Source organism: Crocodylus siamensis, chromosome 3 (genome assembly GCF_052110815.1).
Source record: "Crocodylus siamensis isolate JL-2025a chromosome 3, ASM5211081v1, whole genome shotgun sequence".
NCBI classification, from domain to species: Eukaryota; Metazoa; Chordata; order Crocodylia; family Crocodylidae; genus Crocodylus; species Crocodylus siamensis.
Window position 1 is genome coordinate 151,097,574 of NC_143397.1, and position 72,089 is coordinate 151,169,662.

A 72,089-nucleotide genomic window follows, 5' to 3' on the forward strand; every position below is an offset into this window, starting at 1 on the left:
AAGCACAACCCATGCCAGGATGTACATGTTTTAATTTGCTCCTGTTATTTGCATCCAGAGGAGACACTAATATGTATGAGTTGAAAAGAAGGAAAGGTACATCTTTTTAACCTTATCACTGACTTTTATGGGCAGGAAGGCATTGACCATATGGAGAAAAGTAATAAAGTAAATAAAACCAAAATAGGCACCCAGGGACTTTATTAATGTTTGTATAAACAGTGCTGCTCATTTAAAGGCTAGTGAGAAATTTTGTGCAAAGCTTCATTTGTTACCAATCCAATGTTTCCCATTATTTTCACCTCACTAGATGAGTTCCACACTTACTGTTCATTAAGAAACTCGGAGAGAGCACCCAGCCATTTCCTAGGCCTGTCTCTGATCTGCACAGAAAATGTGTTATCATACTATAATCTCCAAAAGAGGAGGACATTTTCATTCACTCCTTTAATCTGGCATTTAACTTCTTTCCTAACTCAGCTTCTTTCATGACCCATTTTAAAAGATTTGTCACTTTCTTACACTTCATAATCACACCAGTTCATGATAATATTTCACCTACCTGATCTATTCTGCCGCCTCTTCCAATATCCTCATTCCCTGTGGGTATCCAGAAGCCAAATCCTCCCCAATATCCACTCAGCTGAAAACTCTACACCTTAAACTCATCTCACTATTCTTCCTCACTTTCACTGCATGTGTACATTTCACCATTAACTCTAGCTTCCTTTCTGCTTCTCCACTCTAGATACGGTTCTTGTCAACACCTTACTCATCTACCATGTAGGTGAGTAGATGTGAAGGTCCCCTGCTTCAAGAAATTCACCACTGACCACACCAACTCCAGCTTCACCAAATATGATTCTGTATGCAGTTTAATCCTTCTCTAATCATAGTTTCACAGTTGGTAGGGTCAGAAGGGGCCTCAGCAGATCAGGTCTGACCCTCTGCCCATGGGCAGGAAAGAATGCTGGGGTCAAATGACCCTGGCAAGGTGTCTATCTAGCCTCCTTTTGAAGACAAGATAAGTTAACTGGCTAGTTTGCTCTCTAACCATGTTCCCCCATGCTCCTATAGAATCTTTTTCCATAATAGTTTTTAGCTTCTAAAGCTTCTACAAGACCTGACTCATTCAAGGTAGTCAAGGACCTCCTCTTTTTGCAGACTTTGACTGCCTCATTCTACTTTGATTTTAGTGAAGCGTTTAGGATTAGTCACTCCAGTCTGATGTCTCTGGCACCCCTTTCACTAGTTCAGTTATTCATTATACATTTTCTTAACTTTTATCTGTGTCTTCAAGCATTACACAATGCTTTGCTTTCAGTTTTTTTCCCCCTATAGATACTTCCTCTTATTTCACCATATCATTTCATGATTTCACCTCAGCAACCATTTTCATGCTGATGATACCCAACTCCTATCTTTTCCTTAAATCTTTACTTGTCCATTCTCTCAGTTCCTTTCATATCTGTCACAAACACATCAATATCTGCTCCTTCTGCAATTTCTTTGGTTAAACATCACCAAAGCAAACATTCTTCTATTTTACAAGAGATACTTAAATCTTAAATATACTTCTCTTAACTCTGAGAAAAGAACTTTTCTGAAATCATTTTTGTAGACACTTTGACCTTCATTTCTTCTTTGTACCTCAGATTTCTATGCTCTGCAAGTCTGCGTAATATCAGCCATCATACATACCTTTTATCTGTCATTAGCTCATCACTCGTTCTGTGGAATTAAGACATGTGCTTGGCACTTAACCCCTTGATAGATATCACTACACCTATGACGGTTATCCCAAGGTCCTCCAGTCATTTCTCACTCATGCATTCAAATTCAACCACTTCTGCAAAATCTTTCTGCTCACCTTTAGGGTCCTTAATAGCAGTGACATGGATCCAGTGATATATAGGTCGCTCCATCTCTTCCTATTTTTCCATAGCACATCCTTTCTGCTAATTTTAGGTTTAGCTCATACTTCCCATCTAACTTTGCTCTTTACTGACCATTGGTTCTTTGATGCTATTGCTGCAGTAGCAATTTGTAACTTTTCAGCCAACTACCGCGGAATCATTGACTCCATCTCTGGTTGACATGCAATGGTAACCCAATTTTTTCCATGCTGCTTATAATCAGCACATTCCTGCCCAATTCTCCATGCTTAATGCTTACTATTTCCTATCCTTTATATCTCTTCTAACCTTTTGTCCCTATCATTTTTCACTGCAACTTTTAAAAGCTTTGTCCATTTTTGTAACTCTTTTGTTGTGGGATATTTGTATGAATGATGTGTTATAAAATTAAGTTGCACTCTGCTGAGCAATTACAGCAGTGACATAGGTCATTTTCCTTTCTGCCATGAAATCTGGTGATGGCAATTTTGAACACTTCTGTGGCCATGAGTCATCTCATCATGATGGGTTTGAAGTTAACCTTTGTCATGTCTGTATTCCCTTGCTGACATTTCAACGCAACTGTGTAACCTTTGAAATGGAATGTGCATATACAATATTTAATATGGTGCTTTCAAGAATCAAAGACTAATCTAGTGAAATATTTTAAAATAACATGATTCACTTTCAAACCTGAACTGCATGACTGGGTATCTCTATTTCCTCCTTGACAGATCCTTTACAGTGACCTGTACTCTTAATATAGGCTCTCTTACAAGTTCTCCCTTTGGTAGTCTCCAGTGAAAAACATATTTCACGAGTCATCAAATATTTTCTGTTTAGTAGCAGCAACATTTGTTGTGACTTTTAAAAATGTTTTCACCATTCTCTTCATATAAAAAACCTGCTTGTAATTATTTTAAATAAAGACGTATTTTGTGGGGTTATTTTTTGCTTGTTTTAAATCCTGCTTAAAAATTTCCTCAGTATAAATCCACAAACTAAATCAAAGAACATTAATCCAGTCTTTCCCTCCTCCCTCTGCCAAACCATCTCATTACAGTTTTGTCTACTGTTTATTAAGATTATAGACCCATAATTTATGAAAAACTTTAGAGGTTCATATAGCCCTGATGCACTGGTGTATATTATGGACCCATACCTGAGAACAGAGGAAATGATCATTTTTTCTCTGTATTCTTACTATTGACCAAGGTTATTCTCTTTATCATGTGCAGATTTTATTGAGTGATGCCAAGTGAGATGAATAGAAGCAAATAATGACAGTGCTGCAGTGATGAAATGAGAGACAGAGGTCATCTAGGTTTTATACTGAACAAATTGAGTCACATCCACTTCTCATCCATTATTTAGGGGTGATTGGGCAGGCTTGGCTTCTATAGATTTGATAATCATTCAGATGTCCATATTAAATATGTAACATAAATTTCTCATTTGGCTGTCGATGAGTTGTCACTGCAGAACAACAATGCATAAAAACGGCTGTAATGTATGGATTCTCAGAAATATTTGACATAAATAAATATGTAAAAGGCAGATAATAAAATCTGTTTCTGTCTGCCTGCCAGCTAGCCTTCATGTCAGACTGGACAGCCCCATCTAATACTGTGATTTTATGCAGCTGTATCCTATGAATATTGGCCTGCACACTAGAGATTAAAGCACAGCAGATGTTTCTCTGCAGGCTAACAAATATATCACCCCTGATAACGAATGACAAATGTTGTTCCATATTGTGTCAGACAAAACCAGGGCTCTTGTAAAACAAGTGTTACAGCTGGAATAGGATATTTTAACACAGTTACCTAAGGAGTAGACAAACAGACAGCCGCCTGCTCAAAAGGTAGCTGAATCCCAACCTGCAGTCAAACAGGAACAGCAAGCTACAAAGTGATGGAGCTCAGTAAAAAGAAAAAAAAGCTCCGAATAATCTGTATTATTTGAATATTTCTCTGTCAGATTCTGGTGTGGTTTCATGGGCACTTGATCATTATGCACTACTGACAAAACAAGAAAGTGTAATGTTTTCAAGGGAACATGAGGGAGAAGCACAGAAAGTCAAACTCTTATGATTCAAAAAGTTGTTTTTATTTATTCTGCCATGTCAGCACTATCTTAATGCATTACAAGAGACTGAAGGATGAATATAAGTGAAATAGGACAGATGAAAATAGCCCATGGGTTATGAAACATTATACTGGGCTAATTAACATACAGTATTGTTATTTATTGCTTTTTTAATTTGGGTCATTTTTTCCCCTCACACATGTTAGTGATAAGTTAATGTCAGGTCGTCCGCAGCATGTCTTGGCAACATACAGATAATAGTAACTTCTCCCTCTTTACTCATTTGCCTGTATTTCAGTATCTTTCAGTACTCCCTTCCAACAATAAATTCTTTACCCTTTCCAGGACACAAGGGGCCTAAAAACTCAGTATTCATAATCAGTAACATCATATTTAGATACGTAAACTATCTGAATGTTTCAGTTCCTGAAAATAAAGATCTGTATTATATGATTATAGCCTGTTAGCATCTTCTCACAGCTTTTGAATTGTGAATTGTCCATGGAATGGAGAGCTAAAATAAAAATGTTTTTCTTGCTAACAAAGATACAGAGGAAAAAGGCAATACAGCAACGTAGCAACTTTCAATTACTTCCTGACTTGTTAATGAACTTTCTTTCCCTTTTCTAACTGAGACTTTGCTTTCCAGCTACGGTGTTTTCCCCAAGCAATTTTATACAATGAGACGGTAACAGTTGTTTGTCTGATAAAGCACGTACTATTTAGAACACAGATGTTTGATTATTATTTATTTCTCTCTGAAGCCTGCTAATTTAGTCCCAAATGATCTTTTTTTTCTTTTGCCTAAATTTAATTTGGAATGTATGTTGTTGGTAAGTGACAGATAGTTTAATTATTAATAGGATCCTGCAATGCAATGCACCATAGTTTTAAAGTCATCTGGGGCCAAACCAACACTACTTCCTTCCTTCCTTATGCTACTGGGATTCCTTGAAGAATACAAAGGTAATTACAAAACTCATGACAAATCTACATGTATGATGTCCTTTCCTCAACATTTGTGCTTGCCTGCGGTTTTACAAAGTACCAATCTTACTATGAAATGGTAATGTATCTGAAAAGATTACTGGAATGTCCGCCTTCTTGGGAAAATGCAATATCTGGGGAGTAAGAAGAGGAGGAAAGAGAAAGAAGGGAGGGGGTCTTGGGTTCTGCATACTAGAGCCATAGGGCATGATACTGAAACAAAGGTTGACACTATCTGAACTCTAGTGACAGAGTATTGCAATGTGAGTATTCTAGTGTGACACACAAACAGTGCATGGTAGAAACAGAACATAAGAAAGAGGCAGAGAGAAGAGACTATAAGGAAAAATATGTCAGAGAGAAACATAATTGAAACAATGGACCATTTAACTACACTCAACATTTAGTAGTCAGTGGGCACATCTACATGTTCATTAATGCGCCTTAGATATTACACATTTAATTGAGTGCTTCCGTAATGAAGTACTGACTGAAACTAGAGTTACTGTGCAGTAGTGCTGGCATATGGTTTTTTAGTGACGCTTACTGTGCATTAGCCTAATAACATTGCGCAGTAGGCTATTAGCACAGTTTTTGCCATGAGACGCTATTGGAGTATTAGGCTAATGGACAGTTAGTTTCTCATGTGGATGCACCCACTGAGTAGTGCTGACAGTGTCTACCATCCAAGCAAATTAAAAGTACTTCATGTGCAATGTCCTTTCACTCTGGGATACTATATATTTCTGGAAACATTTTAAGTGAATGAAAATAGGATTTTAGCCTGAATTCTGTTTCTTCTCAAATACACTGCTGTTGCTGTTCCTGCTGAAATATCATACTGCTGTTTGTACTGCAATACAAATTTATGTATGGGCCCAAAACACACAAAAACATTAAGGGAGAGGTGACCTGAGGGGATTCAACATTGAACCCATATTCTATGGGTGGTTCTAATTGTGATCTGGGCTTGAACATAAATCCAGAGACACCCAAATTTCTATTTATGAGATAAAAAGAATGTTTTAAGTAATTTTAAACATGGTTTATAAGTAATGAAGGCTGAGTATCCTTAAGGTATCCTGAGGGCCAATGCAGGTAGGTGCTACTTGGATGGACTAGCGTTTTGGTGTTCAAATTTATAACGGGGATGAGAACAACTTGCAGTCCTGGGATCTGAAGACTGCAAAAATAGCCTAAATACACCTGTGCCATCCCCAGATGCCAATCTCTCTGATCAGATAATCTGGCCCACATTTATTTTTTCCGTTCTGTTTACTTCAGTAAATTACCTACCTTTTCAGATGAAAAAATGCTTATTAAGAATTCTTTACATTAGTCACGTTTAATGTAGAGTGAAACCTAGGCACCCAAGAGAGCTTCCCAATCTTCCTGTAACACTTCCCACATAGTTCATGTTGCCTATTGCACTACTTTCCTTTATAGGTAATACTCCGGAGTGTGAGACAAGATGTGGAAGCTGCATCACCTGTATTTACTACAAGTTATGAAAATCACATATCTTGCAAAATGAGGCAACAGGATGACAGAAGAAGGTCATGCACTGGTATACCATCAGCTGTCAGCAGAATAAAATGAAACTCAGTTCAGTCATATCAGCAAATTTGGGACTCTGTAGAACAGATTCCATTAAAGTAAAACAAATGTCAGACCTCAGAAAAACACAAAAGGCCTGGTGAGTGCATCACTCTCGTAGAGGCAAATGTATTCTTCTCCTGAATCCCTGTACCTAGCCCACCTTCCCCATTTGTATACCACTGTAACTTCACTGAATTAAATGGAGACACGACAGTGAATCAAGTTCATCTTGCAATAACTTTTCATTATACTAGTACATATAAGCATTAGGTCTGTGTGAAGTGGCTAGTATTCGCTATGGATTTGGATATGGCGGATTTAGGGGACAGTGATTTGATTTGGTAATTCCAATCATTGTCCCGAATTGATTCAGCTGAGTTTCATTTGGAGATTTGGCTGCCGCTGCAGGAGTGGTGAGGAGTGGGGTTTTTCTTTTCTTTTTTTTCTTAAAGGGTTGGAGCTGGGCTGGGTGAGTCAGCCATGGGGGGGCTGCGGGGCTTGTGGCAGAGCCCCCTCCATGCAGCTTGGGGCAGTGGGGGGCAGCAGGGATCACTTTCCCCACCCAGCAGCATCTGCTGAGTGGGGCTTTTTTTTTTAAAGCACCAAGAGCTGGGGCTGCCAGGGCAGCCATGGGGGGGAATGGGGTAGCAGGTGGGGGTTGGGGGGGCTGGGGAGCAGGCAGGGGATGGGGCCTCACAGAGGTCCCCCTATAGTTCCCTCCTCCCTCTCCAGCCCCTTTTTCTCACCCACTACTTACCAGCTCCTAGTCTGGCTCCAGCTCCCTGTTGCAGTGGGTGGGAACTGTCTGAATCATCGAAGCTCTCCAAACCTTTTTGGAAGGATGGGAGTGGTGTAATGATATAGCTTCATCTGTGAAAGAATGTAGAGGTCTGGAATAGGACTAACATATCAGAGTATTTTAATAAATAAAATTTAACTTTTCTCTTCTTCTGGACAGCATTAATTGTATTAATCCTGACTGCTTCATTTAGCAAGTATTTGTTTAATAGAACTATGTTTTATGAACATGTTGATGTAGGGAATCTGTTTAACAGGCTTAAACCTTTAAAAGTTGTAAAATAACAACTTTATTTATTTTTAACTAAACCAAATTAAACAATAATCTGCCACAGTGAAACTGACCACTGCACAGAGGAGCTGCAATGAAGTGCTCGGGGTGGGAGGAGCTCACCAACAGCTGTCGGTGATTTAACTATCATGTTATCTAGACCTATCCTGAGACAGTCTAGACAACCCAACACTTCTCCATCACTGGGATCATCAAAAGAGCTACACTAGATTCATAGATGCTAGGGGCAGAAGGGACCTCAATGGATCTTCAAGTCCAACCCCCTGCCAGTGGCACGAAAAGGTGCTGGGGTCATGTGACCCCATCCAAGTGCTTGTCTAGTCTCCTCTTGAAGACCCTCAAGGTAGGGGAGAGCACCACCTCCCCTGGAAGCCCATTCCAGATTCTAGCAACCCTGACAGTGAAGAAGTTCTTTTTGATTTCCAATCTAAATCTACTCTCTATCAGCTTGTGGCTGTTGATTCTGGTTATTCCAAGGGGTGCTCTGGTAAACAGAGCATATCGTATTCCCTGATGCCCCTCCCCAGTGAATCTGTATACTGTCACAATATCCCTCCCTCAGCCTTCTCTTGTGGAAGCTGAAAAGATCCAGGTCCCTCAGCCTTTCCTCAAAAGGTCTTCCCTGCAGGCCTCTAATCATGTGAGTGGCCCTCTTCTGGACCTGCTCAAAGTTGTCCACATCCTTCTTGAATTGTGGCACCCAGAATTTGATGCATAATCTAACTGCGGCCTGACCAGTGCCGCATAGAGGGGGAGCATTGCCTCCTTGGACCTGTTCGTGATGTACCTACTAATGCATGACAAAGTGTGGTTAGCTCTGCTAATTACTTCATCACATTGATGACTCATATTCATCTTGGAGTTGACAACAGCTCCAAGATCTCTTTCTTCCACTGTGCTGCTGAGAAGGTCATCTCCCAGGCTATAGGTGTGCTGGTGATTCCCCTGCACTTGTTCTTGTTGAACTGCATCCTATTTTTCTCTGCCCACTTCTCTAACCTGTCCAGGTCTTCCTGGATTTGGTTTCTTTCCATCAGTGTGTTTACTTTGCCCCATAGTTTGATGTCATCTGTGAATTTGGACAGAGTGCTTTTCATACCCTCATCCAGGTCACTGATGAAGATATTGAACAGCACTGGCCCAAAAGCCAAGCCTTGGGGGGCCCCACTGCTCACATCTTTTGAGGTTGATACCGACCCATTCGCTACTGCTCTCGGGGTATGACCCTTAAGCCAATTTGCCACCCACATGACTGTGTAATTGTCTATGGCACAGCCATTCAATTTGTTTATAAGAATAGGATGGGATACTGTGTTGAAGACCTTCCTAAAGTCCAAGTAGATGACATCTACCTCAACGCTGGCATCTAAGCATTGAGTGACCTGATCACAGAGAGGAACAAGGTGGATCAGGCAGGACTGACCTGCTATGAACCTGTGCAGTTGCCTTTCAGCATTATAGTACCCACTGGGGTCTCCTACAGATGTGATCCTTGATAATTTTTTTCAAGGGTGTTCCCAAGAATAGAGGTGAGACTATAACTAGTCTATAGTTACCTGGATCCTCCTTCCTCCCCTTCTTGAAAACAGGGACCACATTGGCCCTTTTCCAGTCCTCTGGGACCTCACCTGAGTACCACGAAAGCTCAAACAGTCATTCCAGTGGCTCTGCTATGACACTGGCTAATTCTTTCTGCACCCTGAATGGAGGTCTTCCAGTCTCGCTGATTTAAATACATTGAGCCCCTCCACGTGTCTCTTTGCTAGGTCAGCACTGGTGGGCTGTTGTTTCTCCTGCTTCTGTCAGTAATGCGTTTGGGAGATTTGTCTGGATCTGAATTCAAGAATAGAGGCAAAAAACTCATTGAAGAGCTCTGCTTTGTCCCTCCTATCTGTCACCAACTGCCCGTGTCTATCTTGTAGGGGTCCTATGCTGCCCTGCACATTCTTTTTGCTCCATATATACCTGAAGAAGGACTTTTTGTTGTCCTTATTTTTTGTCACGAGCCTGAGTTCTAATGTTACTTTAGCCTTCCTAACTGATTCCCTGCAAGTGTGAGCCAAGTAGGTATACCTCTTCTTGGTAGCTACCCCCTGCTTCCACAGCCTGTATGCCCTTTTTTTGCCCTTCAGCTTTCCTGGATTTCCCTATTTAGTCAGGAGGGTTTCTTGGCCCCTTTGCCCCCTTTTCTATTCAGTGGGATTGCCTCCTTCTGTACCTGAAGAAACGCTTCTTGAGGAACAACCACTCTTCCTGTAGACTCAGGGTATGGTCACATATATATTTGGAGCTGTTTCATGAGGGGAATGTTTCAAAATGGCAGCAGCTGTAATGTCCTGTTACGTGAGAACAAATCAGGAACCATACAAACATGGCAAAACCCCTCCACCTCTAACACTACTTCATCCAATGTAAAGTTGAAACAGTTTTGCTATATTTGTATTCTTCCTGCCTTAAAACAAGTAAAATGTTTGCCCTTTTGCAAACACTTGCTGCCCTTTTTAAATGGTTCCAAATGTATGCATGTCTATACTGGTTGGGGGGGATCATGTGGCCTCACTGAGATGGGGCAGGGGCATGTGGCCCCACTGAGATTGGCCCCTGACTCAGCACCATTCAGGATGAGACAGTTTTTTTGCCACACAGTATGTTGTGTGTGGGGCGGGGCGGGGGGGGGGGGGGGGGAAGAGGGGACTAAGCCACGGCATAGAAGTATAGGAGGAGCTTTTGCCTGAACTTGGGCTCACCCACAAATTCTGCCCCCCCCAGACTCAGGAGGCACCAGTCACCCCTGTCCATACCCACAACTAAGGGTTATTCTCATAAGACAGCTGCTCTGACTAGAAGAAGCACTAGAAATTTCACCTGAAGTCTTGTTCTCATGAAATATTTAGCCAGTTTTTTAAACAAAAGTATTTAACAAAGTCAGAAGAACACCTGATCTTTTGGATACTCACTCAAGTTGAACCAAAACAAGTGTCTTCAAAATAGGATTTTGAAGAGCCAAAAATCACTTCTGAAAAGTGGTCTTAGAAGTAAATCCCTTAAGCATTTAAAACAAATTGTCAACAGTTACAATTAAATCAAAACAAGAATACTAAAAATTCCTCAAAGTAGTTATAATTTAGGTAACAGCAACACAATGTTAAAGTGAGATTTTTATTCCTCCTGCTTATGTGGAACAAGGAACAATTATGCCAAATAGGTAAAAACAACCAGATAATGTGAATTATTTTTTATTCCTTCCAATTCTATGATCTTTCTTTAGATTAAAGAAATGATATGGAGAAATCTTTTGTTTATAAGGATTATATAAAATATTTTCAAGAAATGCACAAGCAAAAATTACATAATTGTAGCTAAAATGGCACATATGACTGAAAAAAAGTATCCAAAAGGTCTTCAGACTTGAAAGCAAATGCTATGGGGTTTTTTAACCCTTTCACCCATTTTCTATAAAGGTAAGGGGTAAATAATTATAACAACAAAATAATCCCATTGCTAATGCAGTAATCAGAATTGAAAAGTAGTCTGAAAAAAATAATCGTTTTCCTTAAAATTCATATAGTCCTATACAGTCTTGTATTAGGTTGCAGTTGAGATTATGGCTGGATATTAATCAGTAAAATACACCTGCAGCAGTACATTTCACAGGATCGAATCATGCCTATGTCATTGAAGAGCTCTGAATTGCAAACAGGGGATCTTGAGAAGTGACTCAAGCTAAAAGGAAAACTCTGAAATACTATACACTGTTTCAGAAGTGAATATTAAGTTAGCACTATATACTTCAGTTTTGGTCCATATAATATCACACCCTCTGATTCTGCTTTGGAGGTTTGGCTCCATACAGAAGGAACCTAAAGAACTCAACATCAGCCAAGACCACTGAGCTGTATCTGGTTTCTGGGAAAAATCTTATAAAACCATTAAGTATCAAAATAGAACCAAAATTTGAGAATTATTCAGACTACTGAGACATCCAGGGGACTCTGGGCTTCCCATTATATTTTCTCTCTTAACTGTCAATGTTTTCGGTGGTTGGAGATGTCAGGGGTGGAAGGAAGGAAGTATACTATATTTTATTTCCACCTCCAAGGATCAGCTCTTGTTTCCATTGCACTTAATAACAAAACTTCTTCCAACCTGAAATCCTGTTAAAGAATTCTGATAGAGACTCTTTTTCAGGGGTGAGACAACTCAGGTGCCTGATCTTCCTCAATTCCCCAGCAGTGAGTATCCAAGGGCTTTCACTGATATTGATGCTACCTCTGCCAGGCTATTTTAATTCATGTTACACTACGGTCTTGCCCTGTGACAAAGTAGAAGGAAATTGTTTCCCATTCACTCTTTATGTATATGACAGGAGAAGCCAGTGACACTTTGGACATTTTACATTGTACCTCTAATGGTCATGCTTGCCAGTGCTGCCATGAAACACTTGCTCTGGATAAGCACACACTAAACGTCATTAGAGCAACTCTGGACATGAAGCAATAAGCATATTGAATAATGATAAACTGATAGTGGTGGTGGCATTCCATGCCAAGTTGTAGGTACCTAACTGTTGCAGGAGGAGTAGGCGGGCTATGCTTTACTGTGGCTTTCAATACTATAGCTGGAGGCTATGTAGACATATCCTCTCTATCAGTGATCTTTAGGAACATGATGTCCCCCAAATCCTTTAATGCCATTTTTTTGTGTGCAAATTTTGCAGTGACACAGTGTTTCTATTTTGCAGACAAACCTATTTGCTTTCAATAATTTTAAGGATGTGAATTTTGAATGTGTGGATAGAAATTCTCTGTGCAATGTGTACTACACCATTGATAAGCATGGAAACCATGTCACCATGGAAGGAATTAGAATAGCAATTCCAAAAATAAAGATACTAATTTAGGGGAAAATGTAGGACTGAAAACAGAGAAATTGGTTGAACCTCACATAAGAATGGCTGCCAGTGACCAAAGGCTATGGTTGAAATGGCAAGTGTGCCAGTGTCTGCATTTCCTGGGGAAGCATATAGCACCTCTGATATAAGGCATTGCTTTGTGCAGCTCAGGAAGCAGAATGGTTCCAATGAGATGCAATGAAATGTTATACACATTTTTGAAGATAGGTCTTTATCCTTCTGGCTAGAGGGATCTTAAATGCTTGGAAACCTGTTAAAGGCTTTTCAACTGCTACAACAACATTTATATAACATTTGCAAATAAATAAATAAATAAAAGCCTTTAGTTCAGAACTTTCCTTTCCTGATAAAGGATAGAAAACAACTTCTAGGAAGAAAAGAGGCCAGTTAGCAGTAACTCAGGTGGATTTTGCGACAGAGAAAGAAACAATAATTGAATTCATTTCCAACCAGAGTTATGAAGAGATAGTTTATCCTAAATAAAGGGAAAACCAGTGATAAACAATACCATATGTTATTTTTTGGTAATTGCTCATCTTTAAATAGTGCTTAGTGTTTTTTATTTTTTCAATTGCACAATGATGATGTTCCATCCGCATACCAGATTATGACAGGTATAATGGTAATATGGAAGAACAACTAAGGTGTCCTGCTATAGATCCAGAAGTACGAGTGTGAAGTCTCACTTTGCATTCACAACGAAGACTACCTGCAGGTGACCTGACAGTACATGGATACCCAATTGTTCCACCTGTGAAATCAAAGGCAGCTGAATGTGAAGCTAGCCATCTCACTTTTTGTGTGCAATGGAAATTGACAGTAGTATAACCAGAATGGGGGGTGCCTAGGGTTTAAGGCTTGGGCACTGAAAGGGAGTGCCAGCAATGGAAGTTGGGAGCAGCATTCAGAGATGGGCCAAGGATCAGGGCTATACTTAGAGAAGGGCCAGAACTTCTGTCAGCATAGCTGAGGTGCCACCAAATTCAATATTGTGATGTCCCAGTGCTGACAGGATTTAATGGCACCTCCAGCAAAGGTGACCCCCATGTTATGACTCTGAAAACTGGCGTACCTTAATAGAAGAATGCAGGGCTGGAAGGCATCTCATGGATCTTCTAGCTTAGTCACCTGCATTTGCAAGAAATCCATGCATTACCAATTAAAACCCTCACTCAGAACTACCAGGCTGTTAGGCAGACCGTTACTTTAACTTTTTCATTATGTCTTCATCATTAGGACAGTAACTTCCTTGTTAAAGAAGCCATCAATTCCAAGATTCCCTTGGTTTGGTGATTAAATTCACACAGGATAATATCCAAATGACATGTCTGCATCAGGTATCCCCACCCCTACATTGGAAAATGCAAAAACACATGTGTTGCAGTCCTGATAGTCCACAGGAAATGTAAGTCCGGACATAGGATTATTCACCATTCTGAAACACACTTGAGCCTGACAAGTTGCTATTACTTATATCTTAGCTCTTTCTCACCAGTTCCAAGGGGTCACAGGGCCATTATCTGTGGAGGCCAGCTATTTATGTTGATTTCTGCAGCTACAATTATTTGCTGTAGTCAAAATCTAGAACTTTTAATGTATATAGGAAGCCAAATTCAGATCAAGTGACAATGAACACCAGAAGAAGGCAGGGTAGATTTGCATTTTGTGGACTAAGTCAGAGATGTATGGCATAAGCCTGTGTAAACAGTAGTTTTACTTCATCAAATGCTGGTCTATAAAGTACAAATCTACCCTGCCTTCTGCCTGACTTCATACTAATATGGCCAACTACCTCTCAATGAACATCAGGGCTAGGGACAGACATTACACATAAATTGCTTTAAGTGATCAGAAACTGGTTTAAACCTGTAACAGAACACATGTTCAGTGCACAAAAACCAGTTTGAAAATGGCTGAAATGGATTTGAGATAAATCAGACTTAACTGATCTGGGTCAACCCAGTTTATGCAATGTCTGTCCCAGACCCCTTGCTGGTTTAAGATAAATCAGATTATCCTAGCATTCTCCCTGGGCTGGACAGGGCTCTCTGCTCCACAGCAGGGATGACCCCTCCCCTCTGCTCCCTGGCTGCAGCTCCCACAGAGACTTGCAGGCTGCTCCCCCCCTCCCTGCTAAGCAGGAATTTCCCCCTCCTCTCTGACTTGCTGAGAGCTGTCTATTAGCTAGCACAACACATGATGGCTAAAGTCCGTGCTGTGGCAAAGGCAGAATCAACAGGTAGCTGGTAATGTACTCTGTTGTTCCTTAATAAGGTGATAATTTCTAAGTCAAGGGCGATAGACACTGTTATCAATTCCCGGCTGGGCTAATCAATGCATCCAGGCCAGGGCCTGGCCACATTCCTCCTCAGCTCAGTTCTGTGGAAGGGAAGGGAGGGCTGTTCTAGCACCCCCAGGCTTGTAACCTGAGCCACTGCAGGCATGTGCCTGCATTTTTGGAATGTAAAGGGAATGTCTGTCCACCTTTAAATCAGTTCAAGCTTTGCAGGTTAAAACAACCTGCAGAGATTGAATCAATTCAGGCTCAGGCTTTTTTAATCTCTGTCCCTAGCCCAGGTTATTGACTTTAACAGTGACTGGTTTGTTTGTGTAGTCTGTAACCCTTCCACTTTCACCCACTCATCTTAGGTTAGAAATCAGCCTGTAATCTTTAGGTGAACTGCTTAAACAACATGCAATTTGGCTTGAAGAAGTTTTGTGCTATGTAATAAGATCAGAAAATATATAAGTTATATATATAACTAGGCTCGTCGGGGGGAAGGGGAAGAGGAAGCCTTGGACCACTAAACCAAGCAGCACTCACAAGTACAGCCCAGCCTAGACCGACGAGCGGAACATATACACAGGTAAGCAACAGGGGCCAGGGCAATGCTGTGATTAGGGGGCCAGTGCACACATCCACAGGAGGCCTCAAATGACTCTACACAAATGCTCGTAATATGGGACACAAGCAGGAGGAACTTACCTTCCTGCTAGCTGACACCAACCCAGACATAGTGGGGCTCATTGAAATGTGGTGGGACCCAATGCATGACTGGGCAGTGAATATCAAGGGCTATAGGCTGTACAGGAGAGACAGGACAGGGAGGAAAGGTGGGGGTGTGGTGCTGTATATTAAGGAGGAATACACATCCTCACCAGGTAGCACAGAGTCAGAGGAGGGGCACACTAAAGTGCTCTGGGTTAGAATACAAGGCAGTCAAGGGGAAAGAGACTTAATGGTGGGGCTCTACTACAGACCACCCAACCAAGGGGAAGAGCTAGACCAGGAATTCTTAAGTCAGCTCACGGAGGTAGTTAGGTCAAAGGACATGGTCATCATGGGTGACATGAACTTTCCCGACATCTGCTGGGAAGAGCAGTCAGCCAGGTCTGACTGCTCACATAGTTCCTAGTCCAAAATCAGGACCTCCATCTAACCCAGGAGGTGCACAGCCCCACCAGGGGAGATGCCTTGTTGGACCTGGTGCTGGCCATGGGTGACAACCTGGTGAGGGGGCTGCGGGTGCTTGACGACCTGGACGACAGTGATCATCACCTGCCGGAATTCACCATCCAGCGGAAGGTGGCAAAGGCCTGCAGCAAGGCAGCAGCCCTAGATTTCAGGAGGGAGGACTTCAATGAGCTAAGGAGAATAGTTGGGGAAGCACTGAGGTCCTGGAGGGGAGGGGAGCCAGGTGTCCAAGAAGAGTGGTTGTTCCTTAAGGAGACGATCCTCCAAGCCCAAAGGGAGGTAATCTCTACATGGATCAAAGGGAGCAGGAGGGCACAAAAACCCCCATAGCTCACCAAAAGCATCTGGGAATGTCTTCTAGCTAAAAGGGAGGCTTACACCCAATGGAAGGGAGGGGCCATCACTAGGGAGGATTATACTGTGGTTGCTCAGGGATACAGGGGGGCAGTCAGAAAAGCCAAGGTGGAGATGGAACTGGGACTAGCTTCCTGGATCAAGGACAACAAGAAGTCCTTTTTTAAATACATAGGGGGCAAAAGGAAAGTACCGGGTAACGTGGGGCCCCTGCAAGACACGCTAGGAGATTTGGTCATCACACCAGATGACAAAGATAACCTATTTAACGACTTCTTTGCCTCCATTTTCCTGAGCAGGGACCAAATTAGCCCCCCCACTGGGCCCCTCTCAGGCCCCAGGTGAGGCGCACCTAGGCCAAGGGTCAGGGAGGATCTAGTCAGGGAACTTCTGGAGGGACTGGATGTATTTAAATTAGCTGGTCTAGATGATCTCCACCCCAGAGTACTGAGGGAATGGGCTGAGGTCATTGCAGGACCCCTGCACGACTTTACGAGCACTCGTGGTGCTCTGGTGTGGTGCCAGAGGACTGGAAGAGGGCCAATGCATTTCCCATCTTCAAAAAAGGGAGGAAGGAGGACCCAGGAAACTATAGGCCAGTTAGTTTTACCTCAATCCTGGGTAAGCTTTTTGAGAATTATTCTGGCACATGTCCACGAGGGGCCAGCAGGGGAGATTATGTTAGGGGCAACCAACATGGGTTCATTAGAGGCAGGTCCTGTCAGACCAACATAGTGACCTTCTATGACCAGCTCACCAAATCTTTAGATACAGGGGTAGCAGTGGACATAGCCTTTCTGGACTTTTGGAAGGCCTTCAACACTGTCTCTTACCGTGTTCTCATTAAGAAACTGGGGGACTGTGGTGTCAACACCTATACAGTCAAATGAGTCGTGAACTGGCTGGAGGGCTGCACCCAGAAAATGGTAGTGGATGGGTTATTTTCAACCTGGAGGGATGTCGGCAGTGGGGTTCCACACAGCTCGGTCCTCAGGTCCGCACTGTTCAATATCTTCATCAGTGACTTAGACGAGGGGGTAAAAAGCACACTGTTCAAATTTCCTGATGACACTAAGATGTGGGGGGATGTGGGCATGTTACAAGGAAGGAATAGGCTACAATTTGACCTAGACATGTTACAGGGGTGGGTGGACAAGAATAGGATGGGATTCAAAACTGACAAGTGCCAGGTGATGCACCTGGGGAGGAAGAACCAGCACCATACTACAGGCTGGGGAACTCCTTTCTCATCAGTGCAGAGGCAGAAAAAGATCTTGAAGTCATCATTGATGCCAAGTTGAATATGGGCTGGCAGTGTGGGGATGCAGTCAGGAAGGCCAACCGCACCTTGTCATGCATCCACAGATGCATCTCAAGCAGGTCCAAGGAGGTGATACTCCCCCTCTATGTGGCACTGGTCAGGCTGCAGTTGGAGTACTGTGTCCAGTTCTGGGTGCCGCACTGCAAGAGGGATGTGGACAACATGGAGAGGGTCCAGAGGAGGGCCACTCGCATGATCCGGGGGCAGCAGGGAAGGACCTACAAGGACAGGCTACGGGACCTGAACCTGTTCAGCCTCCAGAAGAGAAGGCTGAGGGGGGATCTAGTGGCCTGTTACAAACTAGTCAGAAGGGACCAGCAGGCAATGGGGGAGCCCCCGTTTCCCCGAGCACTACCAGGAGTGACTAGGAATAACGGTCACAAGCTGGCACAGGGCAAATTCATATTGTACTTCAGGAGGCACTACTTCACTGTCAGGGCGGCTAGGATCTGGAACCAACTTCGAAGCGAGGTGGTGCTGGCTCCTACCCTGGGGGTCTTTAAGACAAGGCTAGACAATCACCTTGATGGGATCGTTTTACCCCAGTACTCTTTCCTGCCATGGCAGGGGGTTGGATTTGATGATCTGCTCAGGTCCCTTCCGACCCTACTAGCTATGAAACTATGAAACTATAATACTTCTTGATGTGAACAAGTTTATTCACAAGGGCTAAATGCAGAAATGCCAGGAGGGAAGGGTTAGACGGAGGTTAAATTGCAATAAAAATGGCCACCAATCTAAGGTAAGATGGGAATGGGATGGCTAGCAGGGGAAGTGGTCAAGCAGATGGGGGGGTTGGGGGGCCATGGGGGGATTGGGGGGCAAGTGGGATCCACAGGTAGATGGGGGGGCAGTGGGATCTGTGTGAGTGATTAGGGGAGATGGGGGGACAGACGGCATCTGCAGAGGAATGGGGGGGAAGGGGGGCAGGCGTGGTCCATGGGGGAATGGAGAGACAAGCACAATGAGCAGGTGGGATTGTGGGGGAAGGCATTATCTGTGGGAGGGGTGGGGGACAAACATGATTTGTGAGGGATTGTTGGGGTCTGGGAGGGTTTGGAAGAATCGGGAGACTTGTGGAGTCCATGGGGAAGCTTGGGAGGCAGGGGACAGGGCTATCTTTAGCTCCCTGGCCCCTCTGCAGCAAACTTACCTCCCATGCCTCTCCCCACCAGGACCTACTTCCTGGGATCCCAGCAGCAGGAAACTGATAAAACCAGCAGCACCTGGAACAGCTTGCAGGCTGAGGGGTTGGTGTGGGTGGGGAGCACGGGCTGGCTGTTCCGCTGAGGGAAGGGCAAATGGCAGGTATAAATAGCCTGGTGCTAGAGGGTAGGTAGGAAAAAAACACCCCTGGGCTAGGCTTTCCCAGTCCTGGGCCTGCACAGGTAACTGTAGTGAAGTGCCATGCACCCATCTAACATAGGTTGATTAATTTGAGTCTAAATCAATCCAGGTCTATCTTAGACCAGGTTCTGCCATTTTTATACCAGTCTGTGTGCACAGAACTTCTGTACACTTACGGGTTTAGGTTGATTTCCAGTCACTGAGATTGGATCTGAATGTAAGGTCTGCACCTGGGTGAAGTGAGTTAGATCAGGTGGCCATTTTTACTGTGATCTAACTTCCCCCTAACCATTGTGATTGTCTTCACTTAGCCAAAAAGTACAAATCAAACCAGAAACAAAAAGATAAGAATCAGAAACACAAAGGAATATTGTAATACTGACTCCAAGGCAGAGGCGTGGATTCTGAAGTTCTGCATATAGACTATGCAGATTGTATTGAGTTGATCTAATACATGAAATTTCTTGTTTTAAATGACCATTTGAGGACTTTGTACCAGGAGCTCAGCATCTGAGAGGAAGTTGTTCTCTCACAGGAAGGAGGGGACAGAATTTTTAATGCTCAGAATGAACAAACTTAAACCTCAACTAGTAAATGATAATCATAAAAAACCCAAATCAAAAACAAAACACAAAAAACCCTTTTCCTTGTATCACTTCCTCCAGCTGGAAAGAAATCAACACGAACACTGCTCTTATGCTGTGCTGTCTACACGTAACTGATGTACAGTAAACAAAACTGAATTCAGCCAAGGATGCGGAAAACAAATTCACACGCAAACTGTGGAAATTTGCACAGAGCTCATATTCAACCTTCTACATTACACTGCTTAGTACCTCCCTTCCCTTACCCCAAGCAATTAAGACGGACACTATATTTTCCCCCCTCCTTTTTCGGTCAAAGAATCTTGGCACAACCAGCACAAACAAACTTTGCTAACAGCTTTAAACTTGGAAGGCCCGCTTTTTAAATATTTGCCGCTACATAATTGAAACAGCTGTTTTAATGAGATACCTACTGTCATCATTTTACCCTGGCTGAGCTGGGTGACAACAAAGCAGTAATAACGAATTCAATAATAATTAACTCGGGTCATCTGCTCATCTGTCATGGCTCATCAGCTTTAGGGAGAAAAATCCCAGTGAACTTCTCTCTTTTGTGAGCTTTCCAAAACTCTGCAATAAAATGCTTAGAGAGGACTCTAGGTAGCCCTTCAAAAGTTCTAAGCAAACTGGTAAGTAGGTTAATTAAATTTTATGCATGTTTAAATGCTAATGATTACATTCCTAACATTACAGTGTAATCTGTTATGGAATGATGTCATGCAAGCAGTGGTTTTTAGTGCCTAACACATTTCCATCCTGATGTGGAGAAGCTCTGGATCATTTATTGGAGGGCAGGAAGTTGACAGTGGTGGTTCAGAGCCAGGTTTTACATTCAGATCTTCTCCCTGCCTGTGGAATGCTAAGCAGGGAAGTTACAGAAAACCAGATTTTAAGCTTACTTGTGCACCACAGTGTGTGAGCTGATCTATTCATGATCAGTGTGAGCTGACATATCCTGGATCAGATTGTTGAACTGCATAAAAACCCCCAATTCAGGGGAAAATACCAAGAATCATGATTTTCCCAAATTCTTTTGTCTCCCAAAGTGAAATATTTGGTGATTGGGTTGATTTTTTTTCATCCCCTTCCCCATCTCCCCCCACCCCTGGAAAAAAGAACAAAAGATTATTTTAACAGGTTGAAGAGAATATTTTTTCCCCATGAACACAGAAAAAAAAATATGACCAAATGTCTTGGAGGGGAAATATGAAAATATCTGTGATGTGTTCAGATTAAATGTTATTCTTTTTGCACTGAAAAAAGAAATATGCTACCAGGATAGGTGACATTTTGATTTCACCTACACAAATTCCCACTGACAGCTCTCTGGATGTTTACTGTGAGGTCCCAAACACCCCTACACCTCTGATTTTATGAAAATTGAAGGGGTTTATCATTTTGCTGCACCTAACCTTTTTCCTTCTTTATTAAAAGTCACAAGCAGAAATTGATGACCTACACCCCTGCTGCTAGTTATGAATGGACCCAGTTCATAAAACATTCACTTTAGTACTAAGCAATATGATGGCCAACATATTTTCTAAGGAAATGTTGTTTTACTGTACATGAGTTTCAAGTAGAAATGCTAACAATTACTGGAATACCACAACACATTCCTTCCGATACACATGCCAAAACATTAAAGGTACTTTTACTAAAAAACATCTATTCTAATTGAAATGGATATACAGTTTAACATAGGAGATCACCATGTAGTATAAGCATATGTACCAGTAAGATTTTATCTTTCTAAATCCTGCAGAGTTGGATACATGGGATGAAATCCAGGACCAACTGAAACTAGTTTCAAACTCTGACATACAGATATTTAAAATTTAGTGACAAAACCAATTTCCAGTAGAAAAAATTAGGGCGAAAAAATTAGGGCTGGCATGCCAGTCAATTGACCAGTCAAATATTGTCAATTGACCGGTCAATTGACTGCATATTTTTTGACTTGTCAAAGATGACAGCAATTTTACAAAAGAAAAAAACATTGGTAGTTTTCTTGACAGAAATACAATTTTTATTGTTTCGTGACAAGTTTTTACTGGAAATTTGTGCTATTTCTGCATATGATTTGGACATGTTGGCAATTATATTTACAATTTTTTGACCAATATTTGGCCAGTCAGTTGGCCAAACTTTATTCGATCAGTGTACCCAGCAGTAGAGAAAAACATATTTATTTAAAGGAAAACACATTATGTAAGTGCATTAGTTTCAGTGAAATTTTCTCAGGTCCAGGAATTTCTGATAGGGATAAAATATGGCAGAGAAAAATAGATCAATGGTGAGAGCTATCACTTACAATGTAAGAAACTCAGGGTTATGTCCTTATCTTGAATAACTTCTTTTATTGGTGGTGTTCATTTTGCAGGAATAAACAAATACATAATTATGAATAATTAAATATTAATTGAACACAGCAAAAAGTGATCTCTTGCTACTGATTTTGGCAGTCCTATGGGAGACTCAGATTCTACTCCTTGTCTCCCTGAAGTAGACAAAACAGGAATTTATATGGACCTCTTCCTTTATGTGCTGCCAGCCACAATTGTTTGGACCAGTTCTGGCTCACTCTGATGTAGAACAAGAGTAGTTTTGAAATCTGAAAATTTTTTACTGGATGAACTAATCAACTCCATCCAACTTTACTCCCCTTGATTTCAAGGAGGGAAGGGTTTCACAACTGGTAACTTAGCCACCTGGCTTTATTTTGAAGACAGAGAGGCACAAGAAATAGGTCTCATAATCCTCATTTAAAAAATATCTTAAACATTTTAGACATTTTTATCGGTTTCTGACAATGCAGAGAGATAGAAAGGGGTTTTTTCCCCCCAGAAACTCTGCCTAAAGCACATGTTCATTTGCCACTCACAAGTTATGTGGTTTATTCACTACTCATTGATAAAACCACATTATGACAAACATTCCTGTCCTTATCATTATATATGTAGAAGAGCACATAGGTGCATACACACATACAGACATATGCATGTATGTTTCCATATGTGGTCTGAGGGATAATCACATATGCAGGCCACAGTACCTAACCTAGAAGTACTTTGGGGACCTTTCCAGCCAAAAAAATATTTTCATCTATAGATCCCTTTTCATTTCAGATGGTAAAAGAACTTTACAAATATTCCATGTTTACATGAAATAGGCACTATTTTTTATGGGCAGGTAAACTGAAGCATATTTAGAGGTAAACAAATATGGATGGCAAAAATCACAGAATGAGTCAGCAACAGATTTAGGAGTAGAGAGCATCAGAACTGGCTTCTAAACCAGCATTTTTACTAGCAGAATTTGTTTTCTACATAGGGGCCATGTGTGCATGAGACGCTGACTGCACAGTAGCTCGTTCCTACTGAAACATGACATGACACTACTGTGCAGCAGTGATGAGCTGCTGCACAGTCAGCATCACCAAAAAGTCATTCAGGGATGCTACTGTGCAGTAATGCTGGTTACTGCACAGTCATTTAGTACTTGTGTTTGCAAGTACTAAATGACTGCGCAGTAACAACTGCACAGTCAGCATTTTGTGTAGATGTGGTCAGGAAGTATACAAACATGACACAGTGCTAGCAGCAAAAGTTACTTATTCACCATTGTGAAATCAACAATTTTTCATAAATAATGGATAAATACATTTTACTTTTATTTTTTAGTTTATCTATACACCATGGTGTAGATGGACCATCATGGTCTCTCTAGGGTATAGAGAGACCATCATGGTCTTCCTAGGGTTTTGGGGTTTTTTTAGGAGAGAATCAACAATTCTATTCTCTACACAGTTAGGAACATATCATGTTATTCCCTGTGTTTGCCATATATTTCAAGGGATGTATTTGGGTATATTAAGGGGACAGGGACCAATCCGAAAACCATTCCAGCGGGAAAAAGAATATGTTATGAGGAGTCTGACTTATGTTTGAGGCTCACAGGAAGCTGAGACTCCAGATAAACATGAGATAACTACAGAGCTGTCATTGTCAATTTTGCTTAAGGTTTGGAAAATGAAAATGAAAATCAGTGTCTGTCACATAGTTCTTCTGAGGGTTCTCTGCTGCTGTTGATACTTGCATGTTTCATTAAATTTTTACTAGCTTGTGTTCTTACCTGTGTGTTGTCAGAGATAAGATTATATTTATTAGCACCTAGACATATCACTGAACAGTGCCATTATTTTTAGACCTCTGTTGTGTATGGCCACCCAATGGACAGGGAGACTTAGACCTCAGGCCTGAAAGTGAAAACCAGAACCAAAACCCCTTGTCCTTTCAGACTCTTTCTCCCAATAAACAAAGTTAATGGCCCAGATTCATTCCTAGTTCAGTGGGGTACAATGCCAGAGATTTTAGTCTGATCCAAAAATGATGGTGTTAAAAGTTTTCTAAGTCTTTTGAGGGGTATGTGGTGGTGGTGGTGGGTATTTATTGGTTTTGTTTAGTTTTATTAGCTCTATTGAACTCAACCTGCTGTCTCGGGTACTTCCACAGAAAAGACCAAAGGGAAACTCTTATATGGACTAACCAAAGCCCAAAAGCTCTATATATGTCAAACTTTCAGAATCGTTTTCAAACAAACCACTTGCTCCCCGCTGCTCAGTCCTTCCACCTATGAAATTTAATCTTGGGATAAAACTTTACCTACCATGAGTTAGGAAAATATGTCATTTTCTTTGCTTCAGCAGAAAAGTTACCACATTTATCCTGGAAAAAGTACAAATGAAACGTCACAAGATTCAGTGTTACTTTTGAATCTGAAGCTAGCTGAATTTCACATGTGGTAGGATATCAGAACAAATGCTTCCAGTGTTGCGGGCTGTTTGGTACAGTAGACAGGTGACACAAGTAAATTATGTCAAGCATGCCTAGATAGAACTTCACAATTTCAAATATATCTCACCTGCATCACCACCTCCTGCCTCATTTACCTTTGTTTGCCTCTCCCAGTACTGCCCCTTATTTCACTTCCTATCTTCCTGTCTTTTGTATCCAAATCACTCTGTTCATTTTATGTGCTGCCCTGTGCATGTCCTTTCACAGCACCTGATGACATGAAATTGGGCTCACAAAGCTATATATACCTCTAATTTAGGTAACATATAAGATGTAAATCTGCCAGGCTTTTTACCTTTTCTGTAGTATGAGACAGGTGTCATTTCAGTGTTATTCTTCAAATACACTTCTACACTGTAACTTTGTTCAATTAAATCATCATACTAACTTCAATGGGACTACTAGTATTGGCAGAATCATTTGTATGCTCAAGTAATTCCAGCAAGGTGGCATTCTGCTTACCAAACTGCAAAAGCAGGACTAATATAGCCAGGCTGGTTTTGTTTATTTTTTAAATTATATTTTAACCTCTAAAAAAGTCATATTCAGCAGGTAAATATCACATACAGAGACAAATCTATATAATAATACTTATATTAACAACATTATTATTACAGAACCATTGATCGCAGTAGTTATATGGGTATATTATAGTTGCTCTAGCTTGGTTGCATTGAGAAAGAGGGTGATATCTTTGGATTGTCTTTCAACAAGCAGCAGCAACAAGGACAAAAATGATCACTGCTGCATATGAAGAAAACATATTCGGACAAGTTGAGTTTTGGAAAACTACACTCCTGGCATTGTGGCAAATACCAGAGGAGTCTGCACTGCTCTGTCAAATGGCTGTGGGTTTAAGAAGTCTTACTGAGCTCTGGGGAACCAGAAAAGAAAGAAGAAAGAAAAAGGCATCTTATGTGACTGTGTGTCAGTTGTATTCTCTCACCTTGGAACTGTGCTGAGTTATTCAGACCACAAGGTATCCCCCTACACTTTCCTGCCATGCCTTGATGAAATTTATGTCTGGGAGGACAGGTTTTCTGCCTTGCACATCTGCCTGATCTCATCACGGATCTTCTGCAGGGCTCCAACCTTCCCTATACCCTGCTCCTTTCCTCTCAAGTTCACTGTTATCCATGAATAGTGAGTGCAGAGAGGCCAGGCCCGTCTCTCCAACCCTCAGCTCATGGTAGCTTGTCCTGGTTCCTCCTCAGCTCCTTCATCCTCTGAAGATTCTCCTCAAGTCAAAGAAGCGTTACCTCTGTCAGGTCCCTTAGAGTTCTTCCCTTGTAGGTCCTGAGGCCTCTGCCTCAGTCCTCTTCAGTTATCCTCTTTGGGGCTTTTAGGTTCCTTTCTCATTTTCTTTAACTCAAATCAAATTGATGGGCTAAAGATTCTTCCCCTCTACTCTTCTTGATATTACTCCTCCCTAGTGTGAAGGGATTTGAATCAAAATTAGGGTCCCTAGCCAGGTCCTTTCTTATTATATTGTTTCCAGCTCAAAATTAACCGGTACCTCTCTTAGGTCTCATCTCCCCTCTTCTGGGTCTATTCTGCCATTGGCAGCGTGTCCGTGCTTGGCTCTTCACTCACTGGCAAGACGTGTAGGCTGTATTCTTTATGCTGGCACCCTCACAACAGCCTCTCTCTGGGCTTGCTGCAGCAACCAGTCCACTTTCATTCACTCTCTTTTCCTCCTCCCTTGGTGGGTTGGCTCAACTGCTCCCCACAGGGATTCTTCCCCTGGATGACCAGCCTAGGCTTCTGTGAGGACTGGGCTTCTGTTCTTCCCTATTTCTCTGGTTACTTATCTCTCCCAGGCAAAAGGCTTGATTTCTCTCCTTAGGGCTTATCTCACCCTCCTGGGCTGCTCCTCCAGGTTCCTCCTCCTTCTGCCTCCACTCAGGTTTCTTCCTGGGAATACTAAACTACCTTTAGTGTCCTCTCTTTAAACTGCCCACCACTTGCCACAGGCCAGTCAGGGCTGGATCCCCAGAGCATGAGCTCCCATGATCCCGGGATTCCCAGCTGCCTGAGACTCACTGTGTGCCCAGACCCAAACAGGAGAGTTTCCCTGCCTGCTGGGCTGTTTCTGCAGGAACACTGCAGAGGCCAGGACCCTGTCTCTGCCACAGTGACACAGATTTCAAACTCCATAGCAATAAGTATTAATGTTTCCAAATCCCACATATCTGTCACACTTACTTTTTGTTTTGAAGCAGATTGTTTGTGTATATGTTCCATTTTGAACTTGATACTGGAGGACCAGATTGTGGTTGTGGGGGAAGCCAAGTCAAGGCTGTGGGGGAGGTTGTCCTGAAGGCCAAGGAAGGATGCCTGGTAGGACATAGCATTGGTCTGCCTAGCTTGGGTCAGGGCTGGCCCACAGTGCAAGAGTACAGGAATGGGTGTAACTACAGGGGTGAAAGGAGGCTACAAATAGAGCCCCTAAGGCAACTGGTGCCCTGAGGCACCAATAGAATCAAAGGGCTATAACTTAGTGCCTGAGGGGCAAGATTGGGGCCAGCCAGATACAAGGGGAACTAGCCAGCCAAAGTGTAAGGGCTCCCTCTGGGACCCCAGGGCAGCTTCACTTAATATCAAGGTATGACAGGTAAGGACAAAGAAGGGTGCCCTGAGGAGCTAGAGTGGCGAGGCAGAAACCATGTGGCCACCATGGGCATCATGATTAGCACTGGGACATGGTCCTGTTACAGTCCCTATCACCATAGGACCTTGTTACATATTACACTTAGCACATGTTATACTTAGAAAGTAGTATTATTACAATTTAGAACATTTTCTGTGCAGTCTCACATTCATGTGTACTTCAGTCTAAATATAGATCGTAGTACCACACTGGAATCCTGAACTGGCTCTGGTGTGAACCTAGAGTTGAGACCAAAAATCAGCTTATACTTGGTCTCACCCCTGGGATTGCATGGAAGCCAGTTCAAGGCTCCTGTGAAGTGCAAGGCCTGAAAGTGACACTGGCAAGGCACAAGTTTATGGTCCCAGCCCCCAACAGTTTGTCAGGCTCCCAATTTCCCCCACAACACTGATGCCTTGTTTTGGGAGCTTGTTCAAGACTCTCATGTGGTCCCAGGGCTGAGACTGAAAAGCTACTGATTTTCAGTCACAGCCTAGGACCCACTGGAGCCAGCTGGAGATTCCTGGGCTGCAACTGATCATATCATTTCCATGGAACAGTCCTACTTTAAAGCAACACATGCTAAACTATGACCAGGGGATACTCCTAACTTGATAAGATTTAACTTTACTACAACATGGGAACACTTAGCACATGTTATCCTTCTTAAATGCTTGGATGGTAGTGTTTTAAGTGTAGTTCACATGTTCAAAGTGTAATGTGTAACAAGGCTCTAACTACCCCATCTCTTTCATTGTGGAATTGAGATTAGATACTCTTGTTGTTGCACTAGACCCTTCAGTTTTCTGGAGTCATATCTAGTCATTTCCAGGGAAACAGTTATAATAATGTGTTTCATTTTTACCCAGGGAGGGAAGAACTTCATAAGAGACAAATTTGGTGAAGGTTGAAGAGGTTTACAGATGTGCCATTTCTTCCTGACTTTATCTGAACTAAGGCAACTTCTTGGTTGCATGGAATCTCATGAGAATTGCCTTTATTATGATGTACAAGCCCTGAAGCATTTAATTGGCAAGTCCAATGTTGCATTTAGTCTTTGTGAAAAAGGCAGCTGGAAGCTCATTGAGGTTGTGCACTCAGGAAAGTTTATGGCCCTTAGTGAGAAAGCTTCTGTTACTTCATCATTTCACTATCCCACTCACCTTGCTCTTTGCTAATAATTGCTCTTTTGTCACATCAAAATGATTACCTGTATGACTGCTATTTACCATATAGATACACAAATATTTAGACATCAAAAAGCTAGTCTATAGTCCATTGACGTCAACAGTAATCTTTTCCATTAGATTAGATAGGTGCATTATTCCTGATTCATATGTGGGTGCACAAAATGTGGAAGGACACAAGAAGCATTCAAAGGAACCAAGTAAAATTACAATCCATGTACTTTCCTGACTGTATAGGCTCTGTTGACACCCTCTAGTATGATGTGCATCACAAAGCAAGAAAACATATTTGCCTGACTGGACAGGACAGCATGCTACAATGATTTGTAACATGTGCACTCCTCCACATGTCAGGTAGCCCTGGGAGGTACTGTGTACACAGAGATTCTTTTGGGACACCATGGTTCTCACCAGGCCAGTGACTAATGAGCACAATCTGGCCCATAACATATGTACCCACATAATTTAAGGTTAATGTATTCATCAGTTCAAAATTATCGCCACATTGCTCATGTTGATAGTACCAATGGCTCCTCTAGGGTAAGGTATGAGCCATACATATGCCTTGGCATGAATCTAATGTGGAAAAAAACTTATTATTTTTGCCACCCCCACTTCCTCTTTTTTTAAATAGTATTATACTTGCACACTTACCTTGTTATAGCATTGGTCTGTGTATTTATACTATTATATTCAATGTAAGAATGTAGAAGGTAGGCATATGCCTTCTTTGTCTTCATTACACATAAATACATCACCTACATGACTATGGTATGTTGGGTGCATTTGGAAACTTCCAAAGTAATGGAAGTTGTCAGATGAAACTAACATGTTGCACAGTTTGGAAAATAATAAGCATCTCTTCTTAGATAAACAATTTTTTCAAAGGGGTGGTCTGCTTTTTCAAGGTCTTTGTTTCCTTCATGTAAAAATTTAATTCTAGGACTGTCTGGAAAACAGTTAATCTGTTTGATGAAGCATTTAAAAATTCTGACATTTGTTTTGTTCCAATGTCAGAATGAAAATGAGGCCTTTCAAAATATTTTGCAAAATGAAAACAGGAGAAAGAATGATTCACTGTAGGCTAATTATTATGATACTCATCTGGGAGAAAAATCTCTGCTTCGAATCAGGCAGAACATGGACTTAACACCTGGGTCTCCTAAGACCCAACCCAGTGCTTTAATCATCAGGCTCTCATAAAATTCCACAGAATTCATGGACTTTCTAAACCTGATGAAATTTCAGCAAAATCTATGTGTTTCAATGTTACATTTCCTGAGAAGAAAATAACAATATTTACTTAAATTCAAAATGTGTTTTCCCCCAAAACATGGGGGAAAACAGACTCATCTTGGATTTGAGTATTGTCCCAGAGTAGGGAGTGCGGAGATTCAGAGGGTGGGAGGGCAGGCCTGGGGAACTAAGGTGTCAGGGGTTAGGCCTAGCAGCAGGGGGGAAAAAGGAATAGGGGCAGGTAGCAAGAGGGAAAATGGGGTAGGGACAGGGAGTGGGAGGCAGGCACAGGAATTGGGGAGCAAGGAGTCATGGGGCAGGCATTGGGGTGTAGGTAGCAAGGGTCAAGCACAAGTATGAAGGGGGAAAGAGGTGTAGGGGACAGGGAGTTGGGGGCAGACATAGGAATGGCAGGCAGGGGCAGGCAGCAGGGGGCAACATGGTAGAGAACAAGTGGCAAGGGAGGTCAGCAACAGGTGAGCAAGTGGCAGGAGGGACAAGGACAGTCATGGAAGAGAAAGAAGTAGAGGAGCAGGCAGGGAAGGCAAGGGGCAGAGGTTTGATTGCTTTCCACACCATTGCATTTTCTCCACTCATTAGATTTTATACACAGAAAATTATAACTCATTTATCTAATTAGTGAAAGGTTGTCTTCATTTTGTGTTATTACATTCTTCAAATTTAGTGACCACTTTTGAAAATGGCATCATATACAATTATAATTATTTTGAAGAAGTGAATATTATGAATTAGGATTATTAATCTGAATAATAATTATTTGTTAATATGCTGAGCTATACAATAGTTTTTATATTTCTCATATAAGAATCATTATACACAATATACTGACAACAAGAAATAACACATTTATAATTTTCCATGTAGAAAATCTAATTATTGGGGAAGTCATTTTAATTTCAAAGACATCTTGATTTCAGTTAAATATGGTAGTTCCATCAAAGAACTTCCAAATAAGTCTACTAATTTCCCTTCTTACTTTACAGAGAGGTTTTTTCTGCCTTGAACTTCTGTGAATCTGTGAAAGGGTTTACTTTCAGTGTGCACAGTCCTGATTTTTCAAAGTAGATCTAAGAAGAAAACTTACGGCCAAAATGTTTAGATTTTACCTAGTCTATAATTCTAGAGTTTAATTCTATCTATATTGCCAGCTACAAACTATAAAAGTAGCTACATTTTGCAAAAAGTGATGAATGGTCATGTCCAACTAAAGTCAATTCTACAATGGGTCAAAATTCAGCATTTTCATTTTGTAGGAAATTTTGTAGGAAATTTCCAAATCTGTTTTAATTTCAAATTGGAGCAAAAGAAAATAATTTGAAAATTTCCATGAACAAATGTGTAAAAATTCAGTCATTTTAATTAACTTTAAACAGCTTTGTTGTGTTTAATTTTATATTCATATAAATGTTTACATGCATGATACATTAATAATTGTACTGCATCACAGTAATTCTGTTAGTGATCTATATGCTGTTACCTTGATTTTATTTTAATTTTATTTGAAATTCATTATGGGGAGCTGCTACTAAAAATTGATTGAAACACCTTATATTTTTTCCGCATCAAAGCGGTTTTTAACACTGTAATGCAACAAGTTTAAATTTGGCATCCTAGAAATAGTACATTTGAGTCACATGTCTAGTTGTAGAGTTAAATTCTTTAAATTAAGGGGCTACTTTTGAAAATAGTATTGTATATATTAATAAAAATATGAGTAGTATTATTGTGAATAATAATTATTATATTAACCGAGTGGTGTTATTGTGAATAATAATTATTATTAACTGAGTGGTTCTTATGCTTGCCTACCAACAGGCCACAACAGTTACACTTATGGACCATTTCTGGAGGTGAGAGAGCTGAGGCTTAGAGGGTAGACAAAGCGAAAAGGCTATGGGGGTTTAGTTCTGAAAAAGTACACTCAACTCTTGATCTTCTTTAAGGCAAAGCTGAAAAAACTGACTTTCAAGCTGTCTGGGCTGCACAAATTTTCTCAGATGTTTCACATTTGAACCTAAAAGAGTGTATATGTGTCTGAATGAGAAAAATACAAGTTTTGCTTGTTTTACACCATTTTTCACTCTTGAAAAAACATTTGGTTTACATCTTGGTGGAAAATGACTTAATTTTTGTCTTGCTTTAACATGTGTAACTGCAAATAGCTTATATTATTTACCTGTGACATTAGAAATATTCTTCTGGGAAACAAGGTATTGACTGAATTACTGAAAGCATTTACATAGCTTTGGGAAATGTAATGCATATATACACCAAAAAGAGAAAGAGGGAAAGACACTATTTGAGAAACTTGTAGCAACTCCACAGAAAACTTACCTTAGAACTGTGCAGCACTCTTGTTTAACTTATTAGAAATTCTGTTGTTCTTCTTTTAACATTAAAAAAGAGAGATTTTGATCATTTAGTCCTCAACTGGTAAAGCTCTTAAACATTAATTTTGCTTTAACCTTATGAATAGTTGCACTGAAGTTAGAAATCAAATGTCAAAAGTGCTACCTATTTCACAGCTGAACATTTCAGCAGAAACAGTATTTACGATATGTATGTTAACCTTAATGGATTATGTCCATTCATTTTAGATCAAATATTTAAGAGCTAAGCATGCATAAATGCTAGATCAGCATCATTAACATGGAATTGAACAATAAGTACAGTCAAATACAGTAAGCCTTCTATTTTTTTTGGCTATTTAATGTATTTTATGGCAGCTTCTGGGTTTTCCAAAGTATTGAAATGGCAACACATACCTCCATATTTTAAGTTTACAAGCAAGAGCTGGAGATTCTAGAAAAAGAAAGGGTGGGGCTTTTGACAGTGGGAAAGGTGGCATGGACTAGATGAACAAAGAGACTGACTCTAAAACCAATGCTTCATGGAAAAGAAAATATGGGGTGTACAGAGGGAAGGAGGAACCACAGAACCACTATATAGAGAGCAAAGAATGCTCTGGCAGCACTGAATGACTAACGTGATCAGAACAAAGAGCCAATGGAAAGGAAGCTGAAGCTTGGATGAGGAGCATGAGGAAGGAAACTAGAAGTGGGAGACAAAACTGAAGAGACAATATTGGGAGAATGGCAGATTTGAATGAACAATGCATTTGGGATCACGTTTCAGGAGTAACACACCAAGAAATCTATGCCACTGCATCACATTCCTCTCCAGAACCTATAGTGTAACATCCCTGAGTCTCACACTATTCCTTTGCTGTCAACAAATACTTGTGAAACCCAGTGCAATGTGTCCCATCCCTGTACACAGAAAATGATGTAGTGATAACATTTATAAGTTAAGGATACTCCCTAATTTAGAAGAGCTAGGAATTGGAAGATGGCCCTTCAGTCATATAGTAGCAGCCAGTTACAGAAAGACAAAGCATCTACAGAGGTTGCCTACTGCTCCACAATAAAGTTTGTTGTTTTTCATTCTTCTCATTCCTTGTACGTTTACTGAATCTGGTGATTACTACATGGTGTCAGAAGTGGTGAGTAAGAAAGAACTAAAAATAAAAATGAGTTTCCAACTGAAAAAGAAGTTGGGGACCAAGGGCAGGTGAAGCAATACAGCTATATGCAAGGAAAAGGGTCTCTGTAAGTAATCTTCCTGCCCAACATAGTCTAAGGACATATTCATGGAAGTCCCTCCACCTCTACCTGCCTTTCTACTGTTGGGAAATACAGCAGAAACTGGAGGGCATTTAGACAAGGGATTGAGCTGTACCTAGCAGTTGTAGGGAAGATGAGAATAATGGCAAAGTTAAATCTTCAACCCTGCATACTCTGGGGAAAAAAGCTCTGGCTGTTTATAACACCTTTACCGTCACTGAAGGCCAAAATATTCTGTTAAGTATAATACTATCCAAATTTGAGAACTACATGCCAAAAAAAAAATGAGGCTCTGGAAAGACACGGGTTATTTATCTGCAAACAAACACCAGGACAAAGTATAGATCGGTAAGTTACTGAACTAAAGAGACAGAGCAAGAACTGTGCTTTTGGGAACTTGACAGAATCTTTGATTAGAGATAGAATTATTTGTGGCATCACAGACACTGTATTACAAGAAAGGCTACTGCATGAGGGAAACTTGTCCCTAGAAAGAAATCTCCAAATGTGCATTGTAGCAGAAACTGTGAAGCCCCAGGCTACAGAGCTGAATTCCCCAAAAGGAGCCATCCATGAAAGAATATGGCCAGAAGAAGCACCTTCGTGGGATGGAATTTTCTACTGGTAAGAAGCTAACTTACATTGGCAAGGAAAATGTAAAAGGAAAAAGAGCAAATAAGCAATTATGTACCAGGTGTCTAAGGTAACATGACCCCAAACATTATGCTGTATTTGGAAAGCTCTCTTTTAACTGTAAAAAGAGGAACCAATTGAGAGCATACCAGAAGATTTTTTTATAGATATAGTAGAATCAAGTAAAATGAATGGGGCAGAGGGGATTTTGTCAGTGTCAGTGCAAGGAACAATGGTTAATTTAAATTGGGGTTCAGGTTAATATTTTATAAGGCTATGAATATAGAAAACTAAAATTGAGACCAAAAGTGAGTTCAACAAACATCAGAAAAATATCAGAAGAATCAGAAACAAATATACTAGTCAAAGGGAGATGCACTGATAGCATTTAGTATAAAAATAGAGTGGAGTATACAAACTCCCATTAATTATGGTACCTAGGGAGGTGACACCAATTTTGGCTCTAACTGTTTGTGAGAAACTGAATTTAGTTAAGAGTGTGATTTCAATAAAAGAAGACAGATCATGCCTCCTGATGATCTTGGTCCTCCTGGCCCAAAGCTGGACAGTCTTCTTAAGAAGAAATCAATTATTCCAGAACAGAAGAAACAGTTATATACTTCTGGGAAGTAATGTACTTATAGACACAAATGCAAATATTGTCATGCAGAAAAAGGAAACCAGGCTCCACACTTTGTAGCTTAACAAACTATGTACTATGTGCAGAAGCATAGCCTGCCAAAAGTACAAGAGAATCAGATCCCAGTATAGGCCTCGAGTCTATCAAAACTTGGAAGAAAACTATACCACCAAAACCAACTAGATCTGATACTTCACCAGTCTAAGAAGAAAGTGAAACCTCCCAAAAGACTTCCCAGACTTGTTAAAAGAGGTACAGAAAAGGGGGGATAGGAAAATGAGTAGTAACAAACTGTAGAGCGAAGTACTAGTAACCTCTATTCTATAGTTACTTATTTTTGTAGTTATTGTTAAGAGGGAAGACAGGGTGATAAGTTATATAATTTAAAGACATTCCCTAATTTGAAAGAGTTGGGGTTTGGAAGATGGTCCCTCAGGTAGTACTGTCAGAGAGACACCAACCATCTAAAGATGTTGCCTACTGCTCCACAATAAAGTTTGTTGTTGTTAGTTCTTTTTATTCCTTGTATGCCTATATTAATTAAAACTAGTGATCACTACAAGTGGGACTGAGATATCAGTAATTCTAGATGAAGAAATCTGTGTAGTAGATATAAAAGTTTTAATTCTACTGAAAACCCATGTGGGTGTTGATACAATACTACATGATTTCCTATGTTTTCATTTTTGTGAAAAGCTAGGTAATTACACACTTTAAAACATTAAGGTTGTAAGTGAAGTACTAAGGTTAGGAAATGAATGACTAGAGGTTGCCTCTGTGACTTTAATTTAGCCTCCCTGTACATTATTATAGTCTTAAACATTGTGATAAAAAGACAGCCCTTGATCCAAAGAGTTTACCATCTAACACTTCAATTTGCCATGGATTTCAAAAGTTCTACACCTTAAGGGACAACTTTAATGAGATGAAACTATGCTACAGTTACCACAGAAGGTAGAGAGTTCAAGAAATATAATAAAAGCTAACTGAATGACACTGCGTGCATCATGAGCAGGTGCATCATGAGTATTTCCTAAAATTTTCTTCAAATACATAGGAAACTTTTTTTTTCTTTTCTGAAGTGAAGTTCAGATCTGAAAAAGAAAACATACTTGAGGTATGCAGGGAAAGAAGTCAAATATATCAGAACATGGTGCTACTTTTAGGACTGCTGTTCATAGTCTATTGTCAGGATTTGACCTGACTGACAACCAACCTCTTTATATTCAGATAATCATCTTAGTTCAGGTAGATGATTATCTAGAACTGGAGGCTAAAAACTGCATTGGCCACAATTGCCTAGAATCATAAATGGCCCAAACTGAAGCTCCAAAACTTCAGGAGTTTGGAAAAAATGGGAGACAGACGCATACCACACTTTGCTGCTGAAATTTTGCAAAATAAAAACCGCTGTTAGGGTTATCTATCTCCTTCTGCCCACTCAGACTGGTCAGTCTTTTTCAGAAATACTGATCCAAAAGTTCTGAGGATTATTGAGTATGGTAAACTACACCAATTATGTTTTAAGACAGTGTCTGCTGGCAGACAAATTTTAACACATACTAGCCACCACATCCCATTTTGCCAGCAACTGCTGGAACACTGAGGGGAAATCATGATCACCACTACAGCAACTCTATATCATATCCATCTCACCAAGGGAAGATCCTTCAGAAGCCTGCTGACTTGGCTTTGCATATGGGAAGGGTTTGTATTTTTTTATACAATGCTCCAATAAAGTTGTGTTACATGTGTCAGGGTTGTTTTTATTTGCTTGTTTGTTTTGTGTTAAGTTGTCTTCAGAGGCATTGGGTGTTGGCTACCATTAACACTGGCAATTTTGACTGGTGTGTGCCAGTGCTCCTGCTGAAACTTAAAGTCAGGGGTCTCTGGCTAGAGGGTCTTGCCTCTACACTCAGGGCTAGATCAATTGCCACATTTGGGGCCAGGAAGGATTTTACGTCATGGTTACATTGGTATGGACTGTGGGGGTCTTTTTTTCTGTAGTGGAGGCATAGCCCTTTACCTTGGATCTCCTGAGTGTATATTAACAACCTTTTACAGCAGCAGGACACTGGCTGCCATGGTCCCTCTGCTTTACTTGTGGCAGGTTAGAGTGTTATGTCTTGTGTCATGGTTGACACAATTATAACTAATTGGCTTTTTACTAAGAAGTTAGATGATGGATTTGTTTAGGATGGTTTGGATAGTAATGATCCTGCCTAGGCAGGTAGTTGGACTGGGCCTATGGAGGTCCCTTCCAGCCCTACTTCTCTATGATTCTATGATTCCATAAATATTAAAAAGATTAGGCCTTAGTCCTTTAAGGACTTACACATTTGCTTAACTTTTCATATTGGGAGAAGTTCCACTAAAGCAATCATCCTCAACCTTTTTAGATACATGGCCCTCCTGGACAGACTTGAGGTGCCCCAGATAAACTCAAAGCACCTCTCTGAAAATGCCTAATTTTCACACTTCTTTGACTACAAAAAAATAACAGGGCAGTTTTTCTGCTGTAAAGAACTGAGAAAGACTGGATTTCTATTTGAAATCTCTGGATTTGTTGTCAATCATATTTGCAAACCTAATAGTGCTAACATTGTGTGGCACCCTGCAGCACCCTTGAATGGGTGAGAATCAGTGGCTAAGAATCAGTGCACCAAAGGCAAACGGGACTAATTAGACATGGAGTATGTAGTTAAACTCATATAGAATTTAGCCCCTAAGCTGAATATTAATAAAATTGTCATTTTCCACTGGGAATAGGCACCAGTAAAGATGTGCAGAGATATAAAATGTGCAACTAAATCCTTTGCATTGCTTTGAAGATATCAAGCATCTGCCTTGTGGTTTTCCCTAAGAAAAGGGAAAACAAAGCAACTCAAAATTATTTTGTCATGTGTCTTAGATTACTCAGAAAATCTAAGAATAGCATGGCAAAAGGGAATACTATCCATTAAATAGAACTGGACAGGAAACAATTTTCCTGTCAATGTCAAGATTTCAGAACATTTCCTTGTTTTAATTGAGACAAAATCTTGAAATCTCAAAAATTTTCATGAACTCCAAATTCTCAAAACTGCATTTTTTATTCAATCACTTTAAAATGTGTCAACTTTGTATTTTTTGATAGATATACACATTTTAAACAAACATAACTTTCAAAATTAAAAGCTGTTTCAAACTAAAAACAGGAATTTAATTTCATTTTGAAAATATCAAAAAGGATGTAACATTTTCACAACTTATGTCCCTAAACTTTTCTAAACTGGGAAATGTGTCTGTAAACAGTATTAGGTTCAAAGAACCAGCGTTTTCGAGCAAACATTTCATTGAAAAAAAATCCTAACCATCTCTACTCCTAGGTAGAGAGGTTTTTTGTCTGTTATCTTTGCTTTCAATGTGTATTTTAATCTTTGAATAACACCGGGCATCAGCTGTAGCATATACGAATTAATGGCCTTACTCATATAACTTTTTACTTTTATTACACCTCTAAAGGAAATTAAACAGATTTGACCTGTTTTACATCTACAGCTGTGCTACTAAGCCATTTTATTGTGGGATTATGTGTGTGAAAATATTAGGTTGTGTTTCAGATTTATGGGTTCTTTTGTTTTGTTTTGTTTTGTTTTTTTTAAACAGGAACACCAAAATATAGTACTAAAAAGTTTTAAAATCTGCCACCATTCTGTGATTTCTGCAACCATTTCATGCATCTTTATAATATAATCATGAATTTTGATACTGTTTTCACCATAGCAAGGTGAGCTATTACTGACAAAAAGCTCCTTTCTCTTTTAGCCATTGTTTCCAAAAGCACAAAGGGAGATGTGATATTTTCCTCTCCTTTTTTGACATTCTGGAGGAAAGAAAATTTTGGATCAAAAACATTTGTCCAGATCTGTTTGCAAATTAATTGATATTGTGCATAGGACAAGAATTCAATTCACATCATAGCATCACATGAAATAATCCTTCTTATATCTAGAAGGAATTAGAATGTCTTGATGCAAAGTCTTTTAAGGAAGAAAACTGAAACCTGCCCAGATTCTTATCTGCCATTGTTAGTATTTTGCTAGCATGCATCCTTCCAGAGCAGTCCATCCTAAAGTAAGAGAAAACAAGAAAAGGCAATGTCTTTAATTTCATGCATATTTGCATAGACCAAAGACATTATCTCTGTGATACAGAATGGGACTGGAAAAATATGCAGCCCTCGGAAATGGATTAAATGCACATACATTTTGTAATGAGTGACTGTAATGAAAGTCAAATGAATTATAATAAAATATGGAGTTTTAAAGAAGAAAACTACTCAATGCATAATGTTGCTAGGAAAACATTTAACAGTTTTTCACTGCATGGTATTGTCAAAGTAAATAACTACCAAAGACAAACTTACAAAGTGGTTTTAACTCTAATGTGATGCAGAAAGTCAGTCATTTAATTTGTTAATTAGTATTATGCCAGAAACTATCTATTCAATATGAAGCAAATATGTTTACAATCTTATCTGCCATCTGTTTAATAGATGGGAGAATACTTAGAGCTGGATTCTCAAAGAGGGCTGTTGAAAATTTGTTCCACAATTAGTGGAGCAGATTTTTTAATTCTAAAAGAGTTTTTCATGTTCAGGGAGCACCTCTATGAAGGAGACAGTACATCACAATGCTGCTATTCAAGATTAGCGATTGCCTATAATTGCTTGTAGCAGATGCTTGCCAATTGCAGGAGTAAATATATATTTTAAGATATATATATATTTTTTAAAAAGAAGATAATGCAGCATTAGATCCTAAACATTAGAAGAGGTTTTGTGAAAAGGTTTTTTAGACCAATTTTTATGACTGAACAATATAGAGGTCTGGGTACTTACAAGACTCTCCATCTCTTTCTGTAATCAGCAATTTTGCAAGCTTTCTTATAAGGAAGCCCACAATTATGCAGTACACTAGCCATTAAGATGAATTCTCAAGGTGCTTTTTAAACTGCATATTAAGAGTGGATATTAAATCATCATTTGGGAGGTGGATGAAAATAAAGGCTTTGATAATCAAGCATTTTCACTAGAATTAGAACATCTTTTTTTAGATGTGGTTCAGTGTATTGTACTTTGGAGGAAGGCTATCCAACTGACCAGTTTTTCTCTCTGTACAGATGTACTTAGCTTTTTACAAAGCTGAACAATAAATACCTTTGGTTATTTAGGAACAACAATTTTTTTTAATCTTATAATTTTTTTTTCAGACTAGGTTTTCTAACTTTTATCCCTTCCATTTTCATAGTAGGTTTTTTACTGGACTGCCTTTTTATAACTAATTGGCTTTTACTGAGCATGATTGAAACACTTTTTGGGCACCAGAGGTATGCAACATGTTTAATGAAATATAAAACTACCCACAATTCAACAGTTTTCATATGTCATTGAGAACTTAAAATCTTTCCAAATGAGCATGCCCCTTGAGTAAAAATGAGCCAAGTAAGGATAGTGTTCATATTAAAACCCTGAAAATATGCATCTTCATGGCTTTTCAATGGGCAAGTAACTATTTACTTGACATTGTGAAAACAGCATGATTTGATTTGTATGAAACAATGCAAAATGGCAAAACACTCAAGTCCACCTAAAATTATGCTTCATACAAATGTATTTTTCAAGGCAACATTTCTGCAAAATCTTTTCTATTTTTTGTTTTAATTAGAGGCCAGTGTCAACTTTTAATTCACAAATAACATATCAATTGAAGGTGATAAACATTAATTGCAACGTTATGATTATGAAAGTTTCAGCTCCCCTAAACTAAATCTAAGTTTGCTTCATAAAGTAACTGAACAACAAGTGGGATGGTACTCCATAAAAATACGTGAATTAGGGTTTTTGCTTGTTTCTGAAACGTCTAAAGAAGTTGTGCCTTGTCCTTGCCTACATAGTCATCAGCATTTCAGATCTGAGCCTTAAGGCTCACCTTTATTCTACCTACACTACTCCAGGTCTACCTATCCTAGAGCACAGTATGGTAGAGTGTATCGGCTGGAAAACAGGAAATTCTCTTCTTCATTTTTCTTTTTAGCATTGGTTTGGACCTTCCCTCTTCAAAGTGAATATATATAATATAGATTACATTATATTGATACAACTGTAAATAATCTATAGCAAGAGCAAACTGCTGTATCTGAAGATTAACACAATTCTGAATTTTGAAATCACTTTCTTTTTTTTTTAATTAAATTTGGTTTTCCCTGTGGAAATGACCTTCTGAGTTATGCATCCTGAGACAGCAGTGATGGGGAAATGGCAGAAAGCTTTCTTGAGCCCTGGAATCTCTGTGTGTAAACACAGTCCTTTGTGGCATGCCAATCCTCTCTCTTCACATTTTTTCTATACATACTCATATGGTGAAGGGGGAAGTGGGTATGGAGGGTAAGCTAGTTTAGTGTAATAGGATTCATCAGCTCCCTAATGTTCCCACAATGAAGGAGGTTTAACCCCCTAAAATATTTGCAACTGATATAAAAAAATACAAACAAAAAACAACTGGTGAGGTCAGGAACTCAACATCTGTGGTTTGGCTGGAGGGTTTTAGTATGCACAATCCTCCCTCCCCCTAACACACACACATACCCGTCCCCACAAAAAATTAATTGCATGGCTAGCTAACAAGGTTTAGTTACAGAGGCACCTGACTCCTTCAAACCTTTTGGACACAATACAAAAGTCCAGTAGTAGACATTACAGGATTAAATCCATTGTAACATTCTAAAAATCAATTCATCTGTTCCTAATAGTGTTTCAATAGTATCCTAGTAACCTCTTCTGTGAAGCTTCATATGGTCTGTATTTGCAAACACTATTAAAAAAGGCCTTCTTGCATTCAAAAAAAAATAAAAGCTTGTGTTAAATCTCTTCACAGAGCTGCTGGAGAGGTGCAGACTCCAATGTGGGCAAGTGTATTTGCCAACATGCCATATGGGAGCCATGGTTGGGACTTTTTTTTTTCTAGAATAATTAAATGTTGATGGCAGAGTTCAAATGGATCATTAAAATTCAAAAGTGTAAGAAACAGATTTTTTCTTATGTTGCTGAACGCTCCAGAGGGCTGAATAGCTAGCAGAAGTGAGCCAGGCTGCAGCAGTGATCAGCGTGTGCTGTGATGGTACTAATTTGATCATAATATAGTCATCTCTGAAGATTACAGCTATTCAATTAAATATTCTAATTAACCTGAAGTATTAGGCAAATGATACTAATTACAAATATTCTCCTGAGATTCACAGCAATGAAAATCCCACTTGCAACTGATACTTCTAGCCAATGTTTCGTAACACAATGTCCTATATCATAGGCTTTCAGAATATTAAAATGCAGTTAATTTGCCTAAACCTCATTTGTTTAATGGCATTAGCATTTTGTTTGAAATTGTAATAAACGTACATCCCGCTTTCAAGTAAAATTTAAAATGAGTGTACTCTTGGGGTAACTTAAGATTCCTGTTTACAGACCTAGCACTTTATTCAGTAAGCGGAACAGTTTGAGCTTAACTTTCAGCCATTAAACATATTGAAATTGTTTAAAAATGCTAATAATTTGTCTTTTCAAATAAGAAAAAAAAGGATATTTTGCAGTAAAATTTCATTATGTTACCCATGTGACCAGTTTCCTACTGTGAGGGCCCCAATGCTTGAACTTGCCTTGTAGTTTTTTAGTGGAATGTTGTGTTTTGTAGACTGTTGGTTTTATTTTTTTAACTCCCTCTAAAGACAAAGCTGCATGGACCTTCTATTTCAGTTCTCTAGCTTCCCCTTTCTGTTCCTTTTCATACTGCACTTCAGTCCGAAACTTCCAGGTCTAAAATGCGATAGTATCTGCAGGTTATTATCTGTGCTACGAGCTTTCAAACACTTCATGCAAAAGTATTGTCCTTTCCCTTCCATTTTCAGGGACAGTTCAACTACCTTACCAGCTATCAGCTGATGTACCAGACAGCAGTTAACTGAGCAGTTATATGAATTAGGTAAAATATAGCTGTGAAAGTATAACACAGCAAGAGAGCTTGCTAAATTTAAAACAACACAAAAAACAGGTGGGGTTTCTGATGATGCACATTACATACTGTGGCTCAAACAGGTAGGGGTCTGCTTTCAAACTAAGCAAGAAATCAGTCTCAAATATTCCTAGAATCAAAACAGATGGCTGGTTGCAAATGCTCTTTAGGGCCTTATCTGACATGCCTAGTGCTTTGGGACTGTTTGAAGATGAAGGTCCTGGCATGTTTTCCTTTGTCCATTGCAGTGCTTGGGAAGGTAAGAGAAGGATGCTTTTAAAAGTAAATAGGCAGAAAAAGAACAATAATGTTACAGAGCTATTTCAGCTAAAGGTACTGAAAAGTATTGCAAATCAGTATGAGAACATAATGTATATGTACATATATTCCCACTTCCAAGACTTAATAGTTCTAACACAACCAGAATCAAGATGCTAGACTTGCACTTAAAACACCAATATACAAGTGACTAGTAATAGCAAATAATAAATAAAAAGTAGCTAGAATGCTTGAGATACATGCATAGAACTTTCACACAAGCAGACTACAAGAAAATATACAAAGCTGAGTCAGGCTCTTGCAAAACATAGTATTGGCAATTATAAACTCCAGGCAATAATTATGAAGCAAAAAGTACAGCTTAGATCCAGGTAGGTTTTGTGTAAATAAGGTGATAGACAACTTGGGATTCACATTTTCTACCAGCCCATCCAACATGGAAGAGAATGCAGGTAATATATTTCCTTAGAATACCAGAAAGCATGAAACACTTCATATCTAAAAGCGATGAAGAGGATCTGATTCTAGGTCAAAAAACCAGAAGAGACAGCATCATGCTAGCTAATGACTTCTGCCAGGTCAGGAGTGGCACCAGATAGCATACCCTAAGCTCAGTGTAAAGTCTTATCCTTGCAGACTGTCTGTCTCTAGGCAGACACCTAGGCCAGATACAGACATTACATTTTTATGGTTTAGGTGATCAGAAACTAGTCCAAACCCATAACGGAAGTTTGGCACACACAGACTGGTTTAAAAATAGCAGAATCTGGTCTAAGATTTGCTCCTCCCACCAAAGGCCAAATGTGTGTTCTGTTTGCTACTGATCTAACTATGCCATTTACAGAAAATCGCGTAATTTAGATTAATTCCACTTCAGGTTTTTTTAATGTAATAAAAAAACTAGCCCTAATGTATTTTTAAAATATACTTAAGACGTATTTGTGCAGTTTGTTTTGCCAATAAAGGCTCATTGGGTGTATATACACATGCACTTTACTGCAGAGTAAGGTAATTATCTTTGTAGTAAAGCATCACCATTTAAACATTTGAAGGTATTAGGGTGCCGTAAATTAACTCTGCTGTAAGATAGTACTGCCAAGTACTATCTAATGGTGGAGTACTTATGTGCACATGTAGATGGTGACAGGGGCTGGTTGGGGCATGAGGATGCTAAAGTGTGGGGGCTGCCTGCCCACTAGCCCTGCATTTTAGCACCCTTGTGCCCGAATGCTACTAGAGGCCACCATCAAGAGCCTGGGACTGACCCCCAAAGCTCCCTGCCAGCCCAGGGCTTCTCTGGCCCAGCTCAATGTGCTGTGGTCCTGGGCACACATGTAGATGCTGCACCCAGGAGCAGTTGACTCCAGCATGAACTACTCTGGAATGTATTGCTGTGCCTTAATTGCATGTGTAGAGGCAAACGCTAAACTGAAAAAATTAATGTGCATGTCTGTCTCCTCAGAAAGAGGTAAAGAGGTTTTATCACTAATAAAACCTCAAATCAGCTAAGGCCTTGGCACACCTTTCTTAGATTGAGGAAGAATTAGCTAGAAAGTTCTCATGAAACAGCATGAAATTCAGAGGTATAATTGCCAGGGTCTGTACTCTGGGAATCAGGAGTGGTGGCTGCTATTCTTACACCCCAGTTGCCTATCCTTTATTAAGCTAATGAGGACATGTACTCAGAAAGTACATTGGCAAAGAACTGGGACTGTTCAGTAATTTGCATTTACATGGGAACCTTAGAGGTATTTTTAGCATGTATTGATGTAGCTCACACTTTATGCATCTACAAATGCATAATGTGAAACAAACTCCGGAGCAGTTTGAGCTGGAGTAAACTATTCATGGGCACAGCATATACACATGCACTTGGTATAGCAGCAATTTGAGCAAGGGTGGAGAAGGCCTGAGCTGGCAGGGGGCACAGGATATCAGCCCTGGGCTCCAGGTGTTGACAGTGGATGGTGGAGGGGTTGGCTGGGGCATGAGGGTGCTGAAAATATGCAGGTGTGTGGCTACATAGTAGACAGGAGTTTGCTTTCTGGCTGGCTGAGCTAACTGGGAGCAATTTACACATGTATGTTTAACTGCAGTAAATTACCCAACCATAAAACAGTACTGTCCCCCAGTAGCAACTTACGCTAGAGTAAATTAGTTTACTGTGACCTAATGCCATTGCATATGTAGATAGTGATGCTTCACTCTGCAGATAATTAGTTTACTCCGCAGTAAAGCGTAGGTGTAGATGTGGCCACTGGGCACACCTACTGTGCAGTAGTGCCACTGCATGCTTTTTAAATGATTCTGTTATGCAGTAGACTAATTGTACCACACATCAGTGCATTAATAATTTTTTTTCATGCTGCACTAATATGCAGTAGAATTAGTCTACTATCCCATTAGTGTCTCATGTAGACTTGCCCACTGAGTACTATTAAAGTATCAGAGAAGATGCAAATACAAATAGCACTATTTTATCTCCTTGGTGTTTTACTCTACACCCAATAGAACTGAAGACATTTGCTGAGGTGCAGGAGTAACAGCAAATGAAAGGTGTAACTTGGATGCCCTGAAAAAGAGTGATGACATAATCATGGGCTGTCATCATACAGCACATCCAAACAAGAGGGATGTGGCCAAGCCAGTAGTGGCAAAGAAAGAACATTGTTTTCTGGTTCTGGTCCCTGCTACATCCTCTCAACCTAGTTACTTCATGTATTTGATGTAAAACTATGAATGAAACAAAAATCTTCAATAAGAAGAGAAGGCTAGGAAGAAAGTAGCAGAAGGAGCAGTGGAAAGAGAGAGCAAACTTCTACATATTTTGTAAAGCCCTCTGAAAACTAGTTGCAGCCATATGGGAACAACTATTCTAGGGAGAAAACTCTGGCATATAGCATGATGTATTCAATGTTAGTACCTGGATGAAGTAACTAGAAGGTATGTATCATATTTATACAAGAAAGTGGAGATATTTCAACATTTACCTAGAGAGGGAGTAAGGAAAATGACACAATCCTTATTTATGCAGGGAGTTAGTATAATGCAATGATCTATGGTTACATTCTTGTGGGGGAGTGAATCTACTGGAGTGATTTACTTTTATAAAGGAAATGAATACACTGATGTAATAAAATTGTCATGTACTTCATTGATCTCTTTGCTACAGAGGAAGTGAGGAGGAACTTACATTTATATAAAATGAATATAATGGAATAATAAACACACTGGGAGTAGATATTACAGAGTGATGTACACATTTACAAGGGAAATAAATACAATGGAGTGATCCACTTTTATAAGGGGAGGACATTTAGAGAAGTGATTTTCACATTTAAAAAAGCAATTTTCACATTTACAGAAGCAGAGCCTGGTGAATTCTGTCTAGAAAATAAGTTAATACACAGGAGTGGGGGAGCTACAATGGGGGGGATCCTAACCATATCAATTTTGCTGGCTGTAAACACTGTAAACAGAGAGATCAACATTTATGCTCTGGGTAAAGAACTGTCAATAAGAGAGAATAAATTACAGTGATTTAAAATTGTTCAGATGGCTTTTACGTGGCTCACTGTAATACACAGGGCACATGCCTCCACATGGAAAGTATGGGACATTTGATCTAGAAGTATCCTGGAATATCCTATAAACAACTCTCTCAGATGACTGAGTGAGGCAGTGCTGTATATAGTTCTCTCTAGCAAGTCCTAGTTGGCTGAATATGGCATTATTCACATAGCATGCGTAGTGTGCATTGGTGGTGCTAACACAGGCAGAATTAAAATGAAATATATTGGTGAATAAAATTATTATATTCCTTCTCCACTTAGTCAATGCATTAGGGTGTTTGGAATAAACTCCAGCTTAGGTTAATGCAAAAAGAATGCTGACAGATTTGGGGGAAACCCTCTAAAAGAAAGAGAAAAAAATATGTGCTGCATATTATCACTGAAAGTGAGTGGTTGGCATATGCCTGAAGCAACACTTGGTAAGAGCAACAGCAACTTATCAGCAACATTTCTCTTGGGAACATTTTCATAAAATGGATTCAGAGGACACTCTTCCTAAAATGAAAATCCACAGCAAAGCATTACAAAATCAACCTGTTTTTACAAATGGGCATCCATTATAGTGCAGAATGGCCAGCAAAACAGAATAAAGACAAAACAGTCTAAAACACTTTGGAGAGCACAGACACAAGTCTTTGGATACCTTCCCCTGACTGAAGCCTAAGGAAGTAAAAGTGGCTAAGGAAAATACTGACCTGTCATATGACTTTGATTACTCTGACCCAGTCAGTTGGCTGGTGACCAGTGTAGTCTGGGTATACCCAAGGGTGTGCCCTGATCCCAATCACAAGGGAGTGGTGAGAGGTGAGGGTGCTGTGGAAAGGGTTACCAACACTGACTTGTGGTTCCCTTCTACCTCTATAGAGTTAGACTCAAGACAGGCTCTTAAATATTTACAGTATTTTTTAATATATATTATACATAAATATAATACTAAATATCATATACATATACTAACACAGGGGACATTAACCAATAACCAAGGTCAAACCCTAAATAACACTGTGGCAGAATCACTCCCAACCACAACCCCCAGGGAAAACAATATATATCCACAATGAACCCACAGCTTCACCACCCCACAGTGGGGAACCTGTACTCAATAAAAGGAGAATTAACAGTGGAAATGTGATTTTACCCCTACAAAGGAACAGTTCCCTCTTTCTTTAATGCAGAATGATGAATGATAGGCATCAAATGGGGCCCTACCCAGTTAGGGGACCTAACATTCAAAAAAACCAACAGGGTGTTTTTCAGAAATCACTCTGTCCTATGATAGCACTAGCTACCTATCACAAATAAACAGTTTCAGCAGTGTCACATAATACAACATCACAATACAAAATTTCAATATAAGGCAGAATCATAAACAATCTTAATAACATCTATTCCTTAACATAGTCCATGACCCATAGCAAGAGATAGTCCTCCTTCCAGTGGGATCCCTTGTCTAGGAAGCACCAGGGGTCCCTCCCCTTAGGGCCTTGACTGGGTGAGGAGCTGCTCACCCAGCCTTTCTTTGGGCCTGCCCGCCCCAAATGTCTTTCCTCTGTGGGACCCAAGGGCCCCATGACTCACTCCCCCTCAGGTGGCAGTGGTCAAGGCACAGCTTGCTGGGGTCTCCTCTGTGCTGCCACTGGAGCACCCCTCCAGGCCTCTCCCATGTCCCTGGGCTCCTCTTCACCCTGGGCCCCACTCCGGGCACCAAGGACTCAGGTCCTCTCAGCAGCTGTGCCACCGCTGCTGGCTCCTGAGTGCTGGGCTCATACTGCAGCACTACTATTTCCCCATGCCCTGGCTTTGGCACTGAGGGCTCTTTTAGCAAAGGCCAGGCCTTTCAGCCTCTGGCCTTTCAGCCTTGTGCTGGGTGGCTAACCTGAGCAGCCTCTGCTGCTTCCTGTCTCCACTCCCTCATGCACCATCTTACACACCGTGGGACCCAGCCACTTGCCAGGAGATGGGGCCTGAGCCACCTCACTGCGGCTCCCAAGTCCCTTGTTCCTTGCACTGCTCTGCATACCATAGAGCTCAATGGCCCTCCGGGGTTGCAGGCTTGAGCCACTATTCCTGACTCCCAGAACCCAATCTCCATGCACCGAAATGCACATCGTGTTGAGCCCGAGGGGCTCACACCCTCCCAGGGTTCTTCAGGAGCTCGGGGCTATTACCCACTCATCTCCAGCTTTTCTCACTCTGATCTTCTGTCTTTAGCTCCCCCATTGCATCTTCCTTGTGCTGGGCACACTGCTCTTTATATACTCTTCAGGGCTCTGCCGCTGAAGTCTTCTGGACCTGACAGTGTTGCAGTCTGCAGTTAGGTCCATGGAGCTCCTCTCCCCCTCTCCTCCAGAAAGGAGCACAGTTTCACTCCTTTGGCTGCCTCCTGATTGGTGGATGGTCTCCACCAATGGAAGCAGCAGAATCCCAAGCCTGGGACTCAACCAAAGCTCCAAAAGGTAAGCCTGCTATACTAAGAAATGCTACCCAGTTTCCTAACAATACTCCTGTGCATTGGGCTGTCATTCCTCTGGGGCATGATAGGATCCACTGGGGCAGTAGGATCTTGAGGCATGGCAAGGCAAGTATAGCATGGGCTCTTCTTATTGGTGAATATTCTAAATACATAGTTATCTAAACAAATACCTTTGAATAAGTTATTGCTTCGAGCATCACTCACTCAAGCTAATTACCTGTTGCCAGTCATCAAGGAGGTGATTGTATAGAGAAACTGGTATATTAGGGATAGATCCCATCAATGGATATGGAGAAACCTTCCAAAGGCCTGAGGTTTCCATCCTCGAAGACCCTGTGGGCCTGTAAGGTTGTAGGCTACTTTTCATGCCTGGTCTGCAAGTTACCTTGGACCTCACTCTTCAGTGGAAGACTTCAAGGAAACTGCGCTGATCCTGAAAAAGTCCCTGACCTTTTCAACACCTTGCCAAGAATATCTCTACAGAATGGTCCAATTTGTCCTTCAGTCATGTCCCTTCTCAGTGATGAAGGGAGTTTCCTAAATAGTTTCCAGTTTGTTAGAACTCATCATTTTTGTGGGTGAAAGAATAAATTACAGCCCATGCACTGGCTAACCCAGTCTGCTGCTTTGCTGTTCTTTCTACTTCATTTCTTTGGGATGTTCTGTTTATGTCTTGCCTTTTTATTTCCTCGTTTTTGTTTCTGTGCTCAGATGCAGAGGCAGCAAAGCAATGGCAAATAGGCAGAGTGCACATGCTACAAAACAAGCAGTGAAAGGAACAGACCGAGATGATTATGTTGGACTGGAAGCGGTACACTTTTGGAATAAGTCAAGGGAAAAAATTGTCGAGCATGAGAATTCATTTGCACTTTGTATGACCTAACTAAACATAGAGAACTGAATCTCTAACAGGCATTAGGCTGTTTGTGATACAGAGTATACAGGGGATCTAATTCACATTGAATAAAGGTTCATAGACTTCTGAACAAGGGACTGATTAATTTTTTATTTTTTCCCATTTCTGAATCCACAGTTCATTTTTTCATTAGTGAATATGTAGACATGATCTGTGTTATGTAATTAGTGACTAAAAAGGCAAGGTATTTCCTTATTCAGTGAACACAGTATGAAATAAAGTTCTGAAATACTAAAAAGATGTGATAAGAATAAAAGCTTCTATTAGGTGTAGGAAAATTTGTTTTTAGAAAAATCAAGTGGTGTTTCTTTCCCAAGTTCCAGTTCCTCCTGGCCATTGAGTCCAGTCATCTGCCATGACAAGAAACTGCTTGTTCTCATTCATAAACTTTCCAAGCTTCATATTAAAAGCAGTTAGTCTTTTTGCTCTCAACTCCTGTACTAGGAAGCTGTTTTGGAACAACGACCCAGTCCATCTCTAGAAATGATCAGAGATGGGTCCAGCCCACACATTTCAGATCACAGAGAGGTTGTGAATATCAAACACATTTTTAGTAGTGTTGAAGTGATATTGTAGTCATGACGGTCCAGGAAATATGTGAGGGGCAAGAATTTTTGTGGGTGATATCTTTTATTGGATCGACTGCATGACTGCGATAGATTTAGACAAGCTTTTGGGTATCACAGTACCCTTCTTCAATCAAAAGCTTGTCTGACTCTAGCCTAACCATGGAGTTGGTCCAATAAAAGATAAAATGCATGTTTCATGACTTCTGGCTTTGAGGTTCTGAATTTGCCCTGGTGAGTTAACTGTAATATTCAGATCTCAAAAATTTCAAACCTTGTTCTTAAGGTCCAGATTCTGGGAGCAGGCTTATCTCTAGTAACTATACACTGACAATCAAATGTAATTTGAAATATCAAATAATTACTGGTATACTTCAACGTTAGCAGTGCTGGTTTGTGAATAACCCTTCTCAATAATCATCTAGGGAATGAAGCCTATGGAAAAAAAAATCAACCACTCTTGATTGCTTGACTGCAGAACATGAAGATTAAATAGGAATCACTCTGAGAAGCACTTTATCCTTTACCCTCAACTAGCTAAGGTTTTATTTTCAATTTTTTTCCCTAATTCCCCCATTCCTAATTATAGCTTTCCCTCTCTGATGCCGCTCCAGTGACCAGCAGGAGTTACTATCATAACTTTGCTTTCTAAGTTGGCAGTGTTTTGCCAACCATCCCCGCCAAATTTTGCCTCTGATGATTTTTGGCAGTGAGTTATCACTCTGTAGGGTCACAAAACTAGCGCATGCATAACTAAATTTATCTAAGGGAGAAATACAGAATTCAAATAACACTTTTAACCCAGATATCATGAATTGTTAATATTACCACATTGCTTGCAGCTTCCAAACACCTGCTACAGTCAGAGAAATCCAAGCATTCTTACCCAAAGTGAACTAGACCCCTTATACCACTTCATTTTAGTGGTAACATATGCACATTTAAAATGTTTATTTATGATCCATAAACAGTGCATTCATTCACTAAAGCATACATCCACTCATGTATGCTTAAACATATAGATAGATTGGATTGGTTGGATAGATATACATATGTATTTCCCCTGTAAAGCAAACATATTATAAACCAGGTCCTATTTCTCTAGATATTTACTTAGGAGCACAACACCTACAACTGTGCAACTGTTGTTAAAAAAAATAAATAAATAAATATCAGATTTCTAGTCAGAATAAAATCAGTATGAAATCAGGCAAGTGTGAAAGGCTGCAAAGTAACTATTTTGTTACATGTTTTTATGACATAATTATATTGATCTGAAAGACACTCATCCAGAACCACCACCTTTTATACGCAAAAGAAAAAAATCCTGTATAATCTTTTCAATCACTTGTTATTCATGGTCTTACTCAAAGGTCTCTGAATATGTCATGTGTGTAATACCAATGCAAAATTTGGCACTATAGTCACTACCAGCAATATGTTTCAATAAGGTAATTTTCTTGCTGCCTAAGAACATCAGCAGGGTGCAATCCTGAACAAAAACAGAGTATGACATCTTATTCAAGCATACATCTGGAGGACAAAACTATACTTTATTAAAGGAAAATGGGATTTCAGGATTGTTTTGACAAGCGGTAAAAATGTGCACCTCACTTTACATACAGTACAGAGTTTAAATTTAAAGTGTTCATGCAGGCATCATAAGTAAGGGATGGAACATAAATAAGCATTGCTATCCCCAGGTATCTATGCAAATACACCAAAAGAACCTTTTATTATATATTTTAAATGTGGAGTGTAGTATATATTAATAATTAGGCACACATTTATATGCACACATTAGCTAATATATTTGCAGAATACATAATAGTTTATTGTTCATTCATACATCTACTTGCATTTCGTCCTTCCTATTTGCTTATGCTGAGAGTTAACTTTTTTCCTTGCTATTACAGATAGTAAAGATCTTACACAAAGTCAGCTAATGTGCCTTCATTTCTTCACAGTACTTCTGATTTTCTAAACTACTTCTTTAACCCTCATTTACTTGGAGTATTTTAAAAAGGGGGGGCATATTTTAAAACATAACTGGCGATTCATTTCCCTCCCTGCTTCCATTCTGGATATATATACATACATGTGAAAGTCTTTCCTAGCCTATTAAGATGCCACATTTGATTCAGAATGATGCCAAAATGCCTCCCCTATGAGATGTTGTCCCCCTTATTGCCTGGAGATCAGACCCCCCATAAATGCTTTGCAATTGATTTCAGTAGGAATAAAATTGGATCCTTGAACTGCTTAAAAACTCATTGTGTTCCATAGGATCATTTTTGTGTGGCACTGTGGAAGTGCCTAGTGATCATGCCTGATCTGGTCCTAAATCAAAATGCAGTGACATAGTTCTCTTATGCATTAGAAGCCCTAATAGCATGGAAAGCATGAATTGAGCAGTCTGGGGAAATTGCAGTGTCAAAAAATTCTAAAAGAAGGTTATGTGATTAAAATACCAAATGAAAACCTTCTAAAATCACTGATGTTCTCAGCCATTTGCACCATAAATTACCACCAGATTTGTTGTCATTTGTTTATATGAAAACAGACTTATGGTCTGTTATTTAAGTCTGTGATATGATTTGTGGGCCAACAGCAGGCATTTTCAAAATATTACGCAGCATGAAAATAGTCAGTGCTGCTAATACTTTGTTGAAGCAGATATGCAAAAATTAAGGCACATAGTGCCCGCTCCCTTTGGAAGATCCTAATCTAGATTATTTAACTAAAAACACTATGAGCAGCTAACAGGGCAATTACAACCAAAATCATCCAGCTATGCATTGCCTTACCTCAACCATCACCTCTCACAGATCAGAAATTATTGATGGCTGCTTTGAACTAATCCCCTCGAAATCCATACTATACTTTATTACTGCTGTTTCTGCATATTCAAAATGCCCATTGCTCCAAAGGGAAAATGTCATCAGCAAACTGAAGGCATGACAGCAAGACTGAAAGGGATACATGCGAGGAGAAATGACAGTGACGGATACTTTAGCATAGCTGTGGCTGTTGATGTGAGTGATGTTGGACGAAGAACAATTTCTAAACAGATTAACTTTCATTTCCATTTTCTTTCCTTCAGAAAGTTCATTTTTTTGGAAAAGGCTGAAATATGTTTTTACAGATTTTGTTAAAGAGTCCTTGCTCTCCTCACAAGAATGTTATAAGATTATTTATGAACTAGAAAGCTGCTTGAGAAAGAGGAGTATGGGAATTGTTTATCTGTAGAGCTGCACAAACAGTTTGTAATCTCCCCTTTAGTAGCCATGTTTGAGCAGACAGTCCCAGTTCAGTTTTCCCTTGCTAACTATAATGAACACTCCTTTAAAACCTACTGTGAGTTGCAGTTAACAGTAGCAATCAAATACTGCAAATGATGTAGAATAGAGCAATGTTATGCCACTCACTAAATGCACCAAAACCCCTTGACTGGATTATGATCTAATTTTTTTGAACACTAGAAAGGCAGCTTATGTGAAATACGTGATGCATCATAGCATAGAACACTTTAAGACAAAATCCAAACAATGAGCAAATTGCTTTCTCTAAAACAAGAAATATTGGTCTAGCCTCACAAGAAAGAATCCTAAAAAAATCTTGAATTAATTGGCAAAGCTGGCATGCTATTTTTGTCATTTTTACGAATGCACTTTCCACATGAAAAAGAAAAAAAGAAGAGTTGTGCATTTTAAATTGAAAATAGTAAAAGTTAAATGAGACCCAGATAAAAGCTTTGGATTCAAAATCCCTGAACTGTAAGGAAATTTGGGTTCTAATCTGAACCTTGTGACTTTTGTTCGTTAGCAGGTAAAACAGATTTAAAACAACAGCAGCCTGATGTACCAGGTTTGTTCGCAGAGAGCAAACGTACATACTCTAGGCAGCGTCCACATTTCAGAAACGGAATCTCACATTTCCCTGAATATCACCAAACCTTTTTGACTAGTTAACATTATTTGAATATTACCAGACAACTTTCAATTGCCAAATATTCATCCTTAGAAGCTTCCAAGTCTTAGGCATCGTCTCAGGAGAAGTAGAGCTGGAGGAGGACAGGTTATGCATTGCTAGCCGTGCCTGGCTGGCTAACCAGGCACTTTTACTGTTCACAAAAAGGGGGTGGGGGAGAAAATGCTCCCCACACCAAGATCTTATCCTACTGGATCTACATTTTTGTGTGTGTAAGAGATCACTGAGCACTCCTCTAGCCAAAGTAAGGAGGAGAGCAACCTCCCTGGTGGCCCCGTTTCTGTGGTTTAAACATGAAAGGGAAAACCCACCACCTGGGGTTTCCTTCACATGAGACTGGAGAGATGTTTCCCCCCCACCCTGAACTTTTATCCTTAAGCACATTGCTTCCCCTACAGCACGAGCAGAAAAGGAAAGCAAGCCACCCTGTCCCATAAAAATATTTTCTCAGAGGATTGATGGAACAACACTCTAATCTAGCCAACCTCTTCAAAGAGTCCACAAAGGGGAGGAGAGGGAGCTTGCCATCTGTTCTCTGAATATGATGGGCATAACTGCCAATTCTAAGTAGCTCCTTGAGTGACATTTTTTTAATGGATGTGAATGAAATGAGCAGCTGTCATAAGGTTGAAGGCAGTAGAGAATCTGGGCAAAGACATTCATGCAGTGAATTTGTACCTGAACTCCAGGGCTCCAAGTTTCAGTAACTACAGCAACACTTTTTAACATCTGAAAAAACAGCTTACAGACAGAGCTTGCTCTTTCAGTTCATCTGGCCTGCTCTTTGAGTTTACCCTCTTTGGTTTTCATAATTTCTTCATAACTCTCCTGTCTCCCATGCCAATTCCTCAGAGAAATTACCCTGCAATATGTCTTTCATAGTCAAGTCCCACACAATCATACCAGTTGTTTCAGCTTCACTTTCCTATATTTCCTGTGGCTTCTGACTTTCTGCACTCTTTTCTAATGGGTCTGCCTTTTTACTTGAGACCTCAGTGTCATGCCTTCCAACTCTCATTAATAGCCAAGACTATTTGATAGATGACTTACCTACAAAACCCTGATGTGTTAGTAACAATTTCTCACATCTTTAAAATATTTTACATGTAAAATAAATTAGAATGGGGGAGTGAACCTTAAAAATGTAAAGCTTTTTCTATTTTGACTTATTTCAATGAATGACACAAATTAGGCAACTGCTCAAATTAGTCCAATATTTAGTTCATATCTGTGAATAATAATGGATGTTTCCTTGGAAAAACTAGATGCACCACACTGCACATAGTTATACCAAACAAACAAATTTTGTTCCTGACCACAGCTAATGTCTGACCCATCTGCTGAAACATGAAGGTTTATTCCACCGGTGGTTTTATGTTCTACAAATAGGTGGTAATAGGAAAAGTGATTCCATCTTCATAAAAATGCCTGGAACAATATATTTTTGTAAGTCCCTAAGAAAGGTTATGTAGTGTAACTGACAGCAACTTCTTTATTACATGAACACAAAAAGAAGGGAATAAGTAAGACTAAATACCCATTGCAAATTAGTAGGGCTGTCAAACCATTGAAAAATTTGATTACGATTACTTGCGCTATTAAAAATATGAGTTGCAATTAATCATGATTTTAATCCCACAGTTAAAAACTCAAAATTATGCTCAGAAAAAACTCAAAATTATGCAAAATTATGCCAGTACTTTGCATGGTTAGGAGGTGTTTGGGTGTGTGTGGGGTGGGGATTTGTGAAGGTGTGGGGAACTGTCAGTGTCTATGTGGAGTTTGAGCCCGGGGGGTGGGGAGGAGGTTCTTGTATGTCATGGCAGGATGAAGGTTACTGTGGTTCAGGAATCAGGGGAAGCAGCAGGGCTGGGGGGCTGTACCTTGGCAGTGAGGGGCAGACAGACACACACACATACACACACACAAACACAGGGTCCAGCAGGTGAGTCTGTAGAGGGATGGGATGGGGGGGGCAGATTGAGGGAGGGAGTGGGGTAGGGGCAGAGGTTGGGGTGAATGGGGCCCCAGGGTGGGTTATGGGATAGAGCCGTTGGCAGCACATCCAGAGATGGGGGGTGGGGAGGGGAGGGTGATTCCCCACCACTACACCCCCCCCCAGGGGAGGCATATGCTCCCCAGATTTGTGCATAAGGCAGAGGTGGACTGCTCTCTGTGGCTTGGGTCTCTGCACCCTGCTGTCCTTGCCCTGGGAGCTGCACACTGGCTGCATTGTGCATCCCCTGCCAACCTGGCCACGAAAGGTACAACATGGCACCATGCAGCTCGTGGGGCAAAGGCAGCAGGTCACAGAGCCCCAGCCCTCAGTGGATAGCTCACTTCTGCCCCATGCACAACTCCAGGGAGGAACATCCCCCCCATGCCTCCCCCAGGGTCTGCACAGAAGAGAGGAGCTATGCCCCCTGCCCTCCTGGATGAGCTGCCTGCAGCTCCATCTCATGATCTGCCCCAGCCCTGGGTCCCATTCACTCCAGCCCCTACCTCTGCCCCACTCCCTGCCTCACTGGGCGGAACTCTATCTGCCCCTTTCCGCCACTTCCCTCCCCCACACCCCTTCCCTCCACAGATTTACCTGTAGGGTACTGCTCTATACACCATTGAACTGTGTTCCTGGTATTCCTGGTCACATGCAGGCTGCAGCTGCCTGGAGCCCAGGCTGCCTTGTGGTCCTCTGCACTGCCACTGCTACCCCACTGGGTGGCCTGGAGGCAGTGGTGATGAAGCGGAGCCAGGGTGTGGGCTCCAAAGCCATATGCACAATTAGTGCATTAACATTAACACAAGAATTAATGCAACATTAAAAAAAATTATGCAACATTAACACAAGAACCAATTAACACAGCAATCACGTGTGTTAAGTGCAATTAATTGACAGGCCTAAAATTAGTTATGGAACATTTTGTAGCCTTTGGCAGAGCAAGGTTCATACATGTACCCAGCAGTTTTTAAAAATAATGATTTGAGCTTAGGACAAGCGATATACATATACACATGACAAGGGAATAAAAAAGGAGAAACGTGTAATATTCTGACCTTTTTAAAATACTAAAAAATAGTATTTTAAAAAGACTTTTTCTTTTCTTCTTTGGGCACAGATCTTGAAGGATCTGCAAAGTTAAGACACACATAACTTCTAATGAGTACTCCTATCATCATGACGGAATGTTGGTGAAACCTCATTCAAACTACTGGGCATATTAAACGCCCTTCATTTGGGATAAATGAACAAGTCCACTTAAACTTCACGTATCTGCAAGTCAGCAGGACCGGATGAACTATACCCAAGAGTGCTGACAGAATTGGCCAACATAATTGCATGGCCCACAGCAAAATTATTTAAGGACTTGTGGCACTCAAGAGAGGTCCCAGAAGACTGGAAGATGGCCAGTGTTATGCCAATCTTCAAGAAAGGGAGAAAGGAGGACCCAGGGAATTACAGGCCAATCAGTATGACCTCCATTGAAAAATCCTGGAAAAAATTATCAAAGAATCCATTATTGATAGGTTAACTGAAGGCAGTATTCTAAAGGACAGCAAACATGGCTTCATTGCGGGCAGGCCATGCCTGACTAACCTCATTTCCTTTTATGATCAGGTAACTCAGCTTCTCAGATTAAGGACAATAAGAAGTCCTTTTTTAAATACACAGGGGGGCAAAAAGAAGGTCCCGGGTAATGTGGGGCCCTTGCAGGGCACGTTGGGAAATTTGATCATTACACCAGATGACAAAGCTAACATGTTTAAAGATTTCTTTGCCTCTGTCTTCCTAAGTAGGGACCAGAACAGCCACCTCCCTGCTGGGTCCCCCTCGGGCCCCAGGGGAGGCACACCTGGGCCAAGGGTTAGCGAGGAACTAGTTAGGGGGCTTCTGGAGGGGCTGGACATGTTCAAGTCAGCCGGCCCAGACGATCTCCACCCTAGAGTCCTAAAGGAATTGGCCGAGGTTATTGCAGGAACCCTGGCACGGCTTTATGAGCACTCGTGGTGCTCTGGTGTGGTCCCAGAGGACTGGAAGAGGGCCAACGTGGTTCCCATCTTCAAAAGGGGAGGAAGCAGGACCCAGGAAACTATAGGCCGGTTAGTCTTACCTCAATCCTAGGCAAGCTGTTTGAGAAAATTATGTTGGCACACATCCATGAGAGGCCAGCAAGGGACTGCATGCTTAGAGGCAACCAAGCATCATCAGTGGTAGGTCCTGTCAAACCAACCTGGTGGCCTTCTATGATCAGATTACCAGATCATTAGATGTAGCGGACATAGTCTTCCTGGACTTCCGGAAGGCATTCGACACTGTCTCTCACCCCGTTCTCATTAAGAAACTGGGGGACGGTGGTGTCGACACCCACACAGTCAATTGGGTCGCCAATTGGCTGGAGGGCCACACCCAGAGGGTGGTAGTGGATGGGTCCTTCTCAACTTGGAAGGACATGGGCAGTGGGGTTCCGCAGAGCTCGGTCCTTGGGCCCGCACTGTTCAACATCTTCATCAGTGATTTGGATGAGGGGGTAAAAAGCACCCTGTTCAAATTTGCTGATGACACTAAGATGTGGGGGGATGTTGGCACACTAGAAGGAAGCATCAGGCTTCAATCAGACCTAGACAGGCTACAAGGGTGGGCAGATGTGAATAGGATGGGATTCATTACAGACAAGTGCAAGGTGATTCACCTGGGGAGGAACAACCAGCACCATACCTACCGGTTGGGGAACTCCCCTCTTGTCTGCATGGAGGCGGAAAAGGATCTTGGGGTCATCACTGACTCCAAGATGAACATGGGCCGGCAGTGTCAGGAGGCAGTCAGGAAGGCCAACCGCACCTTGTCGTGCATCCACAGATGCATCTTGAGTAGGTTCAAAGAGGTGATCCTCCCCCTCTATACGGCACTGTTCAGGCCGCAGCTGGAGTACTGCATCAAGTTCTGGGTGCCACACTTCAAGAGGGATGTCGACAGCATGGAGAGGGTCCAGAGGAGGGCCACTCGTATGATCAGGGGACAGCAGGGCAGGCCCTATGAAGAGAGGCTACGGGACCTGAACCTGTTCAGCCTCCAGAAGAGAAGGCTGAGGGGGGATCTAGTGGCCTGTTATAAATTAGTCAGGGGGGATCAGCAGGCATTGGGGGAATCACTATTCCCCCGTGCACTGCCAGGAGTGACCAGGAATAACGGTCACAAGCTGGCAGAGGGCAGGTTTAGGCTAGATATCAGTAGGCGCTACTTCACGGTCAGGGCGGCTAGGATCTGGAACCAACTTCCAAGAGAAGTGGTGCTGGCTCATACCCTGGGGGTTTTTAAGAGGAGGTTGGATGAAATATCTTGCTGGGATCGTGTGACCCCAGTATTATTTCCTGCCATGGTGGGGGGTCGGACTAGATGATGTACTCAGGTCCCTTCCAACCCTGGAAACTGTGAAACTATGAAACTCAACCTTGGATAAGAGAGATGAGGTTAATGCCACATACATGGATTTCAAAAAGGCTTTTAACTTAGTCTTCTATAGTGTCTTCATAGTAAAACTGGGGAAAATTTGGCCTTGATTACTCTACAGTCCGGTGGCTTGGTAACTGACTTGGAGGTAGGACCCAGAGAATATTAATAGATGGAACTGAATAGATGGAACGGAGTCAACATGGACGGAGATGACCAGTGGCGTTGTTAGCATTCAGTATTTGGACCTGTGCTTTTCAACATGTTAATCAATTATTTGGATTTGGGTGTTAAAAGTGTACTGGCAAAGTTCACAGATGACATCAAATTATGAGTGAGTGCGGTAACGCATGAGGACAGGCTGGGGATACAGGATTACCTGGACAGGCTTGCAAGGTGGGCAGATCAAAACCTCACAATGTTTAACATGGAGAAATGTAAAGGACTCCATCTGGGGAGAAACAATTCGCAACACACTTACAGGCTCAGCAGTGCTACTCTTGCTAGCACCACAACTGAAAGAGACCTGGAGGTCATGATAGACTACAGAATGAACATGAGCCACCAATGTGATGCCGTAGCTGGCAGAGCAAATAAAACATAGGCATGCATCTACTGATGCATCTCAAGCAAGACTAAGGATGTCATCTTCCTGCTCTACTCGGCCCTGGTGAGACCACAGCTGGAGTATTGCATTCAGTTCTGGGTGCTGCACTTCAGGAGGGATGTGGAGAAGCTTGAGAGAGTCCAAAGGAGGGCCATGCACATGATTAGAGGTCTGGAGAACAGGTCATACAAGGAGATGCTGAAAGACATTGAACTGTTCAGCCTGGAGAAGAGAAGACTCAGAGGGGACTTGGTGGCAGCCTGTAAGTATTTAAGAGGCATATATCAGGGCCTAGGGGAAGCATCTGTTCACCTAGGCACCCCAAGGGAAGAGTGCCTAGGGTCTGGAACAGGCTTCCCCCAGAGGTGATGCAATCACCTACCCTGGAGATCTTTAAAATATGACTTGACGCACACCTTAGTCTTTTCTGCACAAGTGCAGGGGGGCTGGACCCCATGATCTCATGAGGTCCCTTCCAGTCCCAAAAATCTATAAATCTATTAAACCCTTTCTGGAGTAAGAGCTGGAACAAGAGAAGTCACCATCCAAAAAAAGAGGCCAACTTAGAAGACTACTTAGAAATTGTGCTGAGTATGTGGAAGGGTCTTACCTGGGTATTGTCTGAAGAAAATATGTGCATGCATACATGTGTGTTTGCACACATGTGTCTGCAAGTATAAGAGGCCCAAAAATAAGTAGAGAAGCAGCCAAAAAGCCAAGCAGGACTCTGCAGAAAAGGACTGGAAATGTATCCTTGAGAAGAAGTAGAGAGAAGGTACCTTCTGGCAGAGTGCTCTCCAGGAAAAAGGTTTCAAACTTTGAACAAAGAAACTGAATCTGTTATATTCCTATTAGGTTCAAGGAAACAGCACCATTTTTATTTAAAAAAAAAAAAGGATTGCATAAAAGAAATACCTTATTCCATCACTAATTTCTCATTCTGACAGAGACAACCCACAAGACCTCAAATACTCAGGCCAAAATGGGTAGTAGTAATAAATTCAATGTGTAAAAATCATTGTTTTAAAAATACCAGGGTTGTAAATTATTTCCTTTAATATTTAAACGAATGTTAAGTATCTGCAAAACCTCTAAAATTTCTCTCATATAACAAAGAACTGGGAAAAATAATAAAAGACAGTTCCAAATGTTTAGAAACATACTGCAACGCTACATGCTCTTTATAATATCTTCTTCCAAACAAAGCGCTGACAGAGACAGCTTTTTCATTTTCCTGACAATTCCATCCATAAGGAGCAATTGTATAATGTCTGCATCAGACCACAGTAAAACCACATCTCATTGCGGGATTAATTTTCTATGGGCAACAGGGTAATGCCAAGGTTCTCTATACGAACCAAGACTTCTTAAGGAAGTCAGCCTAGGCTTAGGTGCTAACCAGCGCATTACGACTTAAAGCCAAGGCCTTTAACAGAAGCCAAATGTTAGATTCTTAAATCTATATTGAGGCTTATGATAATTATTGCTGAGTCATTTTGGGAGGTGAGGCCAATTAGCCCCAGTCACGCTATAGACCCTCTCTGTAGCTCCAAGGGAATTAGAAAAGACATCCTAAAAGGAAATTCTAAGAACCCCTATTTTATTGAGGAAGCTAGGCTGAAGTTTACATGGTGTAACTGTTTTTGGAATTACCAAATAAATTTAAACGCAAGGACAGGGGAGAGCTTGGATACCAGCTCAAGGCACCAGCTCAGAGGCTGTGTGCGTTACCCTGATGACAGTGCAGTGGCTCAGCCTTTTCACATATGGAAAATAGCTCCTAGATGAAAGCAAACCTGTGTGGTCCAAGCTGCCTATAAGCTACTTTATGCAGAAATCTCATAGCTCTCACATATTTAATACAGCTCCAAAAGGATTGTATTATGGGCTTCCAGAGATTCAGATAATTAAGAGCCTTTGTTTACAACATGCACACAGAGGATCACATTCCAGCAGCACCTACCCAAACACAGATTTCTGAACTTGGGAGAGGGCTAGATTCCTTTTATTAGGCAATTCTGCCTCCAGTTCATGGTAAATGTCTGGATCTACCGTTTCTAAGCATTTCAAGCAAAAGTAAACTCTCATTAAATATATTACAGTGGGCTTTACTATGATATTTTCTGGTATAGGCATGGGTGAACTAGTTTCAGTAATACATCTATCCCCACCATGTGGGTCAGTAATTAAACTGAAAAATAAATTTTCCAGATAGGATCATTATAGAAACAAGTGATCACTAAAAGGAAGAAAAATGTACATTTTTCATACACACCTGTACACACCCTTTATTTCCAATACCCTCTGCCCCCTCCGATTACTAGGATTCTGAACTGTCTGGATGAATATGTTTCTGATCCAGTTTCCAGTTGGGACAAGAAATGAAAAGTACTTGGAATCTCATCAGAAACTTCATTCTCTTTCCATTTCCAGCTCAAGTCTCCAGACTCACGTTTTTCAAATAATCTGGAGGAAGCTGGAAAAAAATATTGGAACTTTGGAATGTTTCTCCACAATGAACCTCAGTATAAGTTCTGAATTATACCCACCAGTGCTTTGTAGATACTTCCCTTAAACACAGCTCCAGCAGCTGTGCCGCTCTCAAAAGTACCAGTGGCACCAGCTGGAGTGAGAATTATCAACACTCAATTCATAATTTTATAGGTATGTTTCTAACAAAACTATCTATCCCAGTGTCCTTCCTTATAGATAGCAGCCCATAACTAGCATGTGTGTTTGTTTATACGGGATGCTGCCAACACAGTCAGGACAAAGGGAACATGTGTTACAAAGAACAAAGGAATAACTATCAGGAGGCAAGAACTTATTCAGAATAAGAGATGCCCTTAGAGTTGGAGCAAAATTAAATTAAAATAACATTCAGTTTGGATCCAAGCTTATCTCTGGGGCAAACCCCATTGTTTAAAACACATTGGTGACATCAGAGCAGTTAAGCCCCTCGTTTACCAGGCTGAATAAACCAAACAAATATCTTTAATTTGTTTCTGCTTTTCACTTGACTTCTCCCCCCCCCCTTCCCAACCCTCATCCCTCATACGTTTTATTGGCAATTTATTACAGTCAGCAGAAGACACCGAAGCCTTAGCAACAAGATCTTGTGATGTACAAACAAAACACATTTAATTTGACTCAGTGTATTACAAGCATTATAATCCCTCTTCTGATTTCAACATGATCGACTAATCTCATCTGCTCAGAGGGATAAGCCTTGTCTCAGCCATGATGACAGGCTTAGAGAATGATAAAAATTAGGGCATTCTCACAGATTATATACTGTAACAACAGATAAGGCTTATGAATAAAGAATTGACTACAGGTGGTTATTTGTAGAAATGTACTAGATTAAGGGGTTAATGTTAGAGAGGTACAATGTCATTTGTAGTTAAATCATAGATACACACAAGTGTGGGGAAATCTCACCTGTATAAACATCAGAGGAGATGAAGCAACTGTAATTTCATATATTTCATAGCTCATTTCATCAGTGGGCAGAATGAATAAGTATGTTCACAATCAAAAGATAAAGCTAGCTTGCTCCCTCAGAGTTCAGATTGATAACGGTTTATATGGACATAATTGCAAGGCAAAAACAAATGGTCTGAGAGGGAAAAAGAAATACGGTTGTGTTTTTCTAACTGCAGAGCATACTTCAGGTTTGTTTGTTGTTCCCAGGTAAATTCAATGCATGTGATTTTTGTGTTTGGATTTATAAAGAACATATGGTGCAGCAATAACTAAGGAAGTGCATGAGGCAAGGGGGAAACTTTCTATCCACTGAGCAATCCCACAACAGACACACACCTCACCAGCAAATGGTAGCTTTGGGTGATTAACTTGGAGTGCATTGCTGTGAAAATGTAATCAAACCCATATAGTGGCAATGCAGGAAATGCAATTACATGCCATCTGCATGTTACGGAGTTAGAGCCACATTCGACTTTCCTGGGGTTGGGGTATGGGAGGTGAGGGGAGGGAGATGCTTTTTTTTACTCTATCAAGCTTAAATAAACTGGAATGAAAAAGCAAGTAACAATTCTTTTACTAATGCTAGGTGAACTTTTTATCCCGGCTTTTAGAAATGCCTACTATGTATCTTATGAATATGATGTCATATGTACTGTTTTGCAGCCCCAGTATTACACTAACATCTGTGCATCATAGTAGGATTATATTAGATTATTGTCATGCAATGGGAATAGTTTGCAAAGGAATAGTATAGGACAGTACCTCTCCTAATACACTAGTGCAATAATAATTCCAATCCTTGCCTTGAAAATTCCAAAACTGTGTAGTTATTTCATGCTTTGACCTGAAAAAGAGTCAGATCCTGCTCTCTTCCTATAACAAACAGAACATAAATATTCCATAGCTAGAAAAGTTTGAATTGTGGTCTATAACTGGAATACTAGGTTTCTGAAAGCTTGGACAAAGGTTTTAGATTCAAGAAAATCTTAGTTTAATACACTGGAATCCTACTTACCTATACTTGAAACCACAGTGGAAAAGGAAAACAGACAGTTAAGTGATTGCCCTGAATTGACTGAAGACTGAAGGACTGGATGAATATGTTTTGCTTTATAATAACGTAGCAGACTTACCTTTTGAGCTCTGGATGAGTCCTGAGCTTGAGATTATGCCATTTCGATTGGTGGAGCTCATCTGCCAGTCAGAAGCAACTAAGGGTAAGCAAGGCCACACCTTTTCCCTGAAGGTTGAGGGGCAAGGAGCAGTCTGGACCTGGTTCGAGACTGCGCCCTCCCAGGCCTGGAGAACTTTGGGGGTGGAGCCCCTGAAGCATATAAAAAGAGAGCTTGCTGAGCACACTGGAGAGAGAGAGACATGGCAAGGGACGGCAAGGAGAGAGCAGCTCTGGAGATGACCATCCTTGGGATCACACCTGAGCCTTGAGGATGCACAGATTGGCACACGGTGTTCAGGCTCGTGAAGGCTTGAGCCTGAGAACCCGGCAAGCGGCTGGGTAGGCAGTGCATGGATCAGTGCATGGAGAGCTGGCCTTGGGAGCAGCTTGAGGCTGGTCAAGCTAGCCCCGGCTCTAGGCCAAATAACTGGAGCCCTGCAGCGTGGCTCTGCATTAAACAAAAAGAGCCCCAGTGCCCACATCATGGCTCAGGAAAGGGAAGAACCCGCAGTGTGAGGCCGGGTAACTGGAGCCAGTAAGTGCTCAGCTGCTGTGGGAGTGCCCTGGGTGCCCAGTGCAGGGCACAAGGCCATCGAGAGGAGCCAGAGGTGCTGCTGGAGAGAGGCCCTTGTGGGACTGGCCACCAGGGGACGAGCCTTGGCTGCTTCAGAGTGGGAGTAGGAGTTGCTGAGGAAGCGGGTCCCACAAGGGAGGTGGGCTTGGGAGAGGAAGGTCTGCAACCTCCACCCTTCTCCATTGTAGGAGCGGGCGTGTCCACATACGGGGGCCCCAAAGGGGAGGGGCTCCAGGGGACACCCTATGGGGTGCTGAGTGCACCCCCATATTTTGTGATTGTTGTTGTTTTGTACTGTAGAGGTTAATATAGTTATGGGTATTCCTTAAGGGAGTTTATATGGGTTTAATCTGTCTTTATTGCCTATGTGTGTTTATTGCCTATTATCAGAATATACCTGTATTGTTACCTGTGTACATCTATGGTATTGTTACTTCAACTTACCTGGGTTATCTAAGTTGATGTTCCTATGTGCTTATTGAGAGAGAACTGTGCCCTGGTGGTAGGCTCCTATCTCAGCACTCTTGCCTGACCACCATCCCTTCCATGACAGACAGGGTACACCCCGGGTATACCCGGGCTACGAAAATATACTTCATGTACATGCCATTATAATATTTAAAAGTGACAATGCCAATATAGTTGGCTCCTTTAGCATTCACAACAGAGTAGGAAAGTGCCAGAAGTGAATAAAAGGTTGCACATTGGGAAAGTTATAACAATTCACATCTATCCTAAATAGATTACTGCCAACAACCAACTTCATTGAGAATTCACCTGAGTATTAAGTGAAACTTTCTGACCAAGCTATACTGACAGAACATTAGTGTTGTTTCCATAGGAACCCCACCTGCCAAAATTGGAATAAGCTCTCATTGGCTGATCAAACACTGAAGGACTTTCATTGTTGCTAGCTACTTGTTAAAGCACCAAGCTTGCAAAAATTAGCCTTTCAAGGGTAGTGGGAAATGTACAGCATGGGTCGCAACAGGCTTGTCATTTTAATAAACTAGGTGTTCCATTTATCTGGAATAACTGACACATACTGCTGTGAATATGCTCACTAGCAATCATCCTACTTAAAATGTGCATGCCATGTTCCTAGACTGCCAATTAAGTGGATCCTCTGTAGTAGTTGACACCAGATTAATTCTAGACCTTACAGTTTAAGCAAACATTAGAACTGCATAAACCACAAACCCTGTGACACTGGTGACATTTTCTGGCTTGTATGACATCTCATCAGAATCCTGTGATATGATGTCATAGTGCAGAATTTTTCTAAGGGACAGATGCTTTTTAATATATTTAAAAAATTATAACATCACATTAACAACATCTCCTGGTTGGGAAAGCCAATTTTAGGACCTATTTTTAACAGAAGTTTAAAAAAAAGGGAATTTGGGCCACAACTTGATGTATTAATGATAATATTTAAAATAGTCATTTTTTAAAAGCCTTATTTTAATTGGTCACTTTATTAACATAAGCATTTAAGGAAGTCTCATTTGGGGAGGAGAAGACAAAAATGCATTTACAATTAGAGGCAAATATTTCTTAGGGGGATATCTTTTATTGGACAACTATGTAGTTAAGATATAATTAGATAAGCTTTTGGATGCAAGACATTATTCACTGATGCAGCATTTAATAAAATACCATATTTACTCAAATATAAGACAAGTTTCCCTCCCCAGAATCAGTAGGGAATGAAAAAGCCCCTTGTTTTATAACTGCATACAAGGAACCCTCATTAAATACATTGTCTATAGAACACATTGCCCATATTGGGCATGACGATAAAACATACTGCTCATATTGGGCAAACATACTAATGAGAAACATTTATTTTTATTTTTTTGCCCTTAAAAAAACAGAACAAAACAGGTGGGTGTTCCCTCTGCAGGGAACCTGCACTGGCCCTGGAGGTATTGCCATACCATGCTGGCACTAGGAGGGTGAAAGCCAGGCCTGACACCTTCCCCTTGGTGCCAAAAATGCTATATTTGATCTTAACCAAAAAGGCCAAGATGATGATGAGAACCTTTTGTGTGTGCATATGTGTGTGTCGCTTAAAAAAATGGGCAGCTGCTCCCCCAAGAAAACAAGCACTGGGCATTGAGCTACTTCAATACCAGGCCTGCACTTAGACTAGCCAGAGCAAGCTCTGACACCTGTCCCTAGTATCAGAAATGCTGATGGGAACCTGCCCCAAGGATAAGGTAGCATAGCCCATCTGAGTAAGATTCATGGTAGTGCCCATTACACTCAGTCCCCCTCATTGTTGACTCTTTTTAAAGTCATGATGAGCTACACTGCATATATTTCAACTTCCTCTTCACTCCCACAGCTGAGCTGTGCCTTTCTTCCCCATTTCTAATGATTTCTATTCCTTCACCAAACCTAAGCATCTGGCATCACCAAATGGGGCTAGAAACAGATCATCCAGAATATATGGAACTCTCAGCCTGCCATATATGATTAGTGTGGCCCTGCGCACCCATGAGGTGGAGATGGACCAAGTTGCCCTACACTTCATATGCATATAAATTTTGGGAGGATCCCAGGTTTTGTTGCAAGAACACCTGTTCCCATTCATAAGGTTGATTAACAGAATGGATCATTTGTGGGGGGTATCTGGAATACACACAAACACTAAGCAGTGCTGAGCTATGGGGTCACCATAGCTTTAAACATTGTTAACTCTACTAGGGCCCAACACAATGAATTATATAGTAAACCATGAGCCTTTTGGTTTTGGATTAATCATGCACAGCTTGTTCTACATATAAGTGAGTATAAAAGTGCTGGTTAAAAATAAGTTTTTTGGGGCATATGTGTTAAAACTTGCAACAGTTTCAAAAAATATAAATGCAACAATTATGGATGAACTAAGTCTATGGGTAACAATAGGGATTTGCCTCTAGGCATGTTTATTTTAAAGTCGGTGTTATCAAATTTTCTCCTCACTTTTATGTATAGGCAAAGGGGAAAAAATATTTGGAGGGCCTGAGTGCATGCACGCATGCGCGTGCACTCAGACCCCACAAATGGATTGTGGGATGGAGCCATTAGCAGCTTGTCCGGGGGGGCAACCAGTGCAGAGACAGTTGGGATGCACTGGTCTCGGGGCAGGTGCTGGCAGAACTGGGATGGGGGGGGGGTCAGGGGGCTACAGCAAATTTTGGGGTGGCTGCAACCCCCCCACCATAGCTCCCTTCACAGCACAACCACTGCCAGCCCAAATGCAGCCCAGCTCAGCTCCGCACCCGCACCGAGAAGAGCCCAGCGCTCCCCTAACCCCAGCGCACAGTGGTAGCCCATCCACCCCAACACAGATCAGGCAGCACATGCCCCCTATGCCTTCTGGCGTATGCATAACAGCAAGAGCTGTGACCCCCCACAGCCCCTGGACAAGCTGTTCATGGCTGCATCCCATGTTCCACCCTGGATGTGAAGTGCCTGCCCCATCCCTAGCTCCAGCCCCTCTCCCACTCCCTCCCCACCCTTGCTGCAGCTGCTGGAAGCCCACAGACAGGCTGCCTTGAGGCTCTACTGCTGCACCATGTTTGGGGGGATAAGCCCCATTAACCCCGCCTCCCACCACCTACACTTCTATGTGCTCAGAAAGAGCAGCATCTGACAGTAATCAGGGGATAGAGAGGGGTTTCAGGAGTAAGAAGTTGGGGAGACAGAGGACAAGGGGACTATCCAATGCCCCCAGATTTATTTTCTGTGCTATAGTGGTTGGAGGGGGACAAATTTAAGTCAAATCTCCAATAATTAATTTCTATACTGGGATATTTATAATAAGTTTATATTTTTTTTCATATATAGAATCTAATAATTGGTGGGCCCTCTTACATTCAGAGTTATCTTATGTTTGAGTAAATACAGTAACTAAAACACTCAAAGGTATTAATGTCCAAATTGTAAAATGCCATAGCAACATTAATTAACAGATTATGATGATGATACTATTATAATATACTCTTTGTAAAAACAGTTCATATGCACATACTGAAAATACATTGCCCATAATGCACTGATGTTGCACTATTGTCTCTGTTCAGCATCATACGTTAGAATCTTATTTCACCATTGTGAAAAAATGATGCTTCAAAGTAGCAAAAATTGGTCATCAGTTGAACCATTATTTCCCAAACATTTGCTGGATATCAAGGTTTTATTTGTTTGTGCATGGAGAAGAAACCAGGTGAACCCAAATATGGTAACACTTTTGGCTCCTGATCTTTGGTTGTGGCAGAGGAAACAGAAATACAGTTCTAGGATCCAACATTCCTGAACTAGCTGCTGTGTGTGAGTCAAACTCAGAGGCTAAATACCACCATTCAAAAAGCCCACGGCAGAATTGATCCAATCTATGTGTGTTTCTCTAAACTGTGTAGATTGGATTGCAAGCGAGTAGAACTCATGTTTGTCCTTTGGCGGAGGAAGACAGGTAGATGTCTACGCTGGCTGAGGCCAGGTGGTAGGCCCACATGACTCCCAGCATGTTGAACATTGCTGAAAGCAGACAAGTTGGGGTAATCTCTGACTGGCTACCAGGCACATCCCCCAAGCCCCTGTTATCAGCCACAGGGAGAGGGGAGCCAGCACAGAATCTGCCCCCAGGCTTTCTGTAGCCAGGCAGAAGTGGAGACCTGTCCCTCTCCCGGTGCATACCACACTACCAGACCCAGCCAGAACAGCTGGGGGGGCCTGCATGGCAGGAGTTTTATCCCACGACTAGGCTGGCTGATTGGGCTGGCCCGCACAGCCATTCCCTGGCCCCATGAATCAATACCTTTGGATAGCCCTCCCCAGAACTGGGGTCTGCTCAGCTGGAGTGGGCCTACATACAGGGGCTTTCCCCTACTATCTGGCTGGCCAGCTGAAATGCTGCCACTGACTCTCGTAGGCCTGAGATGCTGCCTGTCACCAGTGGAGGAAGGGGGCAGCTGGCAGGGGATATAGCACCCCATCCTGATCCCTCCAAAACTGGGATTTACCCAGCTGACCCACACAATGGGGCCCACACAATGGGGCCTTTCCCCTCCCCATTTCCCACCTTGCCCAGTCCTACCCCTCCACTGGTGAGAAGCAATGGCTCGCAGAAGAGGCTGGGCCATGGTGCAGAAACTTTGCTGTCTCAGTTCTGTGACAGCCTGAAGGCAAGGTCAGCTCAGTGCTCTGCTGGAGCAGATGTCTATGGACCAGGGCTAGCCCATGCTGCCTGTGGAAGAGCGGGGGGGGGGCAGGAGGGAGTCAGTGGGGGAGCTGCACAGCATCCTGGGATGCCAAGGGACTGTGACTTAACTTAATTAGGAGGGGATCTGGCACAGAAGTTTGATAAACTGGAGAAACAAAACTGATTAAGTCTAATACTACATCTATCCAGGTCTATCTTAAACTGAGTTCCACCATTTTTAAACTAGTCTACATGTGCTAAACTTCTGTTCTGTTACAGGTTTAGACAGTGTTTTGAGCACTTGTATCTTATGTGTAATTTCTGTATTTAGCCAGAGCATATGTTAGTGCTTTTTGCTGGACCACAATTGGGCAAAGAAGCTAATATTGCTATCAAGGAGCAGTGGGTTGAAGGAATCCCACCTTTCCTATAGCTACTCCTATAATACTTTCTTTAGGAAAGGGGAGGCATAGGAACTGCTATACCAGCTTTAAACTATGAAATAGCCCCCTTACACAGGATTGATCAACCTATCACTGGTTGCATTCTCTTTAGAGTTGCTTTATGCCAACAGTCCAAAGCACCAGTAGAGTGCAGGATTGAGGTCTCTAACTATAACTTCAGGAAAGGTTTAAATTTCACATTTTAATTACATGTCAAGAATAAGTCATGATTCATTCAAAACTACCGTATGCAGAAAAGTGACTCTAAAATGACATTGTGTGGATGCTTATTTATTATCTCTGAAAGGCTCCATGCCAGATCAGATTACAAGTAAACAGTCTTTTTTTCCTTGTTCCTATGAACCATGAAAACAATGTGGAACTGAAAGTTAATTTGGGCTCCTTCTTTCTCTTACAACAGCAAAAGTCATAAAGATTCTTCAACAGGAACACTTAGTTAACATTACTATTGATCATGCAGGAGACAAAACAATGCATCTTATTCTCCTATAGTTATACTACCTAATTCAGTGTCAAAAGCTGTAAAAAATAATATGCTTATTTTTTTGCAGTAAATATCCAAACTACAAGGGAACAAATGAACTGAGTAAAAAACTATTATTTCTACACAGTCATCAGTTAGTCTGTCAGCCAGTTCTAAGGTGGCACCAACTGTTGCAGCACCTTTGAAGTAGCAATAATACATTGCTACATAGTCATACTTAAAAAAAACACAGAGAGAGAGAGAGAGAAAACGTAATTTCAACTGTCTCTCTAATTTAATAGGCCTCAATTCGAAAGCTTCACC